This window comes from Salvia miltiorrhiza, chromosome 2, assembly GCF_028751815.1.
Source record: "Salvia miltiorrhiza cultivar Shanhuang (shh) chromosome 2, IMPLAD_Smil_shh, whole genome shotgun sequence".
NCBI classification, from domain to species: domain Eukaryota; kingdom Viridiplantae; phylum Streptophyta; class Magnoliopsida; order Lamiales; family Lamiaceae; genus Salvia; species Salvia miltiorrhiza.
In genome coordinates, this window is record NC_080388.1 from 46,717,422 (window position 1) to 46,789,510 (window position 72,089).

The 72,089-nt window shown below is 36.3% G+C and overlaps 3 protein-coding genes and 1 non-coding gene across 12 annotated transcripts; 2 read left to right on the top strand and 2 right to left on the bottom strand.

Annotated features, from left to right (window-relative positions):
* Positions 1-13,629: 13,629 nt before the first annotated feature.
* Positions 13,630-13,736, bottom strand: LOC131013817 (small nucleolar RNA R71). The gene has a single exon (XR_009097896.1). It is a non-coding gene; the product is annotated as a small nucleolar RNA R71 (small nucleolar RNA).
* A 17,888-nt stretch (positions 13,737-31,624) lies between these two features.
* Positions 31,625-32,367, bottom strand: LOC131009621 (uncharacterized). Its single transcript, XM_057937034.1, has 2 exons — positions 32,147-32,367; positions 31,625-32,027 (listed from the first exon to the last, which is right to left on the bottom strand). The coding sequence occupies exons 1-2, from the start codon at positions 32,365-32,367 to the stop codon at positions 31,625-31,627; spliced, it is 624 nt and encodes a 207-aa protein (XP_057793017.1).
* A 2,958-nt stretch (positions 32,368-35,325) lies between these two features.
* Positions 35,326-42,514, top strand: LOC131011730 (ABC transporter G family member 22-like). Of its 9 annotated transcripts, none has more exons than XM_057939541.1 (12): positions 35,326-35,512; positions 37,227-37,299; positions 37,896-37,959; positions 39,573-39,943; positions 40,024-40,103; positions 40,175-40,401; positions 40,511-40,666; positions 40,770-40,956; positions 41,023-41,289; positions 41,364-41,915; positions 41,993-42,100; positions 42,185-42,514. In XM_057939541.1, exons 4-12 carry the CDS (start codon positions 39,607-39,609, stop codon positions 42,371-42,373), a joined length of 2,103 nt encoding a protein of 700 aa, XP_057795524.1. In that variant the 5' UTR covers positions 35,326-35,512; positions 37,227-37,299; positions 37,896-37,959; positions 39,573-39,606; the 3' UTR covers positions 42,374-42,514. The 9 variants fall into 9 exon arrangements, with proteins under 9 accessions (XP_057795524.1, XP_057795525.1, XP_057795526.1 ...); XM_057939542.1 differs by having other exon boundaries at positions 37,896-37,935; XM_057939543.1 differs by lacking the exon at positions 37,896-37,959.
* A 15,768-nt stretch (positions 42,515-58,282) lies between these two features.
* LOC131011732 (dof zinc finger protein DOF1.2-like) lies at positions 58,283-59,403 on the top strand. The gene has a single exon (XM_057939548.1). The coding sequence runs from the start codon at positions 58,399-58,401 to the stop codon at positions 59,203-59,205; it is 807 nt and encodes a 268-aa protein (XP_057795531.1). The 5' UTR covers positions 58,283-58,398; the 3' UTR covers positions 59,206-59,403.
* Positions 59,404-72,089: the final 12,686 nt, after the last annotated feature.

Consider the following 72,089-nt stretch of genomic DNA (forward strand, 5'->3'; position numbering starts at 1 on the left):
ATCAGTAACACTTGTGTAACTGCAGGGAAACAGGATGGGTGGAGGTGGAAATCTTCACTTGATAATTGTTTCACGGTGAAGACAGTCTACAATCTCTTGAGCTTGTCGATAAATTCCATCAATCTTCGAAGAGAAGAGCCCGAAATGGCGATAGTTTGGAAAGCACTAGCTCCTACCAAGGCAATCTCCATCGCCTGGAAAGTGCTTAAAGGAAGACTAGCTACTTGTGATAACCTCTTGAAACGGCAGGTGAGTATCCAACATACCGAGGCTCTGTGTGTGCTTTTCAAAGCAAGGACGAAAACAATCGAGCACCTCTTTTTCTCATGCCATTTCACATAGGTAATTTGGAAAGATATTGTATCGTGGCTCGGCAGACCGACGACCTTTCATCACCAAGTAAAAACTCATTTCAATACTTTCATCAACCGCGGAAATAAAAGTGACCAACGCTTCCTACTTGGAGTTTGGATTTGCTTGATTTGGTGTATTTGGAAAGGGCGAAACGTTTGCAAATTCAACAAAGGCAGGTGGAGCAGAGAAAGGCTGGTCGCGAAAATTAAATCGTGACTGTGGGAGTGGAAGTCGACTTTCAAATTGTCTTCATCGTCTTCGGATCTTAGAAGCTGGTACCTAGCACCAAACCTTCCCACCTGAGCATGGTCGGAGTGGGTCTTTTTTCTGTTGTAATCTTCCTCTTTGGTCTCTGTTTTTTTATCTCTGTTTTGGTACTTCTGGTACCAGTTAATAAAGCTTGAGTTTTTTCTGATAAAAAAAAAAAATTCCATCTGCCACGAAAGAACTTTTTAAGAGTAAATGACACGAATTTTAAGAAAAAAATTATTCAGTGTATTAAAACTAATGAAAAAAATATTTTAATTAGTATTAAGAGTAATGAAAAGGTGAAAAGTAAGAGTAATGAAATATTTATAAGTAGTGGGGTATAGTCCAAAAACAGGTAAGAAGTTATCTTGTGGACGTCCTAAAAAGGAAAAATAGTGTAAATGATACTATTTGGTTATACTAATGACACTGTCTATAATTGACACTATTCGGTTATATAAATGACACAGTAACATTTAAAATGTTATAGTGTTATTTTCAATCTTATAGTTTCATTTAAAATATTATATATAGTGTCAATTACAATATCATAGTTTCAATTACAGGAAGTGTCATTTATATTTCTAAATAGTATCAGTTATACAAAGTGTTATTTACAGTGTTATATTGTCATTTATACGCAGTGTCATTTGTATAGTAGAATGGTATCAATTACAGACAATGTCATTTGTATAATCGAATAGTGTCAGGATGCGGGTTCAAATCAGAATACGGGTCAAGATTTAGGTGCGGGTCAATTCAGTTGTACGGTACACCCGATTGGTTGTACCCAAGACCACCTCAAATATTAATAGTTATTTGTTAGGTGAGTATTTCAGTTTATCTTTATTTGATATATAAATATTAATATATCAATTATTTTTCAAGATAAAAAGTAAGAATGTTATTGTATAATAATGATTTTTTATTAGATAAATATGAATGTCTTTTGAAGAGAAAATAATATTATTATGAATTTTACTAATATTTGAGTTTTAGATACTTAATAAATAATGAAAAGTAGCTGAAAAGTCAAGAGGGTCTATTTTGGGCGCGGTTTGCGCTTCGAGAGTTTGAACCATCTAGACCTAGTCACGAATTGCTCAATTCAATTTCTGAAATGGCCTCAGCAGTCAAACGACTTTGTAATCTACTAGAAATTTATTTTTATAAATAAATATTAAAAGACGTAAGAGTTTTAATAGGCAAAACGCAGATTTATAGTATAATTTATGTACTGTTCTTTTAATAAGTCATTATCTTTTATTAGCAAGTGTAAAAAAAGAAAGATTTATTTTAATAAGTTGACATATTAAAATAAATTAAAAGTAAAAATCATTTAATGCAACCCACTTTACAATACGGAACTTGAGTATCATTCAACAATGACACAAGAGATTAATCAATAATCAATATATTTAATTGTTTTAATTTTTCTGAACTCAAATTAAAGTGAAAACAAATGCTTACACTTTATAGTTTTCAGGCTATTTGACGTCATGCATTGACTATGGGTAGCTCTGAATCACATTAATTTATTAAATATAATCAATGACTTGAATTTGCCCCCTTTTTGTCAAATTCAGTATAGCGTCAATATGTCCATATTGTGTCATCCAGGCATTATCATTTCAATACTAGACTTGGTGGCAATTTATTATGTTTACTTATTTTGTGAGATTATAGTCTTCAGTCAGACACAGATTATCTAATCAGATTTCCATTTATACTTTCGAACATGGCTAATTAGTAATTAAAGTTACCTAATTCATAAGAACATGGCTAATTAGTAATTAAAGTTACCTAATTCATAAGAAAAGTTCGTAATAAGAAAAATGTATGAATTGTAAGAGAAACAGTTACGAATTTCGGATCTTCATATAATTTGATCTGGGCCATTAATTCACTATGATATAATGAACATGATTTGTTCCTATTTTATACACTTAAAAGTGTTTTCATAGTAGCTCACCCCTATATATACTAAAAAATCAAGATTTTAATTTGAAATCAATTTTAAATTGATTTCAAAATTGAGTGGTAACTTTATAATTATAATAAAATTAAATATTTATTTATAAATTATTTTTTCTTTATATTTTCTTTTTTTTAATCTATTTTCTATTATTCTTTTTTTGAATCGTGAAATTCGACTAATAATTTGTTTTGCCCTAAACATCAATGGCATTTGTAATACTCAATATCTCTACAGAATTACACAGTAACAACTTAAAAAAAAGAACCATGCCTTAAATATTAAGTGCACGCAATAGACAATTATAATTACACTAGAATATAATAAATAAATGTTGTGTTAATAAAGTGAGCTAATTTCTGAATGAAAAAGGAATTATTAATTACCTAAAATTCAATCAGAGAAAAGCTTAAACCAGTAGGTTATGGTGAATTCATCTACCACGACTTTGCTTGGAATATACTATGACGCATTTTCATAATTTCATTTGTGCACGATTAACTTGTGTGTTAATTACGTGCTAACCAAAATTACTGTTAGAAATGGATATTGGACTCATTCCTCCCTTAAAAGACCTTTTAAGGGAGGAATGAGCCCAATATCCATTTTTAACATGGTATCAGAGCCAACCCAATCCAATGATGGACCCCTCAATATCGTTGTCAACAAATGGCGTTTGGGATAGTCCACGCTGCGCGTGCGGGGGGTGTATTGAAGTGTCCACATTAAATTGGAGATAGTGGCATGGGCCACTTTATATGGTGATTGGTGAGGCAACCCGAATGAGCCCAATATCTATTTCTAACAATTACTAAAATTATTTATCACACGAAAAATTTCAAACTAATTTATTTTCCCAGCCACGTGCGTTACATTTTTCTTTTCCAATTCTACAGTTCATTGTATGACTGACTATACCTTGACAATTGACAAATCCTCAATTTGTTTTATTCGAAAAAATACAATCTTGACATAATACAATATTTGTAATTAAACAAGAATTTCTAATAAATTATGTACATCCAAAAATGAAGTTATTCCTCTGTCTGAAAAAAGAAGTTGTTCCAGTTGAAGACTAATCAGGATTTGGTTATTTGTATGACACGTGAGATAGAAAAAAATAATAAAGAACTAAATATATAACGAGGAAAAATAATATTCTAACAGGATACTAGTCAGTAGTCAAGAAGACAGAAGTAGTTTTGGTCATTGAATATCTGAAGAATATATTATATACTATGAAAATAAATAATATAACGATGACACCATTGAAACGAGGCCACAAGGCCCAGAACCTCGATTTATTTGGAATAAATTATCAAATAAAGCTTTGAATTGGGCCTGTTTGAATGAATTCACCTGAACTGCATTTTCGTATATAGTATATATACTAAGCCCCATTTGCGGCCCACATGTCTTCTCAAACACAGGTAGTGAAGGAAAAGCCCACTGGGCTTTGGGCAAACAGACCATAGAAGCCTTCATTCTTTTTTATCAAAATACTAGTATTAAATATTCGATGAAAAAAGTGGAACCAAAGTAAAACAAGAGACCAAATTCTCCTCACTGATGTTGAATCTGAATTTTAGTCCGTAAAAAAAAAATGATTTTGATTTGGTGAAGTGTGACAGTTTATTTATTCGTTGTTTATGAATGATTTACCATTAGAAGGTACACACAATTTAGTTTTTATTATGTTTCTATTAACAAACCATTGCTTGTTTTATCTTAGGTGCTAATTGCAAAGATAAACCCTCAATTTTTGATATTTTTACATTTACTCGAAGAAATTTATATATTGTGTAAACGAACAACTAAAAACATACATTTCCTTGTTTGGTATCCATGTTTATCATAGGAGTGAGGTGAGGTTCGGGACCGCTATTCGAAATCTTAGTGAAACACTGGATTTCTTATCTCATGTCTGCTTTTCGTGAAAAAATACCAATTGAAGTGGAGGTTTTCTTCAAACAACAAAGGGCTGGGTCAACTATTCAATCAAATGATATTGAGCATGTTTCTCATTTCCTCTCGAGAAAGAAGTGGGCTATTTCTTTGCAAAATTGTGCTCAATTTCATATGTGGCAATTTCGCCAAGATCTCTTCGTTAGTAGGGGGAAGAATTCGCACGAATCGGATTTTTTGAGGAACATATCAAGAGAGAATTGGATTTAGTTAGACATAATCTGGGGTACCAAACGCATACATAACCTCGAATTATTAGTTATCCAGACTTAAGGCCTACCAAACATGCACTAAGTTTAAGAAATATCCTTTTTAAAGGTTACGTTTGAGATTAATCTAAATAAATCTAGTTACCTATTACAAATTATTTTATTTTATAAAATTTAGACGAGTATTCTTGTTCCCCTTTAAGGTTTTTCCCTATGGGTTTTCTTTAGAGGGGTTTTAACGAGGCTCGGCCCTTAGTCTGCTCTTCTATGCTTTCAAGGGTTCTTAGGTTTTTTTTTTTTTAATAATATTTGATTTTAATTGTATCTCTATTATATGTTTATGTGAAAGAGAATGGTTTTACATAAGTGTTATATATATATATATATATATATATATATATATATATATATATATATATATATATATAGGGGAAGGCTAAAATAAGAACGCTCCTTAAGATATAAATTAGGAACCATTTTCAGCCCTTAGATCATCAAGATCTACGGTTGATTCATCACCATGTTGGATAAATTCATGGTCCTGAGTTCGAATCCCAAAAGTAGCAAAAAATTATTTTTCGCAATTCATGCATTTATACAGTTTATTCATGCGTGTTATACATAAAATTCATGCATTTTTGCTGGTTCGTAATTCTTAAAATAAGGGTGGTTTATTGAATAACCGCCCCCTATATATATATATATATATATATATATATATATATATATATATATATATATATAGGATTATGTAATATCCAAGCTTATGGTAGTACCGTAGGACTAATTCTTGACCACACATTTATGACATGCGACGCATCAAGATGGTGACACGTGGCAAAGAGCTTCCAAGCATTCCAAGGCAAAATCTGGAGAGGGGTAAAATTGGAATATAATTTTCGGAATTAAAAATTAAAAAATATATATATTTTTTTAGATTTTCTCAAAATAGATATATTTTAGATGGATAAAGTCTCACACAAAGATGTATAAAGTTTTCACATGAAATGCATAACTTTGAACAGAAAAATGCATTTGATTTTTACAGTTTTGGTATTTTCACCACCCCACCCCATACCACCCCCCAACCCTCCCCATTACCACCCCCCAAAAATAGGCATGTTTCACATGCATATAAAATCAAACAAAAATGCATAAAGTTTTCACATAAAAATGAATTAAATTATACAAAAAACGCATTTCATTTTAATAAATCTGGTATTTTCGCCACCCCACCCCTGCCCCACCCCCACCTAGCCCCCACTCCCCACACCCCCAATTTTTTTTTTCAAAAACTAATTTTCTAACTGCTGATCCACCCCCACACCCCCCAAGCCATTTTTTTTAAACTTATTTATGCATTTATATTTAACAGTATATGCATTTTATTGTTCTTGATTATGCATTCTTCTTTTTTATATACACACGTTTTATAATATTTTATTTTAGGGTATAGGGTTTAGTGTTTAGGTTTTTAGTGTTTAGGTTTTTAGTGTTTAGGGTTTAGTGTTCAGGGTTTAGTTTTTAGGGTTTAGTGTTTTAGGGTTTAGTTTTTAGTATTTATTTTAGGGTTTGGGTTTTAGTATTTAGGGTTTAATGATGTTTAGATTTTAGTGTTTTAGTGTTTAGTGTTTAGTTTTTAGGTTTTAGTGTGTAGTGTTTTAGTGTATATAGGTTTTAGTGTTTAGTATTTATTTTAGGGTTTTAGTTTTAGTGTTTAGGGTTTAGTGTTTGAGTAGTGCTATTTGGACAAAATTTGTCCGGACAAAAATAAGGTTAAAATTCTTTTAAAAATAATTTATTTATAAATTTTGATTCAAGTTTAAAAGTGTATAGTTAGTTTTATTGTTTTCTTCATATTGTAGTTTTTTTTCATAATTTTTTAACAATTTCTTTTATTTTTTGTTATTTTATTTGTAGTTTGTGTACTTTAAAAATAATACTAATAATTAAAAAGCTTATTAAAAAATTACAAAAAATTACAATATAAAGAAAATAATAAAATTAGCTAAATTCTATTTTATTTTGAATCAAAATTTATAAATAAATTTATTTTATGAAATATTTCATCATATTTTATCCGAACAAATTTTGTCCAAATAGCATTATTGTTAGTGTTTAGGGTTTAGTTTTTAGGGTTTAGTGTGTAGTGTTTTAGTGTATAGGTTTTAGTGTTTAGTATTTATTTTATGGTTTGGGTTTTAGTATTAAGGGTTTAATGATGTTTAGATTTTAGTGTTTTAGGTTTTCGTGTGTAGTGTTTTAGTGTATATAGGTTTTAGTGTTTAGTTTTATTTTAGGGTTTTGGTTTTAGTGTTTAGGGTTTAATGATGTTTAGAGTTTAGTGTTTTAGTATTTAGGGTTTAGTGTTTGGAGTTTTTTAAAAAAATGTATTTGCAAAAATAATTATTTTTAGTTAATTATTTCCAGCCAAAAAAAATTAATTTTTTTCAAAAAATATAATGCATTTTTGTGTGAAAGTATATGCATTTCAGAAATTCAGTTTTTGAAAGAAAAAAAAAATGGGAGGGGGGGAGGGGTGGGTCAGTGGTCAGAAAATCAGTTTTTCAAAAAAAATTGGGGGGGGGGGGGGGGGTGGGGGGGGGTGGGGGTGGATCAGTGGTCAGAAAATCAATTTTTGAAAAAATTAAAAAAACAATTTGGGGGAAGGGTGGATGCGTGGGTGGGTGGGGGGGAGGGGGTTTCAGGGGTAGGGTGGGGTGGGGTGGGGTGGGATTGGGGTGGGGTGAAATCTTATGCATTTTTATATGAAACCGTATGCATCTTAGTTTGAACCTTTATGCATCTAAAATATGAATATTTTGATAATATAAAATATATATTTATATATATATATAGGGGTAATTGCCTGTAAATCCCTAACGTTTACACGGAATTGGTTTTTGCACCTATTTTTATTTTTCTTCTTTTAAATACCTAACCTTTAGTTTTTGTCTCAAATTTGTCTGGCGACCGATTTTTTTTTACGCCGGCGCCGGAAATGCCACTGTGGCAGCCGGAATTGATGAGGTGGCAGCCGGAATTGACACCTAAACATATTTTTTACATGTGGCAAAAAAATAAAATTAAAAAAACAAAAAAAATTCCAAATCATCATCATCTTCCTCAAACCCTTATACCCCCTCCCCCTGCCAGCACCACCGGCTGCTCTTTCGCCGCCCCTTCCCTCTCCCTGCCAGCACCACCGGCGACACACAGAGAGGTTCTCGGCACCTCCGTCTCCCTCAGAACCACGCCGCCACCTCCGTCGCCGTGACATACAGAGAGCTTCTCGACACCTCCATCGCCCTCAAAACTACGCCGCCATCTCCGTCTCCCTCTGAAAACTTGGCACACCCACCTCTTCTTCTACGGCGACTCAGGGCAGCGGCGACATTCTAGCCCCCATTCTCTCCAATTTCCGATGCCAAAAACCCTAGATCCCCAAATTCTAGCCCTCATTCCCTCCGATTTCCGACGACAAAAATGACTCACTTTTCTCTGTTTCAACATTGGCCGACATCAGCAACTCTCTCGATTTGGAGAGGGGCCGGCGGAGAGAGGCCAGTAGAGGAAGACAGGAGAGGGGCCTCTCGATTTGGTCAGGTAGTGGCGGAGGGTGGGGGAAGGGGAGGGGTCGACGGAGGATGGGGAAGGGGAGGCGGTGGTGGCGTGGCCGATTTGCAGAGATCGGCGCCCGGTGGCAGATGGTGGGGGAAGGAGAGGAGGAAGGGCGGCGGGTGGGGGAACGAGGGAGAGGGGAAAGAACACGGGGGGGAGGGGGGTCGACGGAGGATGGGGAAAGGGAGGCGGAGGCGGTGGTGGTGTGGCCGATTTGCAGAGATCGACGCCCGGTGGGGAGGGTGGAAGGCGGCAGGTGGGGGAAAGGGGGAAGAAGACGGGGGGGGGAGGGGGGTTTAATCCACATGTGAAATTTTTTTCTTTTTTTTTGTTTAATTTTATTCCACATGTCAAATATATACTTAGGTGTCAATTCCGGCTGCCACCTCGTCGATTCCGGCTGCCACAGTGGCATTTCCGGCGCCGGCGTAGGAAAAAACCGGTCGCCAGATAAATTTGAGACAAAAACTAAAGGTTAGGTATTTAAAAGAAGAAAAATAAAAATAGGTGCAAAAACCAATTCCGTGTAAATGTTAGGAATTTACAGGCAATTACCCCTATATATATATATATATATATATATATATATATATATATATATAGGGAGAAGTTCTTTTGAGAAACTCATATGTTGTGAGAAATGAGAAAGAATATTAACCTTTAGATTAGCTTAATCTAACGGATCAGATGAGAGGCAATATTACACGGTTCTTTATTGGCTAAGGATAATAAAGTCTTTTAAGTCTTGAACGTATTGGGTAACTGCCCCAAATTAGCGTAACAATATCACGAAGATTTATTCGGAGATATTTTTAATATAACCGGCAGCCATTTTATTCGGAGATATGGCTAATTGCGTTCATTATTTATTTGCACACAATGAATTTTAATGAAATTGTTTTGAACATTCCCACGAAAGTAATGAACATTTTAATTGTTAAACATATGTTACCTCTTATATTTTTTAATATGTAAACGGGAATGAACCTTGAACATTATTTTATTGAACATTCACTTATTGTAGTCTACATACCTTCTCATTCACTTATAATTTGTTGAACATATAAAATAATATATTGGAAAAGGTATATGAAAAAATGTTGAACGACAAGAACAATGCCAAAATAAATAAATCGATTTCTTGTAAATCTTTCCGAATCATCTTTTTTAAGGAATGTGAGCAAATCTTACCAGTATGACCTTTTCGGATAAATAATTATTTAAAGTCAGATTTTGTTATTTGGTAAATCATAAATTTATATTTAATCTTGACCATCAATTAGCATTAAACCAATGGTAATGATTTATTCTTATTTCTAACTCTAAGGGTCTTTCTCTATAGAATTGGACCATAAATATATATATAAATATATATATATATATATATATATTTAATATACGAAAATATTTTTCGATTTTACCCATGCCCAGATTTTTGTCTTGAATTGCCTTGAAGCTTCTTGCCACGTGTCACAATCTCAATGCACCACTTATCCAAATCATGTGGTCAAGAATTGGTCCTACGGATCTACCATAAGCTTGGATACTACAAGAACCCAACCATATATATATATATATAGGGGCGCGCTCCAGTGAAACCCCCTATTTTTCGTGTAACATGAGGACAATAAATAAGACATATAATACTAATGAACAAGACGTAGATGTAATGAACAAAATGTATATACTGATGAAAAACAAAATTTAAAAAATTGGTAACGAATAAGATATATATACTGATGAACAATGCAGTATATACTGATGAATAACAAAATTTAAAATATTATGCTCTCTCCAGGATTCGAACCCTGCGAAAAAAATCCCCATCTAGATACAATATCAGCCATAGGATTTATAAAATAAACGCACCAGATCGTGGCTCATGTAACTTATTTTATATCTTAATAAGTATACTTGTTTTAGCTCTTCTGTGTGTGTGTGTGTGTGTGTGTATGGAGTATATTATATTTGATATAACTTTTAAGATTGTATTCAGATACCTCTTGTAACTTAAAAAAAATTGTGATAAAATTGTACCAATTTTCACATATCTACTTTATCAGAAAAATAAGTTTTTACATATGTATTAGTTATTTAATCTGTGAATAGGCGAAAGTACCCACTTTTATAACTTGTCTTACAAAAGTACCCACCCAAGCCAAAGTCTAAAAAGTCAAAGCCGACATGCTTGGTTTTTTGGAAAAGCAGACCTGACATGCTTCGGTTTTTGTAAAATGTCTAACTCACGTCAATTTCACAAGTTAAAAATGTGATGAAGAGACAATAATTGCCCAACTCACGTCACTTTCACAATCTAATGTATACTGTATGTTTGAAAATTTATAAAAAAATTAGCTTACGTTTGCGTTATAAAAACATTAGTAAGAGGACTAAAAATTTCACTATTATGTGTATTATGCAACAAAAAAATATTTAGAAACCAATGAAACAATTAGCCGCCGGAAATTCATAGCCGTAAACAGTAGCCGGCGGTCCAAACTAACACGGCTACTGGTCAGCGGCTATGAACTTCCGGCGGCTAATTACTCCATTTGTTTCATAATATTTTTTTGTTGCATAATATACATAATAGTGAATTTTTGAGCCCTCTTAGTAATATTATATTATAACACGAATACCTTAATTTAGAGTTTTTATTTAAATTTTTAATTTTATTTTTTTATATTACAAGAAGTATACATTGATGTCAAATATGAGAGATACTGAATCTGCAAAAAATTGGATTATAGTGGGGTAAAAATACTCACTTTATGCATGATTTGATTGAACACAAAATAATACAGTAAACACATAAAATAATAGGCTATTTTTGAATAAAACACTTGAAACTCATGAAATGTAACCAAAAAAATATTTGAGCTCTAAAAAAATAATTAGCCGCCAGAAATGCAAATCCGGTCGTACTAGCCGTGTGAAATTTTTCACACACGGGTAGTGAATCCGGCTACGATTTTGTGGCGGCTAATATTTTTTTTGGGAGCAAAAAATCATTTTGAAGTAATACATATGGTTGTAAAATTTTTTACCTTGTTATGAATGTTTGAAAGTAACATATTGACAAACAAGGTTTTCGTACCTCAATTCCACATGTTTTGTTGTCATTTCCCTTCATGTTTTGCTTGTGAATGCTTGTTTGTGCCCGAATATTTAGTTTTATGAAGATTTGATGTCTTGGTGTAGTTTTGGAGTAATTTCAGGAACAATCAAGGATTAATTGGAGGATTTTGAAGATATGAGATTGAAGTACGTCTCGAGAGGAATCCGTGGGCGCAAACGGCGACCAAATCCGAGTCCGGACGAGGGAGAACGGAGCAAAACGAGCGGGCTGCACAAAACGCCCAGTACCCCGCGGTCACCACCCGCGGCCGCGGGGTGGGACCGCGGGTCAGCTGCCCCCGACTCCAGGACACACCCGCGGTCACCACCCGTGGCCGTGGGGCGGGACCGCGGGTCCCCTGACTCTCCCCCACGTTTGCCGGCCGCGGGCGCGGGCCAGGACCGCGGGAAAAGGGCGGAGCCTCCCCAAGTGGGCCCCAGTCGGGTTTTTCACCCCTTAAACCCCTTTCTCCCCCTTTTCCTCACACTATTCATCATCCCCAACATTCAACACACCCATTTCCATCTTCCCCAACACTCCACACACTAAACCCTAGCCTCCATTACCACATCTTTTTACCAAGATTGAATGCATTGAAGAGGAGAGAAAATTGAAGAAAGCTTATTAATAGGATTTGTCACTTCTTACTCTCTCTTTCATTTATGTATTTCTTTGATTTAGGTTTGTTGTTTGTGAACATGTTTGAATAAATCCCCCATTGGTTTGGGGATTAGGCTAGTTGATTATGTGATGGATTGATTATTATGCTTAATATATGTCTTGATTATTTCCTTGTTATTATCTTTTCAAGCCCTAGCTTTAATTCTTGTATGGATTGTTGGCCACTTTCTATGCATTTCTAATTTGTGATTTGAATTGGGAGTGGATAATCATAATAGATTAGGAGCTTGAAACATATTGACTCAATAAACCGGGAGGTTGAGAGTTGGGTGAGAGTTTACCGATCCTTTGTGCTTTTGGGAGTTATAGGTTAGAAGTTGACCGGGGACGGCAACTATGACCCGTAATCTACTGTTTTAGTCGTCCGGGAGGGGGCTAAAACTAGTGGGGAGATCGCCCTAGATAAGTAGGCCATATCAAGATTTATATTGATTTAGATTGAAATTCATTACGATCCATCGAAATCTAGTCCCTAGGATAACTTTCCTTCGAGTCATTCCCCAATTTATTAATTAAGTTTATTTTGTTGTTATTTTATTTATTTGCTTATTTAGCTTTGTTTTAGTTCTCAATATCTCTTCATCTTTGGTTGTCTAAATAGATTGAAAACAACTTATTAATAGTATTTAGAAGTTTAAATTCACCAATCCTTGTGGAATACGACCTTGCTTCCCTTATATTGCAACTACACCGTATACTTGCGGCGTGGTGAAAATAATAGCGAACAAGTTTTTGGCGCCGTTGCCGGGGATTAGTTTAGTTTCTTTGCTTGTGATATTTTGCTTCATTGTGCTTAACTACTTTAGACATTTTACTTGCTTTAATTTTTGTTTTCTATTTTAAGATTGTGATTTGACTCTTTGTTCTTGTTGGTTGATAGGTAGTGTATGAATACAAGGTCTAAAGGTGCACCTCTTATACCTATAGACCTTGAGGTTGAAGCTTTTTGCCGACACAACAAAGCAAGAACAAGAAGAGATAGAGAGTTGGAGGAAGCTATGGCGGAAAATTTCGATTTAATCCGTCAACTCCAAAGGCAATTGGAGGACATGCAAGGGCAAATCAATGAGCAAGAGGCTCAAAGGAATGCACCACCACCACCAACTATTAGCAATATGTTCCAACCCGTGGTCCAACAAGTGGGAGTGCATGCCCCGAGAATCAATGCCAATAATTTTGAGCTCAAGCCGGCCCTCATCAACATGGTGCAACAAAATCAATTCGCCGGTCTTTCTCAAGATGACCCGAATGGACATCTCGGCAATTTCTTGGAGATATGCGATACTATCAAGATAAATGGAGTTCCGGAGGATGCCATTCGACTCCGACTCTTTCCCTTCTCACTAAGGGGCATGGCCAAGACATGGTATCAATCTTTAGAGATTGGTTCCATCACTACATGGGAGAAAATGGCTCAAAGGTTCCTTATTAAGTTCTTCCCTCCAAGTAAGACAATGAAGATGAAGAAGGACATTGTCCAATTTCATCAATTTGATGGAGAGACCTTCTATGAAGCTTGGGAGAGATTCAAAGAGATGATAAGGAAGTGTCCCAACCATGGTTTGGATCAAAACACCATTATTTGCTCATTCTATACCGGGTGTAGTGGTGAGATGCAAAGAGACATGAATGCATCGGCCAATGGAGCATTGTTGGAGAAGAGCCACGAGGAGGCCACCCACATCATAGAGAACTTGGCCGCCAATAGCTACCAATTTCCGGGGGAGAGGACTATTTTGAAAAAGGTGGCGGCTACAACAAGCTCGGATCCGATAGCTCTTTTGACAGCTCAATTGACCGCCATGAATAACAAGATTGATGCTATGTCAATATCAAGAGTAGAGCCCGTGGTTGAAGAACAAACTAGCTTCGAGGATGTGAACTACATCAACAACAACAACAACCGAGGCCAAGGGAATTTCCGGCCTTCACATCAAGGTGGTTATCAAGGCCAAGGGCAAGGGCAATACAATCAAGGATTTCAAACAAATCGCCACCCAAATCTTGCCTATGGTAATCCCAACAACTTCTTGCAACCACCACCCGGATTTGCGGTAAGTGATGGTATGATCAAGGAAGAGAAGAAACTCAACCTTGAAGAAATTTTAATGAAATTCATGACGGCCACTCAAGCCCACATGACGAGAACCGATGAAAGGTTGGAGGCTCAAGCGACCCAATTGAAAATGCTTGAGATGAAAGTGGGGCAAATTGCCGAATCCTTAAGCAATCAACGCCAACAAGGGCAATTTCAAAGCAACACAATTGTAAAGCCTAAGGAGCATTGCAAAGCTATTAACATACTAGGTGAGACAACCTTTGAAGAGTCCAAGATGTGCTTGGGAGAGGAGGACATGGTTGAAATAGAGAAGAGCAATGATGGAGACATTTCTTCAAAAATGCAAAATGATAAGGAAAAGAATAAGGAAGTGTACAAAGCTCCACCTCCTTATTGCCCACCAATCCCCTTTCCTCAAAGGCTTCCCAAGAAGAATGTGGAGAGTGAGTTCTCCAAATTCCTTGAAATCTTTCGGAAGGTGAATATCAACATCCCTCTTGTTGAAGCTTTGCAACAAATGCCCAAGTATGCAAAATTTCTCAAGGAAGTTCTATCCAAGAAGAAGAAATTGGAAGAATTTGAAACGGTCAACCTCACCGAAGAATGTTGTGTCATTCTTCAAAAGAAGCTACCTATCAAGATCAAGGATCCCGGGAGCTTTACTATCCCATGTGATGTTGGAAATGGTCGTTTTGGAAAGGCCTTGTGTGATTTGGGAGCAAGCATAAATTTGATGCCTCTCTCCATCTTCAACAAGCTTGAAATAGGAACCATTAAGCCAACCACGATTGCTTTGCAAATGGCGGATCGTTCCGTTTCATATCCTAAAGGGATAGTGGAGGATGTCTTGGTGAGGGTTGACAAATTCATTTTTCCGGTGGATTTTGTGATGTTGGATATGGTCGAGGACAAGGATGTACCTTTGATCCTTGGACGTCCATTCTTGGCGACGGGAAGGGCCCTAATTGATGTTGCAAAGGGCAAGCTCACATTGAGAGTGAATGATGAGAGTGTTACCTTCTCAATCCACAAAGCTCCCAAGCACAAAGATGGGGAAGAAAGAATGAAAATGGAGGAATGCAAAATGATGCAAGTGATCGAACCTTGCATCAACATGAAAGAAAAATTGAAGGGAGAAAGGAAAGAGGAGGAAGCCCAAGGCTTGGAGTTGAAGCTTCTCCCCACACACTTGAAGTATGCATTCTTTGGTGAGAATGAGATACATCCAATGGGGCAAGACCGTGTACTCCAACTCAAAGAGTTAGATGAGTATCACGCATTTGAGAAGTCAAGCCTCTACAAAGAGAGGACAACAAGTGCTAATGACGAGATGATGCACAAACGGGAGTTTGCACCCGATGATGAAGTCCTTCTCCTCACCTTCCGTCAATCACTACCTCCGGAAAAGCCAAGATCAAAATGGACGGGTCCTTTCAAAATCAACAAGGTTTTCAACAATGGAGCAATTGAATTGAGAAAGAAGGATGAAAGAACCTTTGTGGTTGAGAAGGAAAGAATCAAGGCATTTTTGCCCTTGAAACCAAAAGTTGAAGTGTTCGTTGGAACCACCCCCCGAGCCATAACACCATCATGGAGACGTCTAGCTCATGACGTTAAACTAAGCGCTAGTTGGGAGGCACCCCAACAAGGTACCCTTTAATTTTTGTATGGTTTATTTTTTTTTATATGTTAGTTTTTTTTGTGAGTCCGAGACAACTTCTCCTTCTCTTTTCTTCCAAACTCATTTTCACTTTGTGTGAAATAAGCTTGGGGGGAGGGGAGAGATGGATTAGTTGTCTCATCTATCTTAAGCTTTACTTGTTTTTGTTTGTTTTAGTATTGTTGTCTTGTTTTTGTTATTGTTGAATAAATGAAAGCTTGAGAGTTAGTTGGGTTGATATTTTTGTTTTTGTTTTGCTTGGGATAATTGTATCAAACTTTGTGATGTTGATTGAATGTCATTGGGATTATGATATGAATTGTTTCTTGGAAAAATAGTGTGTATCATTTGTGGATTATGCATGAAAAGTTTGAACTTGTGACAAGTGAGTTAAATGTTTTGCCTCCAAGAACTTGATAATGAGCTTGTAAGATTTGAGCCATTGATTGTCATATTATCACAATCTCATTTCATTCTTGAGTGTAAATCAATTGAACATGTTCGTTAATCTCTAGAACTTGCCATAAGTCCTCTCTCAAAAAAATAAAAGTAGATGTGTTATGAATGTTGAAGTGATTTAAGGCCATCTTTGCAAACCACTTAACCCAAATCTTGTCCAAATTCTCATATGATCATAGTTTACCCACTTTTGTGCCTTATAACTTTTCTTTGAATTAACCAATGATGGGTAGAACTTAGATTGTTAGTGATTGCTTTGATGAAAAGGTTTGGGAAATGATTGAAATTGCTTATCAAGCTTTGATTGAGTGAAAATCACTAGTCCCCTATGAGCTTAGAAAGAAAAAGAAATGAAAATGAATGTGAATAAAAGAGCATAAATGGGAGTGATTTGCCTTTTGAATCATATCATGATAGATATCACTAAGGATGAAAAGATGAAATGTAGGGATTTTGGTTTATGTTTGATAAGAGAAATAGTGAAGTCGATTTGTTCATTATGATTATTTGATCGTGGGATGAGTCACTTTGCCTAAAAACTACTCACCTTACCAAAGAACCCTCATTACAACCCAAGGAAAGCCCTTTGTGATCTTTATTTATAACACATTGAAGTATAGTGAGTTAGGATAAATGGCAAGCTTATGGTAGATTGCATACTTGTTTCAATTTGAGTGCAAACACGTCCATTCTAAACACTTGAGAGTTGAGTGCGTCATTGAAACATCCACCTTGTGAGGATTCAAGCTTCGATGCTATAATATTGAACTCACTATCACTTGTGACTTCTTGGAATGCATTTCTGCTTGTGATACACTTTTGAAAGATTTTTAAAATTGTTGAAGCCCTTGAAATGACACCAATTCATGCTCACATGTTTGTTTACTTTTATTTCTCTTCTCTTCGTCGTTTGGGGACAAACAACACTTTAAGTTTGGGGGGTTGACAAACAAGGTTTTCGTACCTCAATTCCACATGTTTTGTTGTCATTTCCCTTCATGTTTTGCTTGTGAATGCTTGTTTGTGCCCGAATATTTAGTTTTATGAAGATTTGATGTCTTGGTGTAGTTTTGGAGTAATTTCAGGAACAATCAAGGATTAATTGGAGGATTTTGAAGATATGAGATTGAAGTACGTCTCGAGAGGAATCCGTGGGCGCAAACGGCGACCAAATCCGAGTCCGGACGAGGGAGAACGGAGCAAAACGAGCGGGCTGCACAAAACGCCCAGTACCCCGCGGTCACCACCCGCGGCCGCGGGGTGGGACCGCGGGTCAGCTGCCCCCGACTCCAGGACACACCCGCGGTCACCACCCGTGGCCGCGGGGCGGGACCGCGGGTCCCCTGACTCTCCCCCACGTTTGCCGGCCGCGGGCGCGGGCCAGGACCGCGGGAAAAGGGCGGAGCCTCCCCAAGTGGGCCCCAGTCGGGTTTTTCACCCCTTAAACCCCTTTCTCCCCCTTTTCCTCACACTATTCATCATCCCCAACATTCAACACACCCATTTCCATCTTCCCCAACACTCCACACACTAAACCCTAGCCTCCATTACCACATCTTTTTACCAAGATTGAATGCATTGAAGAGGAGAGAAGATTGAAGAAAGCTTATTAATAGGATTTGTCACTTCTTACTCTCTCTTTCATTTATGTATTTCTTTGATTTAGGTTTGTTGTTTGTGAACATGTTTGAATAAATCCCCCATTGGTTTGGGGATTAGGCTAGTTGATTATGTGATGGATTGATTATTATGCTTAATATATGTCTTGATTATTTCCTTGTTATTATCTTTTCAAGCCCTAGCTTTAATTCTTGTATGGATTGTTGGCCACTTTCTATGCATTTCTAATTTGTGATTTGAATTGGGAGAGGATAATCATAATAGATTAGGAGCTTGAAACATATTGACTCAATAAACCGGGAGGTTGAGAGTTGGGTGAGAGTTTACCGATCCTTTGTGCTTTTGGGAGTTATAGGTTAGAAGTTGACCGGGGACGGCAACTATGACCCGTAATCTACCGTTTTAGTCGTCCGGGAGGGGGCTAGAACTAGTGGGGAGATCACTCTAGATAAATAGGAATATCAAGACTAATATTGAGCTAATTTGAAGTCCATTGCTAATCCATCGATGCCTAATCCCTAAACCACTTTCATCACTTAATTAATCCACTTTGTTTGATTGTTCTTATTTTGTCTTTGAATTTGTTAGTTAATCAAACCACTCACCTCCTTGTTTAGTCTAAATAGCTCTAGCATAATGAATTAGGATAATCACTAGATTGAACTACTAATCCTTGTGGGATACGACCTTGCTTCCATATATTACAACTACCCGTATACTTGCGGCGTGGTGAAAATATTAGCGAACAAGTTTTTGGCAAAATCAAATAAAGAAGGGGAAGACTTGGAAAGGAGCACATCAAGACTACATGATTGAAGATCAAGATTATAGGATTTGTCTATGAATCTCTATCTCTCTATATCTTTATTTATGTTTTCTTATGACTTGAGATTTACTTTTATTATGAATATGCTTGGCTAAAATCTCTTATCTTAGGGATTAGATTAGATGGATTTGTAATGGATTGATTTCTTTGTTCAATATATATCTTGATTGTGCTTATTGTTATCTTTTCAAGTCCTAGATTTATCTCTTGTATGATTGGTTGGCCACCTTTTGTGCATTTCTAATTTGTGATTTGAATCGGGAGAGGATAATTACAATAGATTAGGAGTTTGATACATATCATCTCAATAAACCGGGAGGTTGAGAGTTGGGTGAGGGCTTATTGATCTTTTGTGCTATTGGGAGTTATAGGTTAGAAATTGACCGGGGACGACAATTATGACCCGTAATCTACTGTTTTAGTCGTCCGGGAGGGGGCTAAAACTAGTGGGGAGATCGCCCTAGATAAGTAGGCCATATCAAGATTTATATTGATTTAGATTGAAATTCATTACGATCCATCGAAATCTAGTCCCTAGGATAACTTTCCTTCGAGTCATTCCCCAATTTATTAATTAAGTTTATTTTGTTGTTATTTTATTTATTTGCTTATTTAGCTTTGTTTTAGTTCTCAATATCTCTTCATCTTTGGTTGTCTAAATAGATTGAAAACAACTTATTAATAGTATTTAGAAGTTTAAATTCACCAATCCTTGTGGAATACGACCTTGCTTCCCTTATATTGCAACTACATCGTATACTTGCGGCGTGGTGAAAATAATAGCGAACACATATGTATCCCTTTTTGTGTATTTCTATTTATTTGTTAATGTTTTAGTCAAAAAAGTACATGTCCACATGAAATAAGAGATAAGGTGACTGCACAAATTTGGATTGTAATGAGGCTTTAATGCTCACTTTCTGCATGCATTTGATTGCACATTGAATAATAGATTGAAGTGTACTGAATGAATGAACAATACATTTCACGTGAATTTGTACAAAGGAATCTAATATTAGTCTATAATGGCTACACTTGTGAATGAGAAAACATAAATCCAAATACTCGTAGAAAGAGCATTCAGTTAAAAAATTGAGAAATTGAAACCCTCAAAGATTTGAGAAGTGGTTTGTGCGATAGTTGGTGCAATTGGTGTTCAAATTCTACTTGAAGAGGTGATTTTCTCATATATTGTTTGTGTAATTAATAGTTTGAATGTTTTATGTTATATTTATGAGAATTTTTAAAGTGTTTATGCATATTTTAATACTACATTTTATGTGTTTTTATAGATGGAATTCGTTAGATACATATATGTGAGATACAACGGACTCGTCGATGGTATACACTATGTTGGTGGGGCTACAGAGGTCCTTCCCCTCGTCAACGAAACTATTGAGAGCCTGATGTGCAGCGTCAACAATATTATGAGGACGCATTCGTTGAGCTCGAGCTACCAATTGTATTATTTGGCGACCAATCTATTTGGTAGGGAGATGAAATGTGGCTTGGCCACAGACGATGACGTGGAAGCCTTGTTGGCAACTGCCGACTATCCCATGGTGTACGTTGAGCACTACAACGGTCCGATTGTAGAAGAAGCCTACATCCCTACTTTTAATTTTGCTGAACCTTCGGGACACGTAGATGAAGCACAATGCAGTCAGTATGAGACGCCGTATTATCATCATACGTCGTTTCATGGTGTCCAGAGCTCGCCTCCACGACAATATTTTACATGGGATGGACAACCACTAGACGAATCTGCATGGAATCAAACCGAAAGGCTTAATGAAGTATGTGGGAGATTGAACGATGTGCGGACAGATGATGAACCTGAGCACGAAGCTGAAGGCTCGGTTGCATCAGGAGACGATGATGATTCTGATGACGAAGAATTTGACCCTGCGCTCGAGGTGGGCACTGCTTCTGATGCCTCTGAGGATTTATTAGACGACGATCTAATCGATTTCACGGAGACCCGAGCGAGCAGGTTGGATCCGACAAAGTACAACACGTGACGGAGATCCGACAGCCGAGACCGGTGATCTAACTAATTGGTTAGTTCCCTTGATTCCAGTGGACGCCTCGGCTTCGCTGGTTGCTCGCGAGAGTGACCCTTCTAGAGTTGATGATCTGCAGAAGAATTCTTTTTACAACAGCAAAGACGACCTGATCATTGCTGTTGGTTTGTGGAGCATGAAGCGAGGCACTGAGACAAAAGTTGTCCGCTCAGATCCGGGACGAGTCTATTTCTCGTGCAAGCACTCTGACAACTGCAATTTCGATCTTCGTGCGTCTGTTCACGGCCGAGGGATGTGGAGAGTGCATAAGTTGAAAGAGCATTCATGCGAAGGGGACTTGCGCACAGCTAAAAAAATCAAGGCGCACTCGAAGGTGGTGGCAGCGTTTGTCGCAAACAGAATACGCGATGATGGAGAGGTCATTAAGCCGAAATCCATCATGGCTGAGTTAGTACGCGATTTCGGCATCAAAATCAAATATGATGTCGCGCTGCGTGCAAGAAATCTCGGGATGGATATGATATACGGTCGAGTTGATGATTCGTTCCTCCTGCTCCCAAGATATCTGTATGCCCTGAAGGAAGCGAATCCTGGCACCTTATATGATTTGGACGTAGATGTAGACTGCCGGTTCAAACATTTGTTTGTTGCTCTGTGGGCTTCCATCTCACCTTTCTACTTTCACCTTCGACCAGTGATTGTGGTTGACGGCACACACCTGAAGGGCAAAAATAGTGGCATTTTGTTTGTCGCCGTGACAAAAGACGGAAACGAGGCAGTTTTTCCCTTGGCGATCGGTGTCGATCCGATCGAGAATGATGAGTCGTGGAAGTGGTTTATGTCACATCTGAGAGGTGCTTGCGGCGAGCCCGATAACTTACTTATTGTATCTGATGCGCATGTCTTCATCGCTAATGCTGTGAAGAGCGACGTCGGGGTTCCACCTGAATAGATGCCTCAGAGCGGTCCCCACCACTCACATCCGGTCGAGGATTCCTCTGGCCGAAGACGCCCGGACCTGGAAACTGGACATCTCCTTCATTCGCGACCGATAGCCACCACTGCGTCCTCGCCTCCTGCTGTTCGGGCTGCAACTCATAAAGATCGTTCTCCTACAATAAAAAATATATGTACATGATGATTAATATTCATAACATCAAATATAATTAACTAATAAACACTTAAATTATTACCGGTGACTCAAATAGGGGCTGCAAATCTTCACTGATTTTACTCAAGAAGGTCCACCTCTTGAATCTAGGTATTATCCCGGCATTATGTAGAGCGACGGCTCTGCCCAAGCCGGGAACAACCTCAAGACCCCAAGTATATAGAGCCCAAGAAGGCCCATAGAAGTGGTACTTCCATTTTTTCGACATCTTCTTCATCCTGTAGTTCAAGCGATCATATGCCGCTGCACCCCAAGGAAATGTGGAGAACTCCGACAAGTCCTCCACCAAAGCCCACGTCCAGATCTCCACGGGTCGTGGCAAATCCACGCCCAAAACAAATGCGTGTAGCACCAACAGGTGGGCCACACGCAGTGCTACCGAGCCGTCGGGGTCGACAATCTCCGTCCACTGATCAAAAAAAATGTTTGCCAACTCCTGAACTGACAAGCGCTGCCCGCCACAAACTCGTGTGTAGGCTACATTGTTTCTCAAATTGTGGGAGGCTAATGGATCGAAATGATGTGGCCCAAATGGCAATCCGGTCACAAGAGCGAAAGCGGCGTGATCAAGGCAAACCTTCTTGCCGTTGATGTAGAACCACATCACATCGTCACTATCCAGCAGATGACGAGAGACAATATGGTGCAATGCCATGTTGCACCTGTTGCCCGGCTCCCAATCCAACAAATGTCCAAAGCAACCCTGCCTGAACGTATTCTCCAGTGCGTCGCCCCCAATTTCCCTCAGTCGCTCGGGTACCCGGGACAAATAACTGGTCTTGTAGTAAGAACTGATCTGCGTCCCGGGGCGATTTATTGTTTTGGGCCTCCGATAACCGATCTATTCAATACCAAAAATATATCAATTAAAAAGCCAAAATATAATTAATTAAGAAAAATAACACAAAATTTAATAATAACATAAGTAATTCAACCAAATAGAATTAAACAATTTATTAATAATTCACGAAAATAATTATGTACATGTAGAGGATCTTCTCGTTAGTTTCAATTTATGCACTACCCAATTCAATTCTTTGGTTGTGTATTTTATTTAAATTATTGAAATGATTTTAAAATTAAACTAAATCAATTTATATACAAACTAATTCACAAATAACATAACTAATTCAACCAAAATGACTACAACAAAATAACATAAGTAATTCACGAAAATAATTAATTATTTTCGTCCCAACAAAATAATTAAACATAATGACTACAACCAAAATGAATATACAACCAATAATTAATTATTTTCGTCCCAACATAAGTAAATTCCATCCCAATAATTAAACAAAATGACTACAACAAAATAACTACAACCAAAATGACTACAACAAAATAACTACCCAATTCACGAACACAAGTAATTCGAATTAAACAATTTCACCAAAATAATTCACGAACCCAATTCACGAATTTAAAATCAACGAAATAGGATACTTACTTGATTTGAAGAAGAAGCCATGGTGTATGCCTTCGGACGTTGAAAAAATCGTGAATGCTCTCCTTCAAGTTCAAAAAAAATGATTCTCATTCAAACATGGACAAACAAGAAAACAAATAAAAAAAAAAAAATTCATTCCAATTTACCTTCGGTTTGGAATGCTCTCCTCTTTCTCAAAAATTTACCCGATGCTCTTTCTCCTCTCTCTCTCTTTCTCGGCTGCCTCTCTCTCTCACTCTCTCTCAAAAAATAAACTGATGCCGTGAATTCAAAATGGAATGCGGCTAGGTTAAAAGTTCTAATTCTTATACATGTAAATGGGTTTCTTGGTCAAACAAGCCTTAAATTGCCTTGTGAATTTGAGATACAGCCGTGTATATCCCCCCAATAAAGCTTCCGCGATTCTCGCCTATCTGTATAGCCGTATGAATTGTCCAATCACCCTTTAAGCTTATAATTAAAAAAAAAATAGGTTTTCGTGTATAAATAGAAGAAATAGTAGTAAATTAAGGGTAAAAAATACGAATATTATATAAAATGATATGCAAAATTATTTTAAAGACATTTAATAACTTACCCGCCACTAAAGTGTAGCCGTCCGATATAGCCGTGAGTAGTTTCTTTCACACGGCTACGGCAGCCGGCTACATATTTCTGGCGGGTACTTGGTGTTATGGTGTAATATGTTTCATTGATTCATAATATATGATATTTTAATTTTTTTATCCATCATTTGCTATTATTTTATGTGTTACAATATTAATTCATATTCCAATCAAATAAACTAAATAAATTTAGACTTATTGAGTTTATTTTGTCAATCTCCTTCTCGTGAATTTACTGCAAAGAAGAAATAGACCCTATAAAGCTGCATTGTAGCCGTATGAATTGTCCAATCACCCTTTAAGCTTATAATTAAAAAAAAATTAAGTTTTCGTGTATAAATAGAAGAAATAGTAGTAAATTAAGGGTAAAAAATACTAACATTATATAAAGTGATATGAAAAAATATTTTAAAGACATTTAATAACTTACCCGCCAGTACTTAGTAGCCGTACGCTGTAGCCGTGAGTAGTTTCTTACCCACGGCTACGGCAGCCGGCTACATATTTCTGGCGGGTAATGGGTTGTAAGGTGTATTATGATTCATTTATTCATAATATATGATTTTTTAATTTTTTTATCGACTATTTGCTATTATTTTATGTGTTACAATATTAATTCATATTCAATTATATAAATTTAGACTTATTGAGTTTATTTTGTCAATTTCCTTCTCGTGAATTTACTGCAAAGAGATTGCCCCCTATAAAGCTGCATTATACCCGTGAATTGTCCAATCACCCTTTAAGTTTATAATAATAATAAAAATTAGGTCTGTTTAAAAATTTTAAATCAAGATTATTATGAAACTAGAATTTTTTTTAAAGCTAATTAAGTATTTACCCGCCTGTTAATCCTAGCCGGTCACAGTAGCCGCTGGGATCCATTTCCAGCTGGCTACGTCTAACGGCTACGATTAACAGGCGGGTAATTGTTGTATTAGCTTCAAAAAAAAACTTGTTTCATAATACGCTACATTTAATTTTTTTTCAACTTTCTTATACATGTTTAATAACATGAATACCTGTCTTTATTTTTTCGAACTTAAGGCATTTAGGGTTACAAATAATGTCATTTCCTCAGATTTAGAGTCATATTTAACTACCTCTCTTACACATTTTCTTACACAAGTGTACTTGTGTAAGAAAAGTGTAAGAACTTTTACGGAAAACGATGCAAACCTATCACCATCAATTGCAAAGTAGGTAGTTTTATAAGACATCTTATATGGATGAGTAATTTTGTAAGATAACTAACCAAAGTGGGTACTTTAAATTCCATCCCTTATTTAATTCCCAACACGAAAGCCGGACAAATAGTTGGATACTGAATGCATGTTTGTGTAGGTACGTAACATCATCCTTCGTGCCAAGAAAAGAAGAGAAGATGTAAGACATTTATGAAAATGGCATTTCCCTACTAATGAAATGACATTTCATAGATAAGATAAGCATGCTTTCATATCTAAAGTTGCAAGGACACACACGTCATAATAATTAATCACATTTCCAAAATTGTACGCTCATGCTCCACACCACTCATTTTCCAAAAACGAAGAAAGTGTTTTAGCTTATTATATGCACGATTTATAAAATGTAATATCGGTTAAGAATTTACTCCCTCCGTCAGTATTACAAATATCATACTTTCATAATAAGATGTTATATTATAAATGTCCCATTTCTTTTTTAGCAACATATTCTCTCTTTATATCTAATATTTAAATAATTAATTTTCACAAACCCACTTTATCTATTAATTACATATTTCTTAATCTTCGCGCTCAAAAGTAATGAGACATTTATAATTGAGACAGAAGAAGTATAAGTTATTAAAGTGTTTAATTGGTCAGTTGCGCTTATAACTTTTTGCAGTGGAGTGGGAGACGGCGAGAGCCAAAGTTTAGTGTAGAGCTCAGTGGAGAGGGAGACGGACGAAAACAGCGAGCAAAAGTTCAGTGGAGAGGCGAGTAAACCCTAGTTGCGGCGGTATTTTTTTTTTAAGTACCTGATGGTATTTTGAACTAAAGTACACAAATGTTGGTGTCTTCTTTGATTTTAATGCACGGTAGGTAAGAAGGAATAAATTCAGTCAAAAACATGTCTTACACACACCCACTCTTCAGACACTTTTTAGCATGGTAGTTTCGAAAATTAATACTATGAAATTGAAATGGTATGAAGTGTAGGATTTTGAAAAAGTGAGTATATTTTGTAGATAGGTTTAGAAAAGTGGGTAGTTTTATATATTGTCACTTTTTTTAAATAATATATATTGAAAATAATAAATCATAATAATATTATTTGATGAGGACAAAAATATGCATCCCTTGAAGACCAGGAGATCAAGGCCAATCCAACGATAATAGCACTGCTTATCGTCTAGCAGCCCTGATTTCTCGAGATTTAGAGCTATTTTGAAGACTATCAAATATCCAATAAAGAAAGAGATTATCATGAATAAAGGGATAAATATGAAGAATTACAGTCCTATTATAAGTCTAAGAGGAGTCCTATTCCTACTATAATTCCTAGTATTTTTTGCCTATAAATAGAGGCATAATATTCATTATTCGGGAAACAACTTTGTACAATGTAAACACGCACAAAGCATAGTGAAAACCCTTAGAAACTCTCTGTGGACTGTGGATGTAGATCTTTACGATCGAACCACGTAAATTCCTGCTATTGCTTTCCGTTATAGGTGATTTTTTGGGCACAACACTATTGTTTTTGCAATCTGATTGTTGTTTATTAAATCATGAAATAATAAAATGAGATTGAGAAATTTAATTTCACTATTTATATGTTGCATATTAGCTTATTTTGTCAAACATTTCTCAAGAGTAAATGTTGTTAAATAGCGTGATATGGATGTTAATATGAGCTAAAATCCAATAGATTAGGCTCAAGGCGGCATAACCCAAAAATCAGAATTAGGGAAGACTCTTGAGAAGACGATTTTGTCTTGGGACTTTGTGTGGGAAGAACTTAAAATGATGAAATTACCCCTCTGCATCCAGATATGGAAAGACAATAATGCCGCTTAACTTAAAATTGCTTATAGATAGATAACTTCAGGTGGCGTTGGAGTCCTAGGGGAGGGGGATCGCCAGGTATGTAGCGAACGCGGTGTTTGTGGAGTGGGGCCACCTTGAGCACCTGGAAGCAGTGGTGGACATGGAAAACACGACATCGCAGCTTACACGCACCGCTACAACCTCACCACTGCTCTTTCATCGTGCGACCTCCATTTTTGATGGACCCCTTAGTCCACTTCATCACTAACCACCACCTTACCACCACTCAGTCGACACACCGCTACACCCTCAAAACCCTAGTCCACTTAATCACCAACCACCACCTCAAGCACACCAAATGCGCCCACGCCCTCCGCTCCCCGTCGTCACCTTCGCCAATCGAAAGCCCTTCCTCCATTATCTCATTGGAAATGTTCAATCCTCCGATTCAATTATCCCACTTAATTTCCCCGACATTAACCCTCAAATTTGCAACGTAAATCACAGGCAGCAGTACAAGGCGGAGCTCGATAGATTTTGGAGAAGTCGGCATGAAGGAGCAAAAGAGAGAGAAATATGGCGGCGTGAAGGAGTGCGCACGAGAGAGTGAAAGCGAGCGAGCGAGCGAGAGAGAGAGAGGGAGAGAGAGAGAGAAGGAGAAGGAGAAGGAGAAGATGAATCTAGAACATTGATATTTCATTTATTTTTTCTTTTTTTATTTCAGCAAAAAATCTATATAGATTGAAATATCCACATTGGCTTCCATCCTGGTTTTAATTCCACATCAATTCTGGGTATCAGAAAATTTTAATATGGCACAAACAATATTCTTTTGATAGGTAGTGTATCGTTTTTATAATACCTTTAAGTTGAGACATTTTTTAGAATTAGTTAGAACAATTGGACAATAAGTAACATTAACCCTATTATATACTCCCTCCGTCCACGAAATCGTTTTCACTTTGTGGACCGCACGGGTTTTAAGAAAATAGTTGATTGTAGTGGGTATTGTTGTGAATGGAGTTTGAATCCTACTATTGTTTTGAATGAAGTTTGTGGACCCCACTACTACAAATAGAAGTGAAAATAGACAGATTAAAATGGCAAAAGTGGAAACGATACCGTGGACGGAAAAAATATGTAATTATAAATAGGGGTGAGCATTCAGATTTCGGATCGGATTTTTGTCTGATCCGATCCAATATGAAAATTCGAAATTACCCTAAAATTCAATCTGATCCAAACCATATTATCTGAAAATCCGAATCCGAAAAATTTCGGATAAAATCCGATCCAAACCGAAAAATCCAAAATATGATTTTTTTTTTCAAAATGTTAAAAAAAATCCAAAAATCGAAAAACTCTGATAAATCCGAAAAAGATGTCAACCTAACATATTAGATAATTACAAGCAAATTAAGGTCCTAATTAACAAGCCATTAATTATAATCAACCAAAATGAGAGTATAGGGTTAGAATTTAGAAATATTTAATTATTTAAAAAGTAATAGTTATATATATTTATTTATAATATTATAATATTAATTATATTATAAATATAATTCAAATTTCGTATTTATTCGGATTTTTAAAGTGTCAATCCGATCCGATCTGAAAATCCGAAATTTACTTAAAATTCAATTCGATCCGATCAAATCCAAAAATTCAAAAAATTCGAACCAAAGTTTAAATTTCGATTTGGTTCGGATCGGATATTCGGATTGCGGATATTTTGTTCACCCCTAATTATAAATAGAGGAGCAGTATTATATTGGACGTACTTGACCAGCTGTAGCACGATCACGTACATAAATGGGATGTGTGGAAGTGGTTCTACCAATTTAAGAAAAACCAGAGAAAGCATTGGCATTGCATCAAATGTCTGTTTCTTTGCTTGTGAAAAAATGTACTTTGCCCTTGATGCCAAGGCACCCCTTCATTGTCTTGGTGCATATCAAACGTAGTACTATTTTATGTTACTGTCAACTATTATGAAATAATGTCAGATTTCAATAAAATTTGTGTGTATAAAATAAGAGGATGTTGGACTACTAACTCATATGCAAGAAAATGTTGGCTTCCTCTCTCACTCTTCTCTTCATGTATTGTGACATTGTCTAATCAAACATGTTTTTCATTGGAGGATTTTTAATCATTCATCGTTGTACAAGTTGGGGTACATGTTTCTTTTTCTCGAGATGGCTATATTTTAAGAGGGTGAAAAATTGGAAGATATGTATTAACTGAAACAGATCATTTAATTATAATGTAACCGTGCTGTAACTTTTAATACACGTGACAATATATATATATATATATATATATATATATATATATTGAATAGTATTCAAAAGAAAAAAGAGAAAATTACACTTTAGTACTCAATTTCTTGACTTTATTACAATTACTACGTCTTAATATAAAGCATCTCTGCCAAAAAAAAAAAAAAAAAAAGAGCACGTGCGATATACTTAATCGAACAATCACACTTTTAGAATTTGATTTCTGGAACAAATAATCCTACGTGGAATTCGGAACCTGAATTGAATTTTAATAACAAAAGTAAAAATATGTATTGAAACGATGTCATTTAATTAGGTGCAAGAAGTTAAATTTAAAATTCACATGGATTTGAAGAGATCTTATTTTTGGCATCAAAATAATGACGCTTTAATGTTAACTTAATTTTAATTTTTTTTTTTGTTAAAATCCAGCTCAACTTCCGGCATGTCATGTTAGTAGGATTTTCGTCACCAAAAATCAAACCTCAGACGTAATTGTTAAAAGTTTAATAATTTGTGTTCTATAAATTGTTACTATTTCTTCAATTTAGGTCACTATATAATTGTAATAAGATTAATATTTTGAGTATTTTTTTTTAAAATTGAGTATTAATTCAGGTGTGATTTTTCTTTTCTTTTGAAGGGGTACGAGTGATTGCTAATTAAGCTTGTTCTTGGATTGTTGTCCAAATAAGCTATCAATTAACAAAACCAATCATTCTTAAACACGTCAATCAAAAACTAACTAGACAACTATTACTTGATCTGAATTCGTGGATCCCACATTACTATTCTCGTTTAGCTTAAAAAAAATCTATTCTTGGATTTTAGTGTGCAAAACAAATTGTGCTAAGACAACACAACAAAGGGGGTGAAAATTTTGGCCGTAAGCATTTCACATCTCACACTAGTGGAAAAATTAATTACTAGTTCTTTATCATTATTATTTGAATTAATGTATCAAAATATTCATTTTTATATAGTAAAAATAAAAAATATTTATTGAAATAAAAACATAAAAAATAATCATTTTTTTGTGAAAAAAGACTAATCTACCTCTGCCATGAGAATTGAATTCCCGTCGGCTTGAAGTTCTTCTTCTTCATCTTCATGAATTCCTGCTAACTTGAATTCCCAAAATTTGATCTCTCTCTACCGATTTCTCATTTCTCTCTTTGTCGTTCTTTCTTCTTTCTATCTCTTCTTTCTCTCGCAAGTTTGCAACTAGTGACTGCAATGATGACGTCGTTCCCTTCACTGTCGCCCAATTCCAAAGCCACAAGCTGTCGGAGCATCAGGTGGATCCCCACCCCAGTTTCTTGCTGTCATGCAGCATTGGTTGGGGCACTGACCATACAAAGTAGCTGAGGCACCTCAAGTGGCAGAATGGGATACACGGAAGGAACAAAAAAGCTTTCAGCCACTCATTTATGAAGAAATGGTAATCAAACCACAAACCATAAGCACAACCCTAATTTGTCGTCACACTGACTGAAAGGCCATGACGGACCTTCTGCAACTCACGTATGCTAGTGACGCCGCAAGCCAACGTCAAGTGGACACGCGCATGAGGTCGTGTTGTGTGCACGAGCGCGGGCTCTCTGCACCGATGATAGCACAGTAAGCACAAATGCTAGCAAGGACATTGAAGCACGACATCGGAGGTTGAACGGTGTTGCATAGATCTAATTTAAATTTCATAAGATGTACTGGGAAAAAGGATGCGCAATATGTCTTTTTGTAGTTTTTTCAACAAAAAAAAATGATATAGAAATTACTATGGATTTAATCAAATATTTGAGGTTGCATGCTGTTTTATGGAAGTGAGTTTGTGTTGTTAATATTCTTGAGACACCAACTCGACGAATTCACAACTGAATCGTTAGTGTTGGTTGTGAATTCGAGTTTTAAAGCTCGAATTCACAACTTGTTATCTTGGTTGTGAATTTAAGTTTTAAAAGTAAAATTCACCACTCGAATATAGATTGATTGTCAATTCGAGTTTTAAAATTAGAATTAGCAAGTAGAAATAGTTTTAAGGGAAAAGGTTCAGATCCACCCTTCAAGTGGTAGCCTTTATAGCGTATAGCCCTCCCTTAGTCACTGTGTGTGCAACTAAACCCCCGAACTAAAAAAAGGCTCAATTAAGACCATCTGACCAAACAACGTTTTGCCACCGTTAGTCAACCATTTTTCTAAATTAAATTGTGGGGCCCACCTTCACCATTCTCTAACACTATCTTTCTTTCTCTCAATTTCTTCTCAGATGTTGTTGAACTTCACCAACTTGTCTTACAATCATGTTGCTGGTGAACTCGATTAAGTCCGTTTATCACACTTTTCGGTGAAGATGGGTCCTCACTATGCACAACCTCGCTCTTCTTCCTCACATACTCCTTCTTTCTCTTCGGCTTTCTCTCACTAGCCACCGTCGTCGCGCCGCTCCCTCCGGTGATGGTCGGAGCCAGATACCACCCGATCGACGTGCATAGGATCGCGAAGAAGCGGCCATAAATCGTGAGAAACAAAAGAATCAACACCACCATCACCTGGAAATAGAAATGAGGATGCTTCAGATCCTCCAGCTTAAAACTCTCCTCTTGCATCTCAGGCGTCGTCGCAATCTTCTTTTTCATAGTCTTCTCGCTCTTTGCCTCCGTCGGCGGGGCTCTTGAAGCTGCGCTGCTCATTCAAATTCTTCATCGATTTCGACGAATGCTTCTCCGACGATCGGTTTAACATTGTCGGAATTGTTGGCGTAGACGAATCGGACGAAGGAAATGTCCTCGGATCCTTTCTACGTGTAGATCTCCTGCTTCTTATCATCGAGATATGCTAAGAGAGCGTAGAATTTGTCGAGGCCTCTACCCGCGTACAGATTTTTGCTGCCGCTTTCTCTCTCCATGATATTGCAGAAGCTGGTGCTCCGCCGCGACCGCTTCGGTGTGGAGCAGGGGCTGACATAGGCTTCATGATCACTGTCATCTTGATTGCTGAAACTTCCACTTTCGCAAATGAACATTTGAGAATTTTTCTTTTTCTTTTTATGCTGTGATGTTTGATGATTGTTTAGAGAGATAAAGATAGTGTGAGAGAATGGTGAAGGTGTTTTGCCACCGTTAGTCAAACTTTTTTAAAAAAAATAAATTATGGGGCCCACCTTCACCATTCTCTCACACTATCTTTCTCTCTATCAAAAATCATCAAAAGTCACAGCATAAAAAGAAAAAGAAAAATTCTCAAATGTTCATTTGCGGAAGTGGAAGTTTCAGTAATCAAGATGACGACGATCACGAAGCCTATGCCAGCCCCTGCTCCACGCCGAAGCGGTCGCGGTGGAGCACCAACTTTTGCAAGATCATGGGGAGAGACAGAGGCAGCGAAAATCCGTACGCGGATAGAGGCCTCGACAAATTCTACACTCTCTTAGCAGATCTCGATGATAAGAAGCAGAAAAGATCTACACACAAAAAAGATCCGAGGACATCTTCTTCGTCCGATTCGTCTACGCCAACGATTTCGACAGTGTTAAGCCGATCGTCGTCAAGGTCAAGGAGAAGAATACGCCGAAATCGACGAAGAATTTGAATGACTAGCGCAGCTTCAAGAGCGCCACTGATCAAAACGGCGGCGCGGAGACCGGAGGCGAAGAATGAGAAGACTATGAAGAAGAAGATCGCGACGACGCCTGAGATGCAAGGGGAGTTTTAAGTTGAAGGATCTGAAGCATCCTCATTTCTATTTCCCGGTGATGGTGGTGCTGATTATGTTGTTTCTCGCGATCTACGGCCGCTCCTTCGCGATCCTGTGCACGTCGATCGGGTGGTATCTGGCTCCGACCGTCACCGGAGGGAGCGGCGCGGCAGCGGTGGCTAGTGAGAGAAAACCGAAGAGGAAGAAGGAGTATGTGAGGAAGAAAAACGAGGTTGTGCATAGTGAGGGCCCATCTTCACCGAAAAGTGTGATAAACGGACTTAATCGAGTTTAGCAGCAACATGATCGTAAGACAAGTTGGTGAAGTTTAGCAGCATCTGAGAAGAAATTGAGAGAGAGAAAGATAGTGTTAGATAATGGTGAAGGTGGGCCCCACAATTTAATATAAAAAAAAGTTTGTCTAACGGTGAATAAATGCCGTTTGGCCAGAGGGGCTTAATTGAGCCGTTTTTTTTTAGTTCGGCGGTTTAATTGCACACACAGTGAGTAAGGAGGGCTATACGCTATAAGGGCTATCACTTGAAGGGTGGATCTGCACATTTTCCCTAGTTTTAATTGTGAATTCGAGCTCAAGAACTCGAATTCACAACTAAAAGAATTAATGAAGGATAAAATGTAAGTGTGGCTAATTTTTTAGTCCCTTTTTTTTAATCTTAGTGGACGATTTTTATTTTTACTATTTTAATTTGGACACTCTTTAAGTCCACTCGTTATTATTTTTAGAAACAATAGGGTCAAATGGCCCTATTCAACATACAACATCAAATTTTGTCCACCATTTGAAAAAACATAAATTTTGACCATTTTTTGTATGTCATGACTATTCTACCCTTCTCTCTCTCTCTCTCTCTCCTCTCTCTTTCTCATCTCGGCTGCCGCTCTCTACTCTCTCTTTCTCATCTCCCTCTCTCTCTCTCCAGCGGCGCCGAGCTTGAAGAATTCGTCGGAGCTCTCGCGGCTTGGGCAGACTTCGTCGGAGTAGAGGATGAGGCGGCGGCGATGGAGGAGATCCAGTCCTCTGAAATCGACGGCATGGAGGAGGTCGGTCAGGTGGCGGAGGATGAGGCGGCGACGAAGGCAGATCTGATCTGATAAGACGGCGGATCTGATCTGACGAGGCAGCGGCGGTGGATCTGATCTGATCGTTGCGCCGCCTCCTCCATCGGCAGATCTGATCTTCGCCTCCTTCGATTTCAACCATCGACAGATCTGATCTGATCTGATCTGTGCTGCACGTATGGCACTTATGGCACTATTAGTGCCATAAGTGCCATAAGTGCACACTTCCCCCTAGGGCTTAGATATTTCATTTAGGGTTTAGATTATCCATTTGGGGTTTAGATGTTCCATTTAGGGTTTAGATTGTCTATTTAGGGTTTAGATGTTCCATTTAGGGTTTAAATGATGTTGTTTCTGTATTTGTGCTACACGTATGGTGCCATAAGTGCCCAAATGATCATTTTACTTAGTTTTATTTTGAATTTCCGTTGGCACTTATGGCACTATTAGTGCCATAAGTGTCAAGATGACTATTTTACTTGGTTTTATTTTGGATTTCTGATGGCACTTTTGGCACTATTAGTGCCCTAAGTGCCATCGGAAATTCAAAATAAAACCAAAGTAAAATCTTGGCACTTATGGCACTAATAGTGCCATAAGTGCCTAACCCGACCCGACACGCGACCCGCGTGCCTGATCCTACCCGGTCCGCCTCATTAAGGGTAAAAACGTCCAAATCAATAAAAATGGCCAAATTTTGTGTTTTTTCAATGTGTGGCCATAAATTGTGTTTTATGCTTCATTTTGGCTACTTCAAAATTTTACTCTTATTTTTATGTGCATCGGTGTGGCTGAGTAATTAATTCTTTTCACTTAAAATTCAATGTACTGTATTTGGTGTCTCATTTTGTATTCTATTTTTATTTTTCTCCGTTTTAACCTAGCTAAATTTAGAGTAATTTTGAACTTAGAAGTAAGATGATTCACGCCGAATATAAAAAGTGATGAATTTCTTTAATTTCAATAAAATAATTTGCAAAATAATTGTAAATTTTAATTATTTAAATTCTTATGCATTGCATATTTATTTAAATTGAATATTTGAGCATTTACATGAGTATTTTTATTAACAAATCCTGAAAGATTCTTATGGATCAAATTCTTAACTCATAGAGATTTTAATTATCATGTTATGTTATGTGACGGTGTCAAATCATAGCTTTTGACAACACTTACAAGTCATTCCTACTAGCTTTTTAGCATCACTTTCATTTCAATGCAAACGCCGTACAGCACTTGATTGCAGCTTATGTAAACCAAAATGAGATTCACAATCCTCCTCATTATTCACCTTATTCTCTACTTCCACAACCACAAGCCAGCACAAATAGGATTTATCTTCAAGAAGCAGTCTGCGTAAAGATTTTCATCCCTACAGCACAGAACATCACAAGGTTTCCTTTTTGAACTCCTCTTGTTTCGTTCTTACTATATGATTAAAGCACCCAGGTTTCATATATGAAAAGTGAAGAAAACACACGCATATGTACATACATTCAGATTCAGTGAGTCTCCTTATAGGGTGTTTGGCTGAGCTTATAAGCTCCTCAAAAGGAGCTTATAAAGTCCCCTTGAGATGGCCTAGTGGTTGGGATGGTTGCCTGTTGTCCACGAGGTTACAGGTTCGAATACACTCGGCCACAATAAGCACTAGGTGGGGTGTGTGTGGTTTGTATTATTTATAATGCAATTTCATCCAAAAAAAAAGGAGCTTATATAAGCTAAGCTACAAGAGCCTATAAGCTCCCCAAAAAATAAGTTCATCTACCCCAACTTATTTTTTATAATCTCATATACAACAATCTTTTTACAAATATTTTTCAACTATAATTTATTATTTTCATCATATATCATTTAAGTTTATTTTTCTTCGATTTTCTAATTCTAAAAAAAATTCTCCCTCGCAAAAAAATTCTCTCTCTAGCTTATAAGCTCAATTATCCAAAAACACTTTGATAACTTATAAGCTCTTAAAAATGACATCTTATAAGCTCTAAGAGCTTATAAGCTCTTTAAAATAAGCTTAGCCAAACACCTTAATCAACTCAAATACAGATATGTATTTATGTGTTAATAAGCAACAAGTCACTATAATACACAAAATCTGCATGCAAGTTTGAATTAAAACGAATACTAAAAGGGGTTTTTTTTAGCTTAGTTCTGATGTTGAAGTGTGTGAAATCGGAGATGGGCTGGTGACGACGGTAGTGGCATGAGATGCCGCCGTTGCTGTGAGAGAGAGACGGAGGGATGCTAGTGTTCGGCGACGGCGGCTTATGGCTGTGCTTTCGCCCATCGAAGGTGGCGGTGGTGGCTGGATCCGAGAGTCTAGGGTTTTTAAGCCGCGGCGACCTCCTGCCGTTGCTGACAGTCGGACTGAGACGAGGGCTGCGCGGGACGTGCGTGCGTGTACTGTTTCGGTGTCCGTGTGTGTAGTGTGGGACGAGAGAGGGTGACGAGTGAGAGGTCGAGGGAGAAGAGGTGGCGACCGACGGCGCTCGCTGTAAGAAGGAGGAGGCGCTGCCTGGGATTGTTGTCTGTGTGTCGGCGGTTTCTTTTGCGAGTCTGAGTGAAGAAGGAAGTGGAGAAATAGGTGGGCTTGGGGCTGTTGGGCTTTAAGTTGGGCCCTTATTTTTAATTAAAACTTAACTGTCCTATTAAATAAAACTGGGCTGCTTTTTTTATGGGGCCTTTTATTAATTTGGCCTCTATTCATTTAATTAACTTGGTTAAATGATATAAGTGTCTACTTAATTAATTAGACTCTTTAATTTAAGTTTAATTAATTCTTTTAAAAAAAATATTGCATGGTAATAATATTGTTATTATGTGCATGTATTAAGTATAATTATTTATTATATGAATTGAGCATGAAATAATTTGCATTAAAATATTTTTGCAAATGATTTAAATTGGTTTTCATAAATTCAATTAGCAAAGAAAAGTTGACCAAGGATATTGTTGGTGTCCTTAGCTCAAGAATTTAGTTTTTAATCTTTATTAAATTAAATTTTGGAAATTCGGCCTGATGAATCAAGAATGTTTAGCAAACTCACTAAGACATTAACTTAGCTTCACAAGACCTATTAAGAATATAATTTCTTGTAGGCTTGTGGACGAAGGGGATTAGTGATGCTTTCCCAACACAAGTTTATATGGTTATGATTTTCAGGCTAATCAGGTGAGCTTACTTTCCAAATGTATGAATGAGTTATATAAGATCTAAATGTTTCATGAAATGCAAACTGTTTATCCAATAAAATATTTTGTGCGATCTGTTATGTTTAAGGCTCGCAATTCATGGATCAATCAAGCTTTTTTTATGACCTAACACGTTGTTTGAAAATTGTGTACACTTATTAGCTGACTCGGTGGGTTGATCTCCATCGAGCACTACTTCATGTAAGAGGCATTATAAGGGTGTTTGGTTGGATGTGTTCCAAAGCATGTACCATGTAAAATCTATTTGGGTAGCGTTCCGAGGTCAATTTCAACTTGTTTGAGTTACGCCCTTAGGGCAAATATCATGGGAGTAAGCGATCCGTCAGTGGCTAAAAACTCCACGATCACAGTGAGTATCAGAACAGAGTGACAATGACGTCAAATGAAATTAAAAAAAATGATTTTGCATGCTTAAAAGCACTTTTATTTAAAACCTTTTAAGTCATGTTTTAAATGATTAGATAAACTGTCTTTACGAAAATATGAAATATTTCAGAAAATACATACCCACTGAGTACATTAGTACTTAGGCCAAATATTTTCAAATGTTTTCAGGTTGGCTGGATGGTGCTGATTGGGCAGAGCTGAGACTAGGGTTCAACTTGTTATTCAAACTTGCGTACCTTGTCTTTTGTTTTCCTAACTTAAGACTTCCATGTTATATTTTGAATGATATCTCTGATCGAGCTTACACTCCTAACTCCTAGTTTGATGATAATGAATGTTGGTTGTTAGAAGTATAAAACAAAACTTGTGATCCAAAGAGGCATAGCCCGACATAATATCTCATTATTCAGATTCCAACAAGATTTTGTCCCTTGTTTATTTCCATTAATTGGCCGCACCTCAATTATAGTTATTTCTTCAAGAATTGAGGTGTGACATTTTTTCTTCAATTTTGATTTTATATGTTTAAATTTAATTTTATAATTATTTATTAGGATTTATTTCATTCAATTAGGGTATAAAATTATTTTTATAGTTTAATTTCACTTTTATCCATTAATAATTAGTTGATAAAATTAAAGTTACTTAGGGTATAATACACACATAAAATTATGGGACATTGGATCTCATTCCGTTTTTTTCTTAACTATGTTATACTCCCCATGTCCTAATTAAATAGATTACATTTTTTATTTGAACGTTCTATTTTAATGTCATTTTTTTATAATGAAAAATCAATATATAATAAACACTATCACATAACTCATAAATAATTATCTCTCTTTTTACTTAAAAAAGAATATCTCCATTTATCTTTCTTACTTTTTTGACAAATATATATATATATATATATATATACATTAAATTAAATTATTTTTTAATAAATTATTTGTTTCTTAATATTCATGCTCTAGTCTTCTGACCTATTGAACTGAGCCGAAAAATACCAATTTTAAATATTAGCAAATGAAAGTGCGACTAGGGGTGAGCAGAAACCGAACCGAAATGCAAAATCGAACCGAACCATTTTGGTGTGGTTCGGTCCCGAATCTATTGGTTCGATTTTCGGTTCGGTTCCGAAAATTAAAAACCGACAAGTTTCGGTTTTCAGTTTTTAGTTCGGTTTTAAACCGAACCGAACTGATAAATATTAATATTTTATTATATATTTATATTTTATAATATATATTCAATTTTCTAATTTTTAATTGGTTTATATATTTATATTTTATTATATATTTTATAATATATTAATTGGTTTTTTCATAAATTATATATTTATATTTTTACATTATTTTACAGGTTTTTAATTATTATTTTTTCGGAAAAAAAGATTTTTTTTTTACATTGGTTCGGCAAACCGAACCGAAACCGACGGTTTTATCGGTTCGGTTTCGGTTCGGTTTAGTACCCTCAATTGGTGCGGTTCGGTTCCAATTTTAACCATCGGTTCGGTTTTCGATTTTGAATTTTTGGTTCAGTTTTGCACCGAACCGAACCGATGCTCACCCCTAAGTGCGACACGTTTAGCAATCTTTTTTGTCACGTCTCTTCTAATAGGGCTGGCGATGCACAGCCGAGTTTTAACTCGGAGGTACTTGCGACCGTTCCAACTCTGACAAAAATAAGAAAATTAAAATGAAAAATAAAATAAAAAATATCGTCTTTATAAATTAATCAAAAACTACTTTTCATAAAAAATATGATAGAGCTCTCTCTTGTTCTTATATTTCAATACGCTTTACTTCACAATTCTCTTACCTTTGTTTTTGGAAATGAATGCAGTTCAAAATTTTGAAGAGATATCCAACAAGAATCAATGGAGGAGACATCAGCAGCTCTTGACTTATCCGAAACCTTCGCCAAGATTAACCAAGACGACATTTTTGGAAGTAATGCAAAATATGAAACGAAACTGAGGTTAACAAAAGACGACAGCCGCATGAAGATCAAAAGGAGAAGCCTTGATCTGAACAATAACGAATCTTCCAAAACCAAACCCTTGTGCAAAACTAAGTCGTTGAGCTCTCACTTTGTAGTAAATATTTTTGATGAACAATGCTCAAATAATCCTCGCAACAATGAGGAAAAAGGACTTCTCTCACATTATCAATCCTCTTCCTCGTCTCTTCACGGCGTACCTGGTCCAGTATCAGGCAAGGCTTAATTGTTTTTTCTTTTCTTTTTCACAAATAAATCAAAACTTCATATTTAGGTCTGTGTTTGTGATGATCAGATGCAATTGATGAGGATGATCCAGATTCATGTGGTTGGAGGAAGATACAGATTGAGGCAGCATTTGGCATTTGCATCAAGGTAAACTATGATGGATTTTTTATTGAGGAAAACGCGGAGATGAAGATATTGTAATATATGTATATATGCAGTTTGAAGAAGTGAGTTACAATGTGAGATTGAAGAGGTCGAAAGTGGAAAAACACAATATAGTGCAAGGAGTGAGCGGTTCGGTTTATCCAGGAGAATTTCTTGCTTTAATGGGACCTTCTGGAGGTGGCAAAACTACTCTGCTCAATCTGCTGAGTGGAAGACTGAAATGTGATGCTGGAATCATTACTTACAATGATCGCTTATACACTAAATCATTGAAACAAAGGTGTTAATCGTATATATTTTGTGTCTTATATAGTTTCTGTCTAATAATTAATTCATCAAAGATTCATGCATCTGATCTATATATATCTGCTTGTTTTGGGGTTAAAAAGGATTGGATTTGTGCTTCAAGATGACACTGTTTTCCCACACCTGACTGTGAAAGAGACTTTAACTTACTCTGCGTTGCTTCGCCTTCCAAACTCGCTGTCTAAGCAGCAGAAAATGGAGAGAGCAATGGATGTGCTCTCACAGCTTGGCCTAGAGAGGTAGCTAGATACCGACCTTTTTTTTATAATATAGTATATGATTATTGATGATTTTGTAGTGCTTGTAAAATTAATTTTATATTCATTGAATGATGGAATTTAGGTGCCAAAACACAATGGTTGGTGGGAATAAGGTTGTGAGAGGGGTGTCAGGAGGTGAGAAAAAGAGAGTATGCATTGGCAATGAAATTCTTCTGAATCCTTCACTTTTATTCCTGGATGAACCTACATCTGGCTTGGATTCCACGACCGCCCTTCGCATCATTCAGATGCTCCAAGACATTGCTCAGGTAGTGTGATTTAGTACCATTGATTGCATCACAAAACTGGTTACATTGTGGTTTCATTTTGCATAGGGTGGGAAGACAGTGGTGACCACAATACATCAGCCCTCGAGCCGGCTGTTTAGCAGATTCGACAAGCTGATACTGTTGAGCAACGGGTGCTCATTGTACTTTGGGAAAGCCTCGGATGCAATGAGGTACTTCTCATCCATAGGGTGCTTGCCACTTATTGCGATGAATCCAGCAGAATTCTTGATTGATCTTGCAAGTGGCAATGTCAAGGACAAATCCCTTCCTTCACAACTAAAACACAAGTTCCTCCCTGCTGATGTGCATAAGGTCAGACCATACATTACTGCATCTTGAGTAGTGTTTTTGGATGTGAAAGTTTCATGTATTATTTGTTGGTTCAGTATCTCTTAGGTGCTTATGAATCAAGAGCCTCCACAATGGAGAAGATAAAACTGGATGAAATCAATCACAAGCTCAATATGAGTAGTGATGCAGCAGGAGAATGTGGGGCATCTTGGATTGCACAATTTTGCATTCTTTCCAGAAGAGGGCTAAAGGAGAGGCGACACGAGTATTTAAGCAGCCTTCGTGTGATTCAAGTCATATCCACAGCAGTGATCGCGGGCTTAATTTGGTGGAATTCTGATGCCAATATGGCTGAAGATGAGGCAGGGCTATTGTTCTTCATTTCAGTGTATTGGGCATTCTTTCCTGTTTTCACAGCCATCTTCACATTCCCACTAGAAAGGGCAATGCTATCCAAGGAGAGATCAGTGGGAATGTATAAGCTGAGCGCGTATTTGATAGCTAGAAACGCGAGTGATCTGCCTCTAGATCTCCTCTTGCCTGTTGTGTTCCTCACAATCATCTATTTCATGGTGGGACTCAAGCACACTTTCTCGGCTTTTTCACTAACTCTCCTCTCCATCTTCCTCAGCATCATTGCTGCTCAGGTAAATATATATCATGCATCATTCAAATTAAGAATTACTTTAATTCCATATGTATGTTTATTTTGTAAAATTTGCAGGGACTAGGCCTAACTATAGGTGCTGCATTCATGGATGTGAAGAAGGCAACAACTTTGGCTTCTGTTACTGTCATGACATTCATGCTATCTGGTGGTTTCTTCATCACTGTATGTCATATCAACACTTGATGAATAAATTTACATATGTTTGAACAATTAAGTTGATTGATTTTCATATTAATATGCATGCAGAGAGTTCCTCGATTTATGTGTTGGATTCGGTATTTGTCGTTGAATTATCACACATATAAGCTGCTGCTGAAGATACAGTGTGGGCATGATGGAGGAGGAATGGAGGTGGGAGCAATGCTGCTCATGATTATAGGATACAGATTAATCACCTATATATTGCTTAGGAGAATGAGTTTAACACCTGCTTAATTTTTTCCATTTTTTGCTTTCTCATTTTGTGTTATGTTTCTCCATTATATATGTAACTCAAGCTTCAGTATTTGGCTCGTCACTTCTTTCTCTTTTGAATAAAAAAAAATACTCACTCCGTGCATAAAATTTGTAGTATGGAATGGTTTCAGAGCACGTATTTTAATAAATGATTGGAACATGAGTGAAGAAAGGGACGACTCGTCAAAATTGATGTATGATATAATTAATTTTTTTTTTTGGTAAATTATGAGAGAATGAGGTTTAAAATATAAGAGATAGTTTTCAAAAAAAAGAAAAATTTACAATTGTCATGAACATACAAAAATGATAATACGATTATAAATTTCGTGTATGAAGAGATCATCATATAATACCTTTTCACCTTGTTTTAACCTCAATAAACAAAAAAGTTAAGTGAACAACAAATGACCATATTCGCTTTGCTTGATTGTTTCTCTTGATGATTAGAGAATCTATATAGGAAATAAAATGACTGATTGATCCCCCTAAAAAAAAATGACTAATTGGCTATAACCAGATTCCAAAAAAAATTGGGCCTTATTTGAAAGGAATTAATGTCCAAATAAGTTAATTCTGTTCATAATTCCCGTTTTACTTAATATAGCCCTCATCTAAAATATTAATAATATATAATTATAAATTTATCATTTACCTTATAGCTCATAGTCCCTGTACTTCGTTCTCAATCTGTGGAGCATCCTAACATGAATAAAGTAAATATTCACTTATCGAACAATAAATTTTACAAAGAATTAATTCTCAAATTTTACAAGAAACTCTGTAGTAAATTAGAATTTTCATGGTAACTCTGGAGGAGTGCTCGAATGTCGCTACTGGAAACTTGAATTTAGGGGCGAAGAAATTTCAAGGAAACATCATTTCTCAATGTTATTGTGAGTGAAATGGCTAAGACTTCTCAATTTTGATTCACCCCAAATTCCAAGATTGAAAGATATATACACGAGTGAATTGATTTGCTTGCAAGTTCAGCATCACAAGTTGATGTAAACTCCCAAGAAAAATTTGTTGAATCGGATATGGTGTTATCTTTAAGGGTAACATGGAGAGATTGAAGATATTTCGAGCTACTTCACGATAAAAATTGTTTCTGTTGATATCAAATACTTCAAAATTTGAAATATTCAGATGATTGGAATAATACAGTTCTGAAAATTAAGTATGAAAAGAATAAAAGTTAAATACATCATTTGGCAACTATAGATTAAGGATAAAATAATAAATTTATAATAATTATTATTTTTTATTATTATGATATTATTATTATTTTAGATGGAAATTATACAATAAAACGGGAGTTATCATTAGTGCTCCAAATATCTTCGTCAAGTCCATATTGTCAATGCAATTCATGCCAGCGACCATCGTGAATTGAAGTAGGAAGAATGATATTGAAAAAAAAAAGAGATATATATATATATATATATATATATATATATATATATATATATCTATAGGGTGCGGTTATAGTGAGAACCACAATTATCGTGAGAACATAAGAACCAATAAAATTACTGCATCTGCTATACAAATTAATGCATCCGCTATTAAATTTAATGCATCCTAAAAAAATAATTTTTTTGCTCCCTTCAGGATTCGAACTCAGCACCTGCATCCATCCACCAAGATGATGCATCCACCGTAGATCTTGATGATCGAATGGCTTAAAATGGTTCTCCGTTCTTATTTTATTAGTGGTTCTTATTTGAACCTCTCCCTATATATATATATATATATATCTATATATATATATATGTGTGTGTATATATTGAAAAGAAAGTTGTTGTGTGACAACTGTAATTAAAAAAAAAACCGAAAACACAACAATGGTCACATTTTTTAAACTTTTTTTTTTTTTAAATTTAAGCGTGTTCAACACGCGCCTCACACATTTCGCTTCCGTGCCCGGCACCATCGGCCGCATCCAGCACGAGCCGGACTACCACTCCAGCGCGACTACTTGCCCATAGATCTATGGTATTTCACAACAAAAATTCACGTCTTAGAATAATATAGATTTAAAAATACAAATCATACAGTGATATCGTACCAAATTTTATATATCAAAATTAAAATTCAATTGGTACCCTCGATTTTTAAATTTTTAAAAATTAAATTGTACTGAAAGTGATAGGTTCAATTAATTATATTTTCGGGACCATTTTGGTTTACTTGATTTTTTTTTTGATAAATTTACAATATTAAATAAAACAATTAAAAGACCGCGTCACAGGAAACTCGAACCCAAGACCTTTGGCTTTAAGCATTAACCCTTACCGCTTGGCCAACACACACACAGTATACTTGATTTTATTTTGGAACCTTTTTGCTAAGCTCTATTTCCGTCTAGTGCATTTCGCAGCAATATTAAAAACATTTAGCCGAAATAAAACAACTAATTAAGACCGAAAACAAAGATCCTTATAATTAAGTATAAATTTTGATGATCATATTCACATCCAAATTGTTTTATGAGATGACCAAATTGCAATTGCATGTAGTTGTTGTAGGTAGAAACGGCAGCTCGATCACGAATTGGGGACCCCTCCTCACACAGTCACACACCCTAAAATAGACCAACATCACCCACATGCAAACGATTTCTAAATCTTTTTTCCAGTAAACTCAATTCAACACATATCCTCACTTCTATTGCCAACCCCTCTCATCATTCTACAACAATATCTCATTTCGTGTTTCACATGACACACAATTCAACATTTTTTTCTCCTTATGCGACATAAATAATATAGTCAGTGTGTGCAGTATTATTGTTAGAATATACTATGCACAAATAATCACGAAAACAATAAAACACACTCGATGTCTTTGAGCGATGCCAAGTTAGAGATTTTTCGCTACGATTTTTGTAGATACATTAATATACAAAAAGAGAACAATTATTTATATTATAGCAATTAAGTGAGCCTATTTTACACTTGTTTTCGGCGTAGTTAGAAAAATGAGGTGTGGAGAAGGCGTTTAATTCATAGATCCGTGGAAGGAATTGTGTGTTGATCTCTTTCTTGTGTCTCCTGGCACATCTCATACACGAAAATGACCCAAAACATCCACATGAATTGCCTTATTCTCATCACTCTCCTCTTATGACTTTTGGAACTAATAATAAATATTTGACCATGTGACGAAATGGAAAAATGAGAGATTGGTATTTAATGGTTTGCCTTGTCGATCGAGAATTGTTGGTGTGCCCATAATAATATAAACAAATTCATATCTAAAGACTAAGTAATGATAATATAGATAATGAATCCTTACTTTGATTTTATGGCTAATTATTGTCTTTCTAATTGTTGGTTTAAAAAATAAAAAATTCAGAGGCATTAAACATAGATATTTATGCAAGCATGTGTTTGTTTTGTCTCTGTGTGCTTGTGTGGGCATTATATACATTCGTGACCTAGCTCCAAAATATATAGGCATTAATTGAATATACTAGTATTCCACCCGTGCTTACAGGATAAATTGTCATAGTTCTTTTATAACGTTAATTCATTGTATAATAATTAACATTGTATTGTGTTAAAATAATAGATATATATATTATTGTATTATAATGGAAAAAACACATAACCTTTAATTAATTAAAGGATTTAATTGTTTTTAATTTTACTATTTGAAATAGGGGTGCAATAATAATAATAATAATAATAATAATAATAATAATAATAATAATAATAATAATAATAATAATAATAATAATAATAATAATAATAATAAATATATATATAGAACTGACAATTGTAATATTGAATAAAACAAGGTAATACAAATTAGTAAATCCATAAGTTTTGAAAAGAAAAATTAGACAACATTCATTGTACTTGATATGCTATTATATATATATTATCTTTATTACATGCTAAAATCTTCAAGCCACTCCGACTCCTTACTATTGAAACAACAACGTAAAGTTGACCATGAGAGAACATTGGTTTCTTCAGGAAAAAAAAAATCTACATGTGACACGGATAGGGTCGTACATGTGCTTCATGGGGCTCTAAACAAGAATTTAAAAGTAGGCCTCTATGATGTACTCCCTCCGTCCCATTATTTATGGCACACTTTCCTTTTTGGGCTGTCCCAACCTATATGGCACATTTCTATTTTGGGAAATAATAACGGCTCAGTTAGGCCTTAATTTAATCACTAATTACCTTCCTAAAAAAATTCTCCTAACCCTAATTAAAATTCATCTCCTACTTCCTCTCTCTCTCACACCCCTACCAGCCGCCTCTCTTCTCCCTTCAAAATTCTCGGCCACCACCGCCGGTCGATCTGTTGCATCCACCGCCATCACCGCCCTCGCGCCCCCCCACCACCCGGTCGCACCCGCGTTGCCGCCTTCGTACCTGCGTTTTCCCACGGCTGCTCCACCCGCATCGCCGCCTTCGCTGCGACATCGTCGGCCTCGTCGAGAAGAAGCCTCCTTCCTTGATTTGTTTGGTTTGTGGATATGTGGATTCGAGAGGAGGCCGTGGATTTGGGGATGAAGGGAAGTAGGCAGTGCGTTTGAGGATTTAGGGCTCCGATTTGGGGCTCCACCATCTCCCACCGCCTTCGTGTTTCCAGAGCCTCCACAGCTTTCGCGTCTCCAGCGCCGCCACCGCTTGCCTTCGCGCCTCCACTGCCTCAACCCTACTTCCACCCGTGCCGTCCACCCACCACGCCTGCTCCACCCGCGTAGCTGCCTTTGCCATGCCACTGCCCGCGTCGATTTGTTGATTTTAATTTCGATCGTGCTTGAATTTTAATGGTTGATTTGGAATCTTGCTTGGAATTTGGTTGTTCTAAAATCTTGGTTCTTGGAATTGTCGATTTGAATCTGAAATTCTGGAAATTTGGTTCTTGGTTTGAAATTTTGGGTTTGTTCTGGATTTTTGTTTATTCTGAAATTTCAATTTTAATTCTGAAATTTTGAATGTTTTAGAATTTGGTTCTGGAATTCCAAGCATGAGGAATTTGTGTCGATTTTGAATTTTTATATTGCTTGAAATTTCGATCACCCCCTGAATTGTCGATTTGTTCGTGAGCAATCTTGCTTGGAATTTGTTTGTAATTAATCACCTAATGTAATACATTTACCTCACCTCTATACCCTAAACTTGTCCTCCTTAATCTTCGTGCCCAAAAGCAATGTCCCATAAATAATGGGACGGAGGGAGTAACTTTTTTTTTTACATAATATTTTATATCTAGCAAAGCATTTTAAAATACAACTTACAAGAATTGCAAGAAAAATAATAGACAAAAATTTCTTACTTTTACACAAATACAATTCAATTTTAGGAACAAAAGTATCTATCAAGTCTGTGTAATTCAACTGGTCGAAATAATTAAATGAATAAAAAAAATAAATCAAAATAACTAAATGAATACAAAAATAAATAAGATTGAATAGATATTCACAAACTAAAATTTTAATCATCCATCAAGTAAATTAATATAGCAAAAAAATATAACTTTACACAAAACACAACAATATTCTGAATGCTAAGTTGCTAAACCAAAAAAAAGACGTAAATATAAATGAAAAACAAATATAAACATTTTCGAAGTGTGGTGTTCAATCATGTGGTTAGCCATGTCGGGTTTTCATGTCGTGGTGGTGGAGCTTTGGAATTCATTGGTCTTATGTTTTGTCTGATTATGAAGCAAGTTGATGTGCTTGAGAGTCAAGATTTCTATGATCCACAACCAGATAAGCTAGTTATAAGGAGGAAATTGTTTAATGAGTCGATGCATGTGAAGGAGATTGATGAAGCTTCTATTGTGATTGTGGCAGAGAAGGGACATGACAAGGTGAAAGTGACGAGCAGAGTTCCTACAAAATCAAACATGTTAGAGGTGCTCGCCAACTGGATTGTGGTTGAGCTTGAGCGCGAATATTCATTTTTGAGCAAGATTATTCATAATGCTACTATTCGTCAAAATGTTGTTGCCTCATTGGTATTTGATCTCCGCCATGGTTCAGCTGTTGAAGAAGATGATCTACATATCCCTGAAGGTGGTGAAAAATAAGAGTCCTTCCCTCCCTCCCCCCAAGTTTGATCTTTGTCATTTATGTGACAAAACAATAGAGTAGTGTGTGTGTTTTTGTTCTAGATTTTTTGAGCATTTGGTGGCTCCTGACTGTTTGATAGTTTTTGTTGGTTGTTTTTATTCTTTTTCAACTTTTGTTTCAGTTTATACTGAATACAGAGTTGTTGTATCATCATTAAGAAGAACACATCTCACTGTGGTCCTCAATACGTAATAACATACCAACATAACTAAATAACCAAGATAAATCATTTACGTATTACGCTGCAGCCTAAATCGATAATATGTCCAGAATTATTGCAGTTGTGATTTAATATTTTATATCTCATAAAGGTTAATCCAATCATATGATCTATCCGTGATCCCGATATCACCATATGATCTACTTATATAATGAGATAAATGGATATCTAATGCAATTGTAAACAATTCAAATAGGAGAATAAATAGTGGCATTGGTGCCATTGTATATATACAAGCATAAAAATTCTTGCTGTACAATATATACAACCCCAACATTATATATATATACATATATATATATATATATATATATATATATAGAGAGAGAGAGAAAAAGAGAGATAAAGGGCTTTTTGGGTGGAATAAGTGCAAGTAGGGCATAATGCTGCTGTATTCCACAAGAAATATGATTATCAAATTCGAAGGTATTCAAGGCAAAGCAGCTGGGCACAAAGGATGAAGTTTTGAAGTAAAGCTGCTCAAGTGTTCCAATCATTTGCCCAAAATATTGCGTGGAATCCAGTAGCATTGGACGAAAGGCCTCCGGAGCAAGAGCAAGCACAACAGGTGGACGTGGTAAGGCTATCCTTATGGATGCTTGATTAGGGAAAAAGTTATGTTGTCATCCATTAAAAGGCCGATAAGGTTAAACCTCTACCTTATCTCCAAAAATCCAAATCTGCATGAGATTAGGCCTGAAGATATAAATGAATGAAATCATAAGGATGAAGAGTTGCTCCAACCGACTGTTATGGGTTGGGCCTTCACGAGCCCAGATCGCATCTATAAATACCGCATGGCTGCAAGCTAAATACGGAGACATTCATAGACCACTTCTGCTACTTTTAATTTCAAGAGATGTGAAGAAGCAAGAACTCGTTCGTGTTGGGCATAGTTGTTTTAGTTTTTGTTCATGTTTTGCCCGTTATTGGATTCATAAATGGGATTACAAAATGAACGGATGAAATCGATGATGAATCACCTGAAGACAAATTCTCACAAAGATAGTAGAAGAAGAACGATGAACACTTATAAGAAAAGAAATAGGTTGCTCGGATATATTGCACGACGTCCTTACAAAGCATAATGACCAGCTATTTATAAAACATACATATCAAGGGCACTTTAGTCTTTATCTTTAAGCTCACGTACTCCACATGCGCTTATAAGTGTGAATGCAATAAAATCAACGGCCTGTCATTATCAACAAACGAATTTGTCTTTTACTCCATGGCTGGGCAATATCACACGGGTGGATCTTTCTCCGGCGTAGAGACTAGAAGTGTTAGTCTAATGATTCACCCCCGATTCATAGCATCATGAGATGTCATTCCCAACAATGAAGAGACTCATCCCTTTAAAGTATCACCCTTCATGATATACTCTTTCAACCCTGTGAGGTGATATTTCATGTGATGGGCATGCCCAGCCCTATAAACATTATTCCCTTTGCGAATGGGGTTCATGTCCATGTATCTGTATTCTTTCCCAACCATTATCTTTTATGCACTTTGTGGTGTGCACGTGTCACGATCACGGCTGTTACGTATTTCACTCTGCATCACCTGTGGTTATAATTACAATTTCCATTTTGTATATTTGCTTTTAATTCAAGTATGTTTTCCTTTATTCTGCAATATAGAGTGTAACCTAAAATCAAAATTAAGCTCAAATCAAATCTAAACTCCAACATCAAAGCTTCATTCTTCGAAGTCAAAGAAGCTGGCCAAAGGCCCTTATAACAAGGTGCTCGTTGTGCAGGCCGCCGACCCACTCTTCAGGATCTTCGGCTTCCTAATTTTCCCCTTCATCTGAAGCATACCCAAGGCTTTCATCACGGCGGAGATCTCCACCGTCTTCCTCGCCCTATGCATTGATTATTTAAAGCGAATTTTTCCAATTTTCAGATCTAGAAAAGCTAGAACCGTCACAACTTTAATCTCCATCGAGTGACAAAAGATTTGGATTTGTTCTTTAATACTCTATTTTGAAACCTCAATTTTTGGGATAATTTTAGCACTATATATAACAGAAGAAGTTGAGAATTCTAGGAAAACCTTTTCATTATCCCTCTCATCATTGTCACCCAAGTCCTCGAGCTTGATCAGAGCCTGTGGGAGGAGAAGGGGTGAGGCGGCTAGAAAAAAAATGGAGAGAGAAAAAGAGTGAGTGAGTGAGTGAGACTTGAAACTAAGATTTGGGTTTAAACATAGGGGTATCGACTTGTATATATTCAAACTTTTTTCATTTTCTGGTTTTGCACCTCAATTTTAAAATCTGCTCATAAATACATGAACTTTATATTCTTTCTGATTTTGTACTCAACGAATTTTACCCTCAAATCGTTGCTGACATGACAGCCGGCATCACAAACCCTACAATTACATGTTCTAGATCATACATTGACAACAATATGTACTTCATCATGCACTTCAAATTTCCATCTCAATCTGGCTGCCATGTTAGCAACCATTTGAGGGTAAAAATTTATCGGGTGCAAAATCAGAAAGAATATAAATTTCAGGTATTTATAGGTATATTTTAAAATTGGGCTGTAAAACAAGAAAATGAGAAAAAATCGAGTATTTATAGACCAATTCCTCTTAAATATATAGCTTAATTATTTTTTTTATTAAATTTTAATTATGACCTAAGAAGAAAACTTTCACTATTACGTGGAATAACTCGAAGAAAAATAAACGCCATATATAATGAGAACGACGAAATATAATCTAAAGTAAAATCAAACCATGGCCAAAAAAAAAATGAAGCTCTTATACATTGCTTGAGAAAATGTCAGAAAATCTTCGACTGAATTGAATTATGTGATCGATCGTTTGACTCAAATGAATTCGTATACTGAAATGATATGATCGATGAGCAAAAGGTCAGCAAGCCTCCACGAAGTTTTGACTCTTTTAATGATTATTATATTCTGATATGAAAAGGTTGACTTAGAAATGAACGCGCAATTAATTGAGGAACTGAATCAGGGGGAATGACGTGAAGTGCGCGCGATTTCATCAGGCACTGTCTCCAACCAACTCCTAACATATATTTGAGGCTTTGTTTATTCACATTTTAAACGATTAAACAACGAGTTTAAGAAATCCAACTTCACCAAATCTTGCCACGTAGGCACGTGGGCATGTGGAATGCACCATTTGACGTGAATTAAGACGATTAATTAATGTAATCTTATAGTAATACATTAATTCTTTACCGATCCCTAGGTGAGTGAAGTTCGCTGCATTCGCCGACTACGTGTGGTGAAGAAATTTTTAAAATTTATACTTATACATTAATGTAATCTTATACTCCATGATATATGTCATAATTCTTACATTTGATACTTTGAATTAAAAAAATCTTATACATTTTGATAATCACAAAAAAATCTTATACATTTTTCTTTTGTTTGCCTTCAATGGATTTTGCCTTTTTTATACTATAACATTAATTATCATTGCTAAAAATTTATTCAAATAAAAATCAGGAAGTAGTGAAATTTAATCTCAACTGATGCAATGCAATAAAAATAAAAATTTATTTACCCCACAGAATTTAATACCATAGTACTTTTAATAAATTAAGATTTTCAATGCAATATATAGATAATAATCGTGTTTAATTAGGAATTGCGTGCGCTCATACACATTCTTTCATAAACAAAAGGAAAAAAAAACACTAGGTGAAAATCTTAATGTTCTTGAATATTTTTTGGACAAAAATCTTCGCCAATTTGCTACTCCCCTCTATCATAGCTCTGCTTCTTAAATATCTACAAATTACTGTATTTAACTTTAAAAAATAGAGAGCAAATATTTTGTGAAACTAACTTCACTCTAATATAATGTTATTCTATAATGTTAGCTTTAATATAACACTAAGATTCATATCTATACTATATTAAAAAGGGAGTTTTCAATCGAAAATCAATTTCAAATTGATTTGAATGGCAATTTTGTAAATTAGAGAAAAATTAAAGTCATAATTTATGCTAAGTTCAAATTATTATATTTACAAAATCAACCATCAATATCATGTACCATTAATTACATAAAAAAAAGGTTTTAAAAAAATAACTGCTCATTAGTAGCCAAATAACTGCATTTATTTCTTTAGAGACCGCCACTAATATTTCATTTACATATTTTCATGTAAATATATTTAGAAAGCCAAAATTATGAAATGGAAAATGGACAATTTTTTTAGATTTATCACGTGGTTAAAATGTACTATCGAAATTTGAAAGTTAATCATTTTAGATTCCTTGCACAATCACATCATCCATATAATTTAGGTTTCTTATAATAATATATTAAAATGGAAATTTTCAATTTGAAATCAATTACAAATCAGTTTGAAGATTGAATGGTAATTTGCAGTTATAATAAAATTGAAGGTTTATTTGGATATTGTATTTTTTATTTTTATTTTCTTTTTCTTTAATTTCATATTTTTCATTTTATTCTTTCTAAATTATGAAATTCGATTAATTATAAAATATTTAATATGCATATCAAATTAAAGATGATAAGAGTTTTAGTTTGATATATTTTATGTAAATATTTGATTTAAAATGTAAACTTCATATTTGTTTAAATATCAACATTTTAAAATTTTCACTCTCTCATCTTTTTTAGAATAAATTATTTTTTAATTTTTTTAACTTCTTTTTACTTTTCATAATATCAAATATTTTAATTGTTTGTTACTATTTTATACTCCCTTTGTCCCAATAATAGTGTCTCATAACTTTTTGACACGGAAATTAAGAAATGTGTAAAACTAGATAAAGTGAGTTGGTGAAAATTATTTAAATATTTTGTATAGAGAGATAATATATTGTCAAAAAGGGAATGAAACATTACTATTGGGACAATCAAAAAAGGAAAGTGAGACACTATTATTGGAACGGAAGGAGTATTTTACTTTAATATTCAACTCAAATATTTTTATTTAAATTAATTTCATAGTTATATTTATATATACGATAATTGAATAATATTAATTTTATATAAATATAAAAATATTTTTCCGTGTATTGTACGGGGTGCAAATACTAGTCATTCTTAAAATATCAATTCAATTTATTTTAACACGTATAATCCACCATACATAGCTCTAAAAAGGATCTTAAAACCCATTATAATCGATGCAAACATAGAAGAAAATACATAATAATGACATTTACAAATTGTGCAATATAAATGTGGAAATGTTACTGAAAAGAAACAAGATTGTTGTTGAGAAACTCGTTGTCTAAAATTCAACAAACTATGTGATGCCAAAATAGTAGAAGAAAAAACAAAAAATGGTAAAATTGAGGAGGGATGGCATTGACCAAAACGCATCAATCGCGGTCACCAACAACCAATGGGGAAATGCCACATTACCCAAACGTAAACTCTTTGCCTCAATAAAACATGATTATGTCTTAACATCCCATTTTCCCCTCACATGTCGATACTTCCTTACTCCTAACGGCTCGCTAACCGTCCACGCCCTTCTTTTCTCACCTCTTCCTTTTTCATTTTCTTTTATTTTCATATATTTTAAATACTCATTCTAGCTTATGTAACATAAACGATACTACATTATATGATTGATGATATATGGAGAGAGAATTAAAATATAAGATGTACGAGCTTTGGCTTTATATATGTATGCAGCACTAACAGATGCATTGTACCAAGTAATGTTCTATTACGATTCAACTACTATTTAATATGTATATATATGCATAGACGCGATTTATATAACTTCACAATTTTTCTTCCATAAAAAGAAGCATCATTACAAAAGAAAATTTATGTATATATAGTTAGCATTGTTCCACATGTACACAATTAGAGCATCCGCAATGGGGTTACATGATAGCTTACATGATAGCCTACTTTATGATGGGGGGACCACATGGTGTAAAGATGCTGCAGTGGGGTTACATGATAGCTTACATGATAGCATTAGTTTTATAAAGAGAAGAAAAAATTAAAAAAAAAAATTTGACCGTGTAAAGGGCTACACGATAGAACGTGTAGCCCTCGTGTAACCATCTCCCGCAACGGTTACACGATAGCACATTTACACGATAGCCCTATCGTGTAATGGCTATCGTGTAACCATTGTGAATGCTCTTATGATCAATTATTTATTCAAGATATGTGAATTAGATTAATTTCTAATGTTTAAAATCGTGATAGTTTGAAGTGTTAATTCATAACTATACCCACTTTTAATAAGGTGTATGTTAAAAATATCCATTTTTGACTTATGAAGGAATAATACACAATCATGTCGAAAATGTATTATCCTATAAAATTATGTAGTATTATTCTATCGGACAATGCATTATCTTGTTAATTAACTGTTCAATCAAAATATACTTTTGTGTTGGTGGGATATTGTTTATCCGATAGTATAATGTCTTATCAATTGACCAAATAATTTACTTTCTATAATTAATCATATTGATCAACAAAAGATGAATGAATTCAATATATTTTTATTAAAATAAATATTTTTAACATATTACCTATCAAAAATGAACAATTTAAATTTTCAACCTAATTTCAAACTAGGATTTGTAGTAGCTGCAGTCCCCTCACCCTATCCGCCCTAGATATCTAAGCTCACACGCACTGGCCATCACCAACCCTCTATACACGCATATGATTCTTTTTTCTTCTATTTTTTCTAAGATCAACAATAGTTTTGTATTTTCTCTATGATGACGTGATTGATTAAAGGAAAAATATCTTATCAACTAAGTTGTATCTGTACTCCATATATATTATTAATAATTTCACAGTAAGTATGTATACACAATTAAATAGACTAAATCAAATTCCTTTAAAATGACAATAAATTCATTATTAAAGTGGTGTACAGGTCACTCTATAATTTTATTAAATAGGATAGTCTAAATACAAGACCTAATATTCAAATCTCACCGCCAATTAATTAACATTAACGTTAATGCACGAGTTTAGCTCATTTTATTTAAAACCCCACCGTTCATTCTCTGAAAAACAAAATACGACGATTTTTGAAATTTTGCAATAAAATTTCAGCATTTTTTATAATGCACAATTCATACCTCAAAATTTTCACATATCATCGAGTAATTGACACGAGCGCAATACTAACCAAATTTAATATGCCGAGGCCATATAACAACACTTTGACAACGTCGATCCGACGATGCAACCTACGTCGACTTTATTGTGACCAGAAATATTTGAGAGTATTTATTTTATAATAAATACAATAATTAAAAAATTGTATTAAAATTAGAAACAAGTGAAACTGAATGCATTAGTTAATTAACTAGAACAACCTTTTGTGCAATTCAAGATAATAGGTTATAGTTAAAATAACTAAATCAAAAAAATAGTTAATGGTAGTTTTCACCCACTTCCAAAATCAAAAGATAAAAATAACTCACTATAAGAACTATCAATTTTAGCATGAAATGACAATGTTGCATTTACTTAATAAATTCAAAGCTTCGTCTCATTGTTTTATATTACTCGAATTGTAAATTTCTTATCGACATGCTCGACCAATGCGAATCGAGCATGTCAAACGTTAGTGTGCACTAATGCTCAACATGCTCGACCGTTGCAAGTCAAATAGTCGTGCATCGGTAATTGAGCATTCGTAATATGTATTAATGTTCGACATACTCGACCAATGCGAGTTGAGTATTAGTAAAAAAAATACATCAATACTCGACATAATTAAGGGTAAAAACTTCTTAAATGAGTATAATTTATGTATTTTGCAAAACATGGATATTTTTTATATTTTATCTTTCAAAATGTGTAGTTACAGGGTTGTAAACGAATCGAATCGAAGCGAATATCACTGTATTCGATTTGTATTCATGATATTATTCAAGATTCGAATACCTTTCGAATAATAAATCTGATTCGTATTCGATTCGAATTATTCGTATTTGATTCGAATATTCGATTTAATTCAAAATTTTATTAAAAAAATATCTAAAATAATATTCTAAACAATATAAGATTCTATATTCAACCTAGAGATATGAAAGTGAAAGAAAGGTGAGCGTTTGCTCTTGAATTTAGGGCTTAGAGATATTAAGATTTAGTTTTAATCATTTTTGTTTTTTGTTTAATTCATTTAATTATAATTTATTAGCTTATCTATTTAATCATAAGGTTTAGGTTGGTTGTTGTTATACGTTTCTTTCATTAGTTATCTCTATTCAATTATAATTAAATTAGATAGTTATAAATAATATATATATATATATATATATATTATAAATATTCAGTCAAATCGAATATCAAAATTTTCAATTTGTATTTGAATTCGATTCGTAAATTTTCAAATATGAATATCAAAATTCGAATACGAATAACGAATAGAACAAAATTATTTGATTCGTATACAACGCTTATAAACTTATAATTTTCAATCTAAATATGTTAAATGTGATTATATATTGATTTAGTGTAAATTATAATATATATTGTGCTATTATTCTATAATAATTACATAATATCCTTTTGATAATTTTTTTATATTAAATAAATAAATATACATTATTTAAAAAATATTAAAATTAAGAAAAAAAGAAAATTAAAATTTTTAAAAAATAAGATATCTAGTTTCTCACATTTATAAAATTATACTATATCATAATTTTAATTTAGGGTTAATGGTTGTTTTTACCCATTCTCCAAAACAAAAAATAAAAAATACCCACTATAAAAGAAAACTATAAACACTACCCATTTTGAGCTTGAAAGGACAGAGTTACCCTTACTTAATTCATAAAAAATACTGAAATCGCGAACTTCGCTCGACATGCTCGACTAATGCATGTCGAGCATGCATTAGTGTATTTACCACTAATGCTCAACATGCTCGACTAAGCTCGACATGCATTAGTCGAGCATGTCGAGCATTAGCGTATTTGTGATAAATATGTTCGACATGTTCGACTTCTGCGATTCGAGCAATAGTGGTAAATACTTCAATGCTCGACATGCTCAACCATTGCTAGTTGAGCAATCGAGCATTTGTAGTCGAGCATTCTTAGAAAATACACTAATGCATGACATTTTTCGATTGGTTGAGCATCAGTCCAAAATACACTAATGCTCGACATAAGGGTAAAACTATCCTAAAGTGGTATATTTATATGTTTTATAAAATATGGGTATTTTTAGATTTTGTCTTTTAGAATGGGTACATATCATTTTGCCCCCTTTAATTTATCGACTTATTATTAACTATTAAAATTGAAATTAAATTTTAAAAATAATTATATACCCTAATTAGATATAATGAATCCGAATTAATAATTATAAAATTAAATTAAAGTATGTAAAGTTAAAAATAGAATATCAAATATAGTACACTGAAACTCAATCGAAAATACTGTGCACTGCATTAGTTAAAATAACTTTTGTTTTTGAGGTAAAATAACATTCTTGTGTACGTACGCATGAACTCAACTGCAATGAAGCTTTTCACACGAAGCGGCCATTTAACTAACACTTTCTATATATATCCCCTCCCCACCTCGACTTACCACTCCCTCTCTCAATTTTTGGGATCTTAATCCTCACTCTCTTTCTAAAACACCTAAAACAAAAAAATTATTAAATCCCCAAATCTCAAAGAAAAAGAAAAAAATGTTCAGCAGTTCCACCACCACTAGCGACTACTCAAATCCAATGGGGATTATCCGGCCGCTTCTGCTGGACCGCGCCGCCGCCAAATGGAAGTACAGCACCGTCGAGATCGCGCCCAACTGCCCCCGCTGCGCCTCCGCCAACACCAAATTCTGCTACTACAACAACTACAGCCTCTCGCAGCCGCGCTACTTCTGCAAGGCTTGCCGCCGCTACTGGACCAAGGGCGGGTCCCTCCGCAACGTCCCCGTGGGCGGAGGCTGCCGCAAGAGCCGCCGCGCCAGGGCCGCCACCCGCCAGTCCGCCGCCGGCCCCGCCTACGCGGACCCCGCCCCCGCGGGTGGCGGAGCGTGCATTGATATGGCTGCTGTTTTCGCGAAATACGTGAACCACGGGGCAGAGAACGACGAGTCGTCGCTCAGCCCCGGGGCGGCCAGCACCGGATCGTCGTCGGAAAACGCGCAGGCGAGCGCGATGGAGGAGGCGTTTTATGAGTACCAGACGACGCCGTTGGATCAGATGCAGCAGGTGATGCCGCAGATGTCCACGTGTCAGGATGTTAGTAGCCAGCAGTTTGTGTACCAGGATTTCGAGCTGCAGCAGCAGGGTGTACTCTGCGAGGATATATTGTGGGCGGAAGGTACTACTCTGCCGAGCTTCGCGTACCAGCAGCAGCCGATGGTGCAGGTGGAAGACTGTGGGCTGTTCGCACCGGATGATGACCAGTTAAGAATCTCTGCGAATTTGGTTTCGGATAATTGGGGCTCTTTTGATCTCTCGGCCTATGATTTTTACTCCACCCCTTGATACAATTTTTCATTAACTGGAAAGAATTATTAATTTAATTCCTCATTTTTCTTTCCTCTCTCAGATCCTTTTTTTTTTTTTTTTCTTGATTCTTGGAAGTTAACTGTCACAATTCCGTGAAAGGGACTAGTGGCAAAATATAATGATGTCTATATATATATACCTTTATAGAAATAATGAAATTTTGTCCTATTTCATCATTTCTTGTGACGGTGTGGGTGGTTTTTTCTACTCTTTTCTCACACGTCAAATAATTATGGCACATGGAGTTACTAATTGCAATTTATTTCGGATCCCTTTTGTTTTTATTTTCCTTTTCTTTTTGCTGGGCTGTACTGATTAGTAGGTAGATTGTGGTGCACATATATGATGTTAATTGTGATTGTGTGTCTATTACATATACTTATATTTAGATGGAAATATTATTACGTGAGCATTACTACCATTTAACTCATGTTAGCATTTTTTTTATATAATTATTTTGACTCTAATACCGAGATAATTTATTTTTTAGATTACATAAAAATTTAAGCTTGAGTTGTTCATTTTTTCTTTAACTTTAAATAATTAATAAAAAATAAATTAAGCTTTGATTCTTATATAATTTATTCATTATATCTCAATAACAATTATTTTATTTAATTTATTAAATTAATAATATCAGCAACAATTTAATTATAAAGTATTAGGATAAAAATAAATGTATAAAACATGAAAAATGCTAATGCGGACTAAATGTGATGAATGCTCACATAAGATACACAATATATATACAATATTTTTCAGTATTTATATGTGCTAATATTCACAACTCAATATTTAATATTTGTGATCGTGTTTGGGTAAATAATGTTATCGTGCAATGAAATACAAGCAATTAATAGAATTATTCTGGTTTCTAGAAGTTTAAATATTCAAATTCAAATATATTTCAAATATCACCTGTTTTGCAGTTCTTTAAAAAGCAATTGGTGATTGAATAAATTTAAAATGCATAAAATTATGCAAATCTAACTCCAGATAAATTTGGTACCAAAAAATTGGGTAGGATATCGTGGAATTTGACATGGATACATGTGTATAGATGATATTTTTAAAGTTACGTGAGCTCAATTTTCAACCTCACAAGATAACGTCGATTGGAAATTATATATTACTGAGAAAAAATTATCATCTTTACACGTGCAATTCTACGTTAAACTACGTAAATTTGCAACTATCCATCTCACATTCACGTACTGAAAAATTTATCCGGGAATATATGTGCGCATATAATTATACAAATTTGGATAATAATTGGGGTGAGACTTGGAATATAATTAAAAAAAAAAGAATACTAGTAATTTATAATGTACTTTTCAGCCTTTATATAATGGTGAAGTCATCTTTCACAATCTCATTTTTTCCGGCATTTATATATAGCGAAAAAGTGATGAGATTAGATGGTGCAAATGCGTACTAATTTACATGGATCATTAATTAGGTGAGGAAACTAAGGACATAATATAAATAGGGTCGGCTATATAGTACATAAATCGGTACTCATGTCCAGAATAAAGTGCAATTATTAAGAATTTAAATATAAAAAAATCTATATATTGCATTATGTACATAGTTCAATATCAAAAAATAATTCATGATAACATCAAAAAAAAAAAATCATGATAATAATTAATAAATAATAAAAACGAGAAAAGATCACGCGTTTTAACCATATCGATTTACATATGAAAAAATAATGTGACAAACAAAGTTAATAAAATCTACGAACAAATCAATTATAACGCACGAACAACCATATTAAATTAATGTGGTAAAAATCCATTCCTTCCAATATTTGAATCCAGGTAAGAATGTGTTCTATTAACTTGTTTGTTAGTTTCATTCCATATGATTAATCTCAATCATAGAATTTGAATATCTGGGATTTCAGATTTAATCTCATTAATTTCTCATTTTAAGGATCACTCTCTATCTATCTATCTATCTATCTATCTATCTATCTATTTATCTATCTATCTATATATGTATGTGTGTGTCTATGATGGACTAAAATAAAAACACCTCTTAGAATATAAAATAGGAATAATTTACAGCTCTTAGATCATCAAAATCGACAGTTGATTCATCACCTTGTTAGATGAATTCATGGTCATGAGTTTGAATCTCATAGATAGCAAAAAACTTATTTTTCGCAATTCATACAGTTACACAGTGATGAAACATGAAATCAACACCTAATTTTAAAGCAATAAACGACACAATATTTACGTGGTTCGGTCATCAAGACCTACGTCCACGGGAGTTCTTCGGGTTTTTCACTATACTTCGAGAGAGTTACATGTTACAAGTGTAGTGCTAGAATGAATGGAATCCCCTAACTCTAATGATAGACCTTCTATTTATAGACATGAGAGTGAGCCCAATGCCTCAAGCCCATTCACCAAGATAATTGGGCCTAAAGCCCCTTAATGCCTTAGTAAATTTATCATTTTTGCCATTTACTTTACTACGCTATTGTGGCAACAGGAAGAATAAGGGACCATTCTTAGAACTATTTTAGGGTGGGGTAAATTTATTTCATAATTGGCTTCTTGCAAGTCGTAGATATAGGTAGTTGGGATTCAATTAAATAGAAACCAAACACCTAATTAATTAATTAACAATATTACTAAGTCCTTATATAGTAAATGAGCCGACCCTTAGCTATTAGTAATGATTATTAATTACAAACTTAATAGCTGAATGCGATTGAAGTAATTGGGCTATTGAGTATTCAGATATACATATTGTACTGTACTGCTTTTCTTCAAATGATCAAAATTTAGCTAAAACACATGGTTGCGGGTTTCAATAAAAGAAAGACAAAAAAAATCCAAATAATTAAAATTTGTTTTGAAGTTTTACTTATTTCCACTCTAACTCACATTTGTCTCATTCTCTCTAACTCAATGAAATTAGGGCTCAATTTCCTCAAATATATATATATATATATATATATATATATATATATATATATATATATATGTATATATATAAATGAAATTAGGGCTCAAGGAAGCGAGCTACATAATAAAAGAGTATTTATAATGCCAAATAATTCACTATTTTATAGAATTTTAAATAACTTACATATAAACTCAACTATCCAAATGCTGACATCTTAGTGCTCTTCTCTTGAACTGTTTAAAAAAAATAAAAAAACTTTTCTTGAAACATCTCATAAAGTATTGAAATTTATATGATGTCTAAATTAAGGTTAGCCAAACACACCTTTCAGTTTTTTCATTTTCCAACTAGTTATTGGATAAGCCAAGCCCACTGCATTTGTGACCCAATATCGTATTTTACGAAAGGTACAAACAGCCCAAACTCACACTTTGGACCAGCTGGCCTATTAGCAGAATTTAGTTTTTCTCTTGGGTAAATGCATAATATTATTAGTGCAATATAGTACTTCTTACGATAAGAGCAACAATAAACGCATAAAAGTAACTTTAACATTTATCAAAAAAAAAAATAACTTTAACAATGCCACATTAGTTGCAAATTCTGCATTGGTCCCATCAGATTATTATATACTTTTCATATTATACACACACACACACACACACACACACATATATATATATATATATATATATATATATATATATTCATTTATGTATTCAATTTAATTTAATTTAATATTAAATTATATGTATTTTGTCAAATATAAAACAATCAATAGAAATAAAAAAGTAAAATGAAAAAGAAAAAAAGAACTAAAATTTTGAAATTAAAAAAAAAAAAAGAATGAGGAGAGAAAAATATTTTGAATCTTAAACTTTTAAATCCATTTTTTACATAGAATACATCAAATTAAAATTTTTGTTATAATCTTTAATTTGATATGTATATGAAATATTATATCATTATCTATTTTTTGTTATTCTAGGAAAAAAGAAAAAGAATGAAATGAAAAAGCAAAATAAAAAAAATCGCTCCTCTCTTTCTCGTTTAATGCGTCATTTTTTTGTGAACGCTCGTCAATTTGGAAGTTGGGTTCATGTTTTTCACATGTAAGCTTGTTTGCAATGGAACAAATCCAACTCCATTTAACTTTTATAAACATAGACTTGACCACTGCTTTTTTTTTTTTGATCGGTAAAATTAAAATTTTATTAAGATAAAAAGCAAGGCACCAGGGATGCCAATCAAAACAAGAAGGAAAGATTGAAACCCTTTGAGCACCACATGGTGAAAGGGATTCTCAACTCCAAAACTTTATAGACCTCATTCCAACTCCAAAGTCTACCCTTGATCTGTAAAACAAGTCTCTCAATATCCCAAATCTTTCCTTGAAAACGACTCTCGTTTCTTTTTTCCCATAGTGTCCAAACCGTTCCCACCCATAACGCATTTAGCAATCTTCTTCCTTTCTTCTTTTTGGCAGCAGAGATGAAGGAAGTGTAATGATGGAGAGTACCTCTAGGATTTGCCGTTTTGATGTGTAACCATTGGAAGATTTGGTCCCACACCGCCGCAGCTTTCGGGCAATGAAGAAACAGATGTTCCGTCGTCTCCTCTCCAGCGACGCAGGCGTTGCATCCTCTCTCTTCCCAGCTAATTTGAATTTGTCGTCTTCTTAAGTTGTCACATGTAGCCAAACGATTTCTAAGACATCTCCACGCTGTCACCTTGGCTTTGTGCGATGTTGGAGCCTCCCAAACCATAGCCATCTCAGCCGGTTGAGTTTGTTGCGCCTCTCTGGAAGCCGCCACCAAATCATAAGCCGACTTTGTTGAGAATTTACCGTCCGTAGTTGCCCTCCAACTCCATCCATCAGTTAAACCTGTAGAAGGGACAAAAGCAGCAACAAGTCTCAAAAGTTCCTCCACCTGTCCATTCTCTCTTTCCCTCAAATCCCTCCTCCAATTCACCGACCACACCCACTCTTCTCCTTCCCAAAACCCACTCTCTCCGACAAGGGCTTTCTTATTCGAGCACAAGTTATACAATCTCGGGAAAGAGAACTTGAGAGGTTTGTTAACAGCCCACACGTCCTCCCAGAACATTGTATTCATCCCATCCCCGAGACTGTGTTGAAGGTGATCAATGAACCATCTATCGTCTCTTCCTCCCCCTTTCTCCACAATTTTCGCCCACCACCCCAACTGCCCACTTCTTCCCACCATCGAACAATCCCCCTCTTCGCCCCAGACAAGTTCCCCATAAATCGATTTGATCACTCTCGCCCACAAAGCTCCCCCATCCACCAAAAATCTCCAAAGCCATTTAATTAACAGAACATGATTAAACAATTCCACATCCCGAAACCCAAGACCTCCTGTTTTCTTATTGGAACACAAGGAGCTCCATTTAAACCAGGTGATTCTTCTCGACTGGGAGTCTCCACCCCACAGAAATCTGGAGAACAAGGAATTGAGGTTCTTGAGCACCGTCTTGGGAATGAAAGCGTAGGCCAGTTGATATACCGGAATAGATTGAAGCACCGCTTTGACAAGAGTGATCCTCCCTGCCAACGAGAGAGGTCTTTTTCTCCAGCTTGCAATTTTGTTTGAGACTTTATCCACCAAGAACTTCCACTCGCTAACACCATTGCTTCGGCCTCCAATTTTGGTTCCCAAGTAAAGACACGGGAAGTAACCAATCTTGCAATGGAGAAACGAAGCCCATGTCCTCTCGACTAACACATTCACTCCTACCGTCATCAGGCTGCTCTTCGCGAAGTTGACAGCAAGTCCCGAGACAAAATGAAAGAGAAGCAACAGACTTTTCAGTGATTCCACATTACGCTCATCAGCCTCTAAAATAAAGATGGTGTCATCCGCGTACTGGAGGTGTGTAATCGGCACTTCATCCTTACCAATCTTAACAGGAAACAATAACTGTCGTTCCACTGCTCTCTCAACAAGCGCATTCAATCCTTCCGCAACAATGAGGAATAAGAAGGGAGACATCGGGTCACCCTGTCTCAAGCCTCTCTCCATTTTGAAATCTCCCGTTGATGACCCGTTAACAAGGACACTTGCCGTGGCTGACTGTAGACACCCTTGAATCCATTTCCTCCAAATCCCATCGAAGTTCATTCTGTCCAGCAAAGTATCCAAAAAATCCCATTGAACTGAGTCGAAAGTTTTGGCAAAGTCAATCTTAAAGAATATCCGGCTTCGTCGCTTCTTTTTTGACTCAACAACAACTTCATTCAAAATGACCGCCCCATCGAGAATGAACCGCCCTTTAACAAAAGCGCTTTGATTATCAGAGATGATCGACCCCATCACCTTCGTCAGTCTCCCCGCCAAGATCTTTGCAATGATTTTATACAAGCTGGTAATGAGCGAGATTGGACGAAATTCGTTCAACGAATCAGCCCCTTCTTTCTTCGGTATTAAAACGATGAAAGAAGCATTACCTCCTTTAGGAATTTTACCGTTCGCGTGGAAGTCCTTCAAGACCTGAAGGATATCCTCCTTAACCACATGCCAAGCCGATCTCCAGAATGAAAAGTTAAAGCCATCAGGTCCTGGACTCTTATCGCCAGAGCAGCTCCAGACCGCTTCTTTAACTTCTTCGGGTTCGAAACCTCTAATCAGCCAATTTCTCTCCTCATCAGAGATTTTCCTTCTCACAAAGTCAATGGGAATAACAGGCATTTGTCTATCTTTCCGCTTGAAAAAGGTTTCAAAATGATTTCTCACCCTAGCTTTTACCTCTTCCGGTTTGGAGATCCATGAGTTATCAAAGATCAGTCCGCCTATGTCATTCTTCAACCGCCTCCCTTTAATCGCCTTATGGAAGAAGCCAGAATTCACATCTCCCTCCTTAAGCCATTTCAGTTTAGCCTTCTGTTGTAAAGTCATCTGCTTATGCTTCATCTGAAGGGAAATGAGAGCTTGGAGCTCATTTCTCCTGATAACATCCACTTCGCCTAAACAACTCTGCTCGTCAAGCTCATCTTTCTGTTGTAACTCCTTCTTTAATTCGTGAATTTTAGAATCAATCTCACCAAAGGATGTACGATTCCAAACTTTTAAAGCCTCGCGAAGTTTCTTCAATTTCTCCTTAACCACGAAAAAGCTCCATCCCTGACAGTCAGTCCCCGTCCACACTTTCTTTACAACATCTTCAAACTCCGGGTGATTCGTCCAAGCATTTAGGAACCTAAAAGGTCTTGGTCCCCAATCCTCTGTTCTAGTAGTGAGAACAATTGGGCAGTGATCCGAGATCGAACGCTGAAGACCGCGTGCAGAACTTCCTTCCCAAGTAAGCATCCAAGTTTCGTTAACAAGGAAACGATCGATCTTGCTCTTGCATTTGCCATTGGGCTTGTACCAAGTGTACTTTCGACCTTGTGTATGAATTTCCTTCAGATCGTTCCTCCTAATAAAATCCTCGAAAAACCTCGCATCCGACGCTCGAAACGTCTCCCCGCTGCCCACCCTCTCTTCTCTTCTCCTGACTGCGTTAAAATCTCCCAAAATACACACACTTCGATCCGCATTCTGTTCAACAATAGAACCAATTGCATCCCAGAGAATCCTCTTTTCCTTTGATTCAGTTGGCGCATAAACATTGATAATGCAACACAATAGACCGTCCTTCTTGTACCTACCGTTAACAACCACGGCCCCCGGTAAATCCCAAGAACTAGATGCTTCGAACACCTCCCTATTCCATAAACACACAATTCCCCCAGCTCTCCCCTCAGAGTTCCTGATTGCCTTATCTGTGTTATTAAACCCCCACCAAGAATTACCAAAAACATCACTAAAAGTCTCCATTTTTGTCTCTTGTAAACAACAAATATCAATCTTATGCCCTCTTACAAGTTCCATAACATCTCGCTGTTTCGCAATACTCCCCAAGCCCCTAATGTTGTATGACAGTAAATTCATGGACAATTCATCTGACTCCCAGCATTATTGAAGGAAAGGAAGTTACCTTGCATCTCGATTTGGCGCACAATCACCTCTTCTTCAGTCTGACTTGAAAGACCTAACTTCTTCCCAAAGTCCCAGATTTTGTGACCTGAAATTCCCCCCTTCTCTGTCAAAAGCAACCCTTTTTGTCTCTCCCCAATGTCTTCCTCCTCTGCGGCCTCCTCCCCTCTCCCATTTAGTGGTTCTATTTCAGAGATGAAACGCCCCCAATTTTCCTTCTCCCTCGCTCTATTCTTCTTTTTCCCTTTACCTTTTTTTCCTTTTGTGCATCGGTGATCAGCCCTTTTGTTGTTGGAAGGCAGCCTAGCTTCCCCTGCTTGGGAGCCCGAAGAATCATCCTTTTCGGTCGTAGACACTCCCTCAGAATGGTTGTTTTCTTCTACAAAAATATTCACGTCGAGACTCTCACTATTATCTTCCAGATCATCAATACCCCCTTGTAGAAGAATGGGTTCCTTTTCTCTCTTTTCTCTCACAGCAGGAACTGTGGGCAAGGAAATAGGTACCTCGCAAAGAGTGGCCTGCTCGGCCCTGCAAGAAGACTGGCTTAAAACTGCGGCAGCAATCGCATTCAAAAGCAGTCTCGAGCCTCCCAATGTTTTCTCCTCATGATTGGTAACCTCGACTGACGTATCTGCAACGGTTTGTTGCGAAGGAATCGGAGAGTTCAATTCTTGGAGAACTGAGACGTCTTGCGAAGGAATCGAAGAGTTCAATTCTTGGAGAACCGAAACGTCTCCATCTTCCACACCGATGCCATCCATCATTCCAATGGTAGCGTTAGCCTGATCCATGGATTCCACTCCATCCGACCATCCTGGATCCGATTCCGATTCCGACTCGTCTAAATCCGGTTCTCCGAACAAGGACGAGAGTGGGTTATCCTGAATTTCTTCAATGCGAATTGTGAAACTAGCTCCATCAATGCAGCACTCCACTACTTGCTCAATGGATTTGAGACCTGTAGAGATTTAGATCAAAGCTTCGTCCAATTTCTCTCTTTCTTTCGTGAGTTCGTGAATTTTCAAAACCCGCCCAAATTTTGCCGTCACCGAATCAAAGAAACGAGAGTTCCAAGCATGAAGCGGGATCCCAATCCATTTCGTCCAAATAGATCGCTGCTGGTGAACATCCACGAAGTTCCATTTCCTCTTCCAAAGAAACCAGAAGTCACTCCATTCATCTAACTCCGTGAGAACTTCTTGTGTTGGCAGTTCGCAAATACTTCGGATGAGCACCAAACTTCCCCCCATCGTCGAAACTTTCAGTTTCCCGGCACATTCGCTATTGATTTCTTCTTTGATTTCATCCCAGGAGAAATCATCTTTGATGAAACATGTGAATGTTCCTTCAAGCCACTTTGAATCCTCCTCCGAAGTTTTGAATTGTAGCTTTTCTCTTGTGCTGGGTTCTCCTTCAGAGACTCCAGTGAGAACTTCTTTAAAGGAAACTCCCGGCTTCTTCTTTGCAGAATCCAAAAAATGGAAGTAGTCCGGTTTCTTTCCAATATCTCTTTTGGCGTCGAACCCCTTTTTTTCCTCATCCCTCACCACCCTCTCAAACCTTGGTTTAAAAAATCTAATTTTGTAGCTTCCAATCCAAAGTTGGTTCAACTGTTCAAGCAAACCTTCCGTATCCTCGACACCTTCGAATCGGACAAAGCCGAAAGGCTTCCCTTTTTTATCTCTCTTATTGGGACAGAAAATGTCAGTCGGAACGCGGACAACACCAAACTTCCTTCTTAAGAAATCAAAGCTGCAATGTTCGGGGATGTTGTTGAAGAAGAAGGTGACTCTCTGTGGTTTAACCTCTCCAGTGGATCTACCAGCACCAGTCCTCCAAGTCTTCGGCTGTCTATGAAAGTTATTTCTCCGTTGATACACCTCATTTCCTTCTGCTCTGGTCCTCTCGTGCCCCCTTCTCCTCACCACCCTCCAAACCTCCTGGCGACTCATGTTCTCCGGTCAATGAAATAGGAAAAAACTCTCAACCAAGCAACTTCAAGTTACTCCACAATTAATTCAACTCAACAGCCACTGGTCAGTTTCAAGGTAATCCACAATTGGAAATATCCATTCCAGAATCATTCATATCCAAGGAAAATAAGTTTGAAGAAGAAGAATCCGTAAACTGCCTCTATTCGAATTGTTGTGAAATCCAAATCCCAAACTCCAATCCATACGCCATTTTCATAGTAGAGAAGAGACTACGATAAGGATGAAGGACGGCACAACAACAGAGCTTTCAACCATTACAAGATAGCTTACATTGGCGTCGGAACTTGGGTACAATGACAGCAGATGACGCCGGTCAGAGCGGGAGGAATCGGCCGAGAGAGACTGCAGGCGTTGAGATAGGTGGCTGGTAGGCGAGATTCAGATTCAGAGCATAGCTTCGTGACTACCGGCGTTGACCGATCTTGCGCAGAGGTGAGATGTCTGCTGGGAGAATTGCACGCTGCGTCGGCGGCTCCGGTGGCTGCGACTGCAGCTACGAGTCTGTCTCCTAAGCGTCGGAGGTCTGCTGGCAACCGGACTGCTGGGTGGCGTAGAAGCGTCGCCGATCGATCTGCTGGGTGGCGGAGGAGTGGCGCCGATCTGCTGCAGCCTCAAATCTGCACGACTGCAGATCTGCCGGAAGCCGATCTGGTGGATGGCGGCGGAGCTCTGCTGGGAGATAACCGATCTGGTGGATGGCGGAAGAAAGGCGCCGATCTGCTGCGGAGGCGGCCGTTGGTCGCGGGGTCACCGGAATAGCTGCGCTGCCGGAGTTGGCGAGGCGGCGAGGGTTGGCTGCTGCTGCTGGGGACTGGGGGCGGGCGAGCAGCTTGCGGAGTGACAGCGAGGGAAGGTCCAGGCCGTCCGGCGCGAGGGTGGTCGGCGGGTTTGAGTGGGTTCCCGATCTCTTCTGATGGCTGATAATTGTGGGGTGAAAATGAAACAAAATTAATTTAGTTTTGAGTTGGAGAGGGATAGACTTGACCACTGCTACCAGCCTACCACCCTTATGTTATTTCTTAAATTGGTCTCTTCGTATTTTTCGAGAGATTTTAGGTTCAATCTCGTATATATATAATGTATTATATTTTTTATTTTTGTGTGGTGTAAAGGTTTTCACTTGCATCATTTTCTTATTGTATAGAGGTTCTGTCTGCATGCGGTATAATATTTTTCATCTTTTGTATGGTGTAGAGTTCCCACTCCGTAAGGTATAGTAACTTATTCAATTATATATATAGGGAGAGGCTCAAGAAAGAACCATAAATAAAAGAAGACCGGAGAACCATTTTCAGCCATTCGATCATCAAGATCTACGGTGGATGCATCATCTTGTTGGATGAATGCAGATCCTGGGTTCGAATCCTGAAGGGAGCATTTTTTTTAAAATTTTTTTAGTGCATTAATTTTAACAGCGAATGCATTAATTTTTACAGTGGATGCATTAGATTTGATGGTTCTCCCGTTCTCACAAATAATGTAGTTCTCTCTAGAACCACACCCTATATATATATATATATATATATATATATATATAGGGGAGTGTTCCAATGAGATCCCCTATATATGGTGAGATCTTATATTGATTTGCAAGTGTTGATTTAATGTATACTATGACTGATATTTATCTGGAGGGAATTTTTTTTACCTGGGTTCGAATTCTGAAAGGAGCGAATATTGTAAGATCTTAAATTGATTTGTAGGTGTTGATTTAATGTATCCTATTGCTGATATTTATCAGGAGGGGAAAAACATTTACCTAAGTTTAAATCCTGGAGGGAGCGAAAATTTTACTAATTTTTTAAATATCATTATTTAACACTATATACTATCTTATTTATTAATATATACTGGCTTATTCATTTCTCTCATGTCTCTGTGGTTCATGATGGCATCGAGGCTTCTCTTGTCGCGGTCATTCGGCTCGTTCGCTTGGCTTTGCTTGAGGCTTCCAATAACTTTAACCTGGGATGTATGGCAACTCTGTTTTCAATTTGCTCATTCTGCGCAATATCGGGGTTTAGGCAGGCCGCCCCTTCCTCCCCACTTCGACCATTCTTGTTCGTTGGTCTTTCTTTGCCTCATTCCTGGGTTAAGATTAACATCGATGGTTCTATTAGGGGCTACGCGAACACGATGTATGCTAGTGGAGTTATCAGAAATGCTTTTAACGAGGTTTATGGTTGTTTTCACTTCGTGGCAAGCCCGGGCTTCACCTTCGAGGCCGAGCTTTTCGCTCTCATCGTGGCCCTTGAACGGGCAGTCTCTCATGGCTGGATTCACATTTGGCTGGAATCGGATTCTATCTACGTCGTCACTTTTTTCCGTTCCCGTTCACTCTCGGTCCCTTGGCGCTTCAAGAGTCGATGGTGCCATGTCCTCACTTGCACGACGCATCTCACGACTCACATCTCTCATATTTACTGGGAGGGTGATCGGGTGGCAAACTACATGGCTTCTTCGATGAACGGCGAAGGTTATCAGACCCATTCAGTCCTTAGGATTATCCAACTTGTGCATGATGACGTTCATACTCCCTCTTTTTTTCGTGTTCGTTAGGTGGCTTTAGGCTTGCGATTGGAATGCTTTCGCGTATCTCTTCGCCTGGCATCGGGTGTTGGAGTGTCAAGTTCCGGTTTTGACAGGGTCTTGGTGCACTAGGCTTGACCGAAATTTGGTCGGACTCCGTTGGTTGTTATCCTTTCCTTACATGTCATGTTTTACTAGGACCGTGTTCTTCCTCTCGGTTTCTTACTTTGTTCCGTTCTTGTTGTAATAGACGAGTACTCTTTTTTCCTTGCACAGTTTTTTTCCCACTGGGTTTTTTCCAGTAAAGTTTTGATGAGGCTCGGCCCATTAGTTTGCTTTTTTGTGCACTCAATGGGGGTTTTTTTTCCTTGCTTTTCTAGGTTTTTTCTTTTCCTTTTTTTGTTAATAAAAT

Bases quoted from the DNA above. Each gene is read 5' to 3' on its own strand.
- LOC131009621 (XM_057937034.1), bottom strand. From the start codon at position 32,367: ATGTTCATTTGCGAAAGTGGAAGTTTCAGCAATCAAGATGACAGTGAT. The intron at 32,028-32,146 runs GTAGAAAGGATC...TTGAATGAGCAG, and splicing joins AAGAAGCAGGAGATCTACAC to CGCAGCTTCAAGAGCCCCGC.
- LOC131011730 (XM_057939541.1), top strand. From the start codon at position 39,607: ATGGAGGAGACATCAGCAGCTCTTGACTTATCCGAAACCTTCGCCAAG. The intron at 40,402-40,510 runs GTGTTAATCGTA...GGGGTTAAAAAG, and splicing joins ACTAAATCATTGAAACAAAG to GATTGGATTTGTGCTTCAAG. The intron at 40,667-40,769 runs GTAGCTAGATAC...GATGGAATTTAG, and splicing joins TCACAGCTTGGCCTAGAGAG to GTGCCAAAACACAATGGTTG.
- LOC131011732 (XM_057939548.1), top strand. From the start codon at position 58,399: ATGTTCAGCAGTTCCACCACCACTAGCGACTACTCAAATCCAATGGGG.